This window comes from Mustela nigripes, chromosome 7 (assembly GCF_022355385.1).
Source record: "Mustela nigripes isolate SB6536 chromosome 7, MUSNIG.SB6536, whole genome shotgun sequence".
Classification (NCBI taxonomy): Eukaryota; Metazoa; Chordata; class Mammalia; order Carnivora; family Mustelidae; genus Mustela; species Mustela nigripes.
Genome location: NC_081563.1, coordinates 10,969,292 through 11,041,380, shown reverse-complemented (window position 1 = coordinate 11,041,380; position 72,089 = coordinate 10,969,292). Strand labels below are relative to the sequence as shown.

The 72,089-nt window shown below is 45.2% G+C and overlaps 1 protein-coding gene across 1 annotated transcript; it reads right to left on the bottom strand.

The window, feature by feature from the left end:
- Positions 1-33,043: 33,043 nt before the first annotated feature.
- Positions 33,044-66,705, bottom strand: DDX1 (DEAD-box helicase 1). Its single transcript, XM_059405175.1, has 26 exons — positions 66,650-66,705; positions 63,626-63,677; positions 63,270-63,333; positions 62,089-62,118; positions 61,402-61,498; positions 59,486-59,533; positions 58,767-58,850; positions 58,452-58,535; positions 58,002-58,078; positions 56,818-56,890; positions 55,073-55,149; positions 54,845-54,959; positions 53,965-54,103; positions 48,720-48,780; positions 45,720-45,818; positions 44,541-44,630; positions 43,629-43,817; positions 42,725-42,776; positions 40,827-40,973; positions 37,035-37,126; positions 35,633-35,705; positions 35,408-35,480; positions 35,285-35,327; positions 34,448-34,543; positions 34,045-34,165; positions 33,044-33,371 (listed from the first exon to the last, which is right to left on the bottom strand). Exons 1-26 carry the CDS (start codon positions 66,663-66,665, stop codon positions 33,241-33,243), a joined length of 2,223 nt encoding a protein of 740 aa, XP_059261158.1. The 5' UTR covers positions 66,666-66,705; the 3' UTR covers positions 33,044-33,240.
- Positions 66,706-72,089: the final 5,384 nt, after the last annotated feature.

Below are 72,089 nucleotides of genomic sequence, written 5' to 3'. Positions count from 1 at the left end.
GCGAGCACAGACACCTTCAACACTTCGAGAAGAGCATCAGGTGGGCCGGCCCAGGGCTAGCGGTGGGGAGCAGCGCAGAAGCTCGGGCCTGTTGGTGGTCTCCGGTGTTGATGGAGGAAAGTCAGCAGAGCCTCACCTCTGCCCTTCCTCTGCCCCCCTCCCCTCATCTTTACCTCCCCCGTCTCCCCACGCTACATCCCACGTGAGCCCCCAGCTGTTTCCTGGGGAGCGGGGGGGCCCAGATCGGTGGACCCCAAGAACAGCACAGCCGCCAGCCTTCCCTTCCTCGCCCCCGGCTGGTCTGCCATCCCGCTCCCCCGCCACCCTCGGAACATGGTGACCGTTACTCTTATATTTTTAAATGACACCCCGGTCCCACACGCTTCTTCTAAATTGCCGTCTTGACCAGGCGAAGAATTCTTTTCTTTTTTCCCTAGAATGGAATTTGCAACGTGTTTTCTCAACCCACCCCCACCAGACTTGAGTGAAATGAACTCTGGGCATGCCTGCTTCTTCCAGCAAGCCTCGCCTGATCTAAGGACAGTCATTAACTTGTTATTCTAAGTAATCCTCTGCTGAAAGCTATGAGCCGCCTGTGGTGGACCAGAGCTGGCTTTTCAGGCACAAAAACATGGGGCTTGGCGGCTCCCGGGACAGATAGCTTCCCGGGAGGAGCGACGTAGCCCAGAGAGGCAGCCTCCCTCCCGGACAGGACAGAAATTGCCTTTGCCAGTCAAGACTGTCTTGGACTGGCCATATTACATATTTTTGTCCTCGCCTGGGGAATATTTCATCAGCCCCCGACTCACTAACATTTAGGTCACCGCCGTCAACAGAGGCAGAATTAATTCCCCATCTGTCACCTCAGATCAATTGATTACATACCCTGCCTGAAATCCGGAAAATTGGCCCAACACCGGGTTCTTTTTCACTTGACCGTCTCCTGCCAGTTCCTTCTCTGATCATCCCTAATCCTACGAAGCTCCTCGAAGCCAGGAAGCCTATGGGCACCCTGCTGTGCCCCGTGCCCAAGCATCCTTCCGAACTCACGAGAACCTTCCTGATAACGGATTCACGCTGACTTTCAGGGCAATTCACATCTTCCAGGCAGACCGCAGTCTTCCCAATCACCTTCCTCCATCCACCCCCTAGCAGGCTTGAATTATGTGTTCCTGTCTGCTTTTCCTGCCACGCACCCAGGAACTGGCCTCCACCATCGCTAGTCGCCTGGAGTCTGCACCTGGTGGGTCTTGAACACATGTTTTGTCGAAAAACTGACTGAATACACATCTGCAGGAGGGGTGCCGGGACAGGATGCTGTAACCCACAAAGGTGAAAAGAGAATGTCATTCCAGGGTTCCAGACCTCTAGGAGCAGAGGAGCATGTAAACTCAGGAAAATTCAATAATCCATAGTCAAACGTGATAAAAAAAAAAATACAAAGGGACACAGGGCAGGGCTCCAGTCCGGGGAGCTGACCATCTCGTTTCCAGAAAAGGACTTCCATAGGCACGTAAAGGATTTACATTTCACAAGTCTGTGTGCTCCTGGCCAAGCGGGCGCCCGGATGCAAGGGAAGGGGCCATCCCTGTGGGCTAGGTGGTCAGGGAAGTCTTCCTGGAGAAGGTGGGACTTGGCATCATCTTGAAAAATAGGCAGGACTCCGAGATAAAGAGGCTTTCCAGGCACAGGGAACAGAATCGGAGTGAGCACAGTAGAGACACAGGAAAGTGAGTTCAGGAAATTGCCCCTTAAAAAAAAAAAAATTCATCTTAGTAAACAGTTCTGTGAGCTGAGAAGCTATGGGGGGGGGGTTCGGATAATGTACGGTCGGTTTTTGTCATGGTGGTGGTTTTCATTTCTAATGAGCTTAAGGCCTTGATCAAGGGTGGCTCTACCAAATTTTCTCCTGATTGGCCAACGGTGCACCCCCTAACACAAGGGGTAGAGCGAACTGTCTCTTCATACTTTGGTTTTAATTTAATATATTTGCCTAATATTCTTCAGTACCTTTTGCTAAAGTTTAAGGCAGCATCGGGTTCGTGGAAAGACCCCAATCCTGGCCCACTCGGGTCCAGAGCCTGAGTCCACTTTTCTCCAGTGAGGACACCATGAGTTTACCACTATCCTTGTCCACAGCTACCCACTGCTGGTTTGGGTGGCAGGCACTGTTCTAAGCATTCTACAACAAGCCTGTACTATTTTATCATCCCCAATTCCCAGAGGGAGAAAAGTGATGTATAGATAAGATATAACTTCCCCAGAGTGATCTGTAGCTACTAAGTGGCGGAGCTGGGATTTGAACCCACGTCGTTTGACTCCGTGGTCCTCCCCCTGAACCATTCCAAGCCTCAACTCCTCATCTGTGAGATGAGCATAACAATCACTAAACGCTCAACGTCGTTTTGACATGGCACGAAGCTGTATCACTCCCTGAGTGCCCTTGAGATTGAAAACGAAATTCCCTTTAATGTTTCCAGAAGCATCACCTTCTCCCACTCCTACAGTGATTCATATCCAGCCCAAGCACGAGCAGACTTTGCTCTTGTCTTTACCATTCTCTTCCCGAGCGTGTCTGAGAAGCTGTTCCGTGCACTCACCAGTTCCCTGCTACCCACAAATTCTTCTCTCCCCCCCTCCGCTGTCCCAACAAGCAGCCTTTGATGGGCAAACACGCAAGGAGCTGCTGCCTCGCAGAATTCCAGCCCAGACACTCAGCGTGCCTGTTCCGATTTCCCCCTTTCAAACGTCAGGGAAGTTTCTGGAGGAGACAGGGGCTGTTGCAGACTGGCGAGGGCTGGAACGTGCTGGGACTGTGCCACGCAGAGGGGCCAGGAGTTTCATATGGAGACCACCAAACCTCTCTCTTCTCGCCCGGACCTGATAGCCCCCCTCTGAAATAATGATGGAGCAGAGACCGGCAGGCATTTTGATCTTTTGCAAGCAAAGACCTGTTCCTTCCTCGTATGGAATTTGATGTCTCCGATAACAATAAACACAAACATAGGTAGCATTTTTTCTGATGGTGTGCTACACACTGAGCACTGTTTGAGGTCATTCACATCAACCTTTTAATTGAATGATTGCAATCTCTCTCCTATGGACCGAGAACTGTTCCAAGCTGCCCCACCCCACTCCCATTTCATATACGAGGAAACTGGCATCTCCCTTCCTTTAGTGACCCCATAAATAAACAGCGCACGGTGCCTGGTCCAGGAAATGCTCTGTGTATGGGGGAAAATCATTCACCAAGACAAGCACGGATGTTAATGTCACAAGCACTGGGTGGTGGGACACATTATCACCAGCTCAAGCGTGAAACGCTCAGCCACCCCAGGCCAGGAAGTGTAAGCACGGGGATGAGCGGATGGTTTTCCCATGCCTCCCTTGCCTACTCCCAAGGGCTGAGGCTGCCCAGAGAGAGAGCTTGACCTCCTCCTCTGATCCCTGGGGAGAGGTCACCGCATGGCTACAACGCTCTGGAGCCCTTGCTGCAGGGTTGTGTGTGTGCGCGTGCGTGTGTGTGTGCACACTGCTTACTTGGGCATCCCTGGGGCCTACATGCATGCCTGGTACACAGCAGACACTCAGTAAATACTTGTTGAATGAGTGAGTGAAGGAAGGAACAAACGAACGAACTTGCAGACAAGCAATCAGGGAGCAGAGTTGGGATCTGAAGCCAGAGCTGAGGTGCCTGCAAACAGCTCCCTCCCAGGGATACACAGATGCAGATGAGGCAGAGGCCCGAAGATCCTTCCCCGGCAAAGGAGAGAGGAGGAGGGGTCCTGCAGGCTGCGCACTGTGCTGTGGCCAGAGCACTGGGCAAGATCTCAGCTGACCCAGGTCCTAGCTCTAGAACCACCCTGGGTGGTCCTCTCTTTACCCATAGGTAAAATGGAATGGCTGATGCCCACCTGCTCCCACGGAGAGAATCAGGCGAGATAAGGCAGGCAGCATTGCTTTATTAATCACAAAGGGAAATTGAATTCCAGTTGAACCAAGGCTCCCCGGCCCTCCCTCCCTCATCCGTACAGAATGTGCAGTGGGCACTGCCGGCGATCCCATCAGGAGTTCCGTTGATCGGCAGAGCTTTCGCACTACACGCGTCTACGGGGTCCATCATATAGACAACAGAGTGTTGAACCCCAAGGAATGGTCAGTGCACAGCCTGCACAACTGGACCCAATAACTCTAGATCAGGGCCTGTTTTTGGTGGGACCGTGATGTCAGCACTATGATGGGGAAGACGATAAGAAAGTAGTTCCCTACCACTAGGAGCTCCGGAAGAGGAGGCAATCTTTCCAGAGAGCAGGACTGGTGAAGTCCGCCAGACCTGGCAGGCTGCCTCCAGCAGGATTCTAGAATCTAGATGGGCTTCTCCACTTTCTCCAGACCCAAGGCTATGCCTGTTTTTCTTCTCATCCAGTGATAGGTGAGTCCTTAGACCAGTTCGAGAGCATGGCAGAGGGGGGACGGAGAGCCTCCCCCCCCACCCCCAGGGCTGCTGATGGCCTTCTCAGCACATGGCCTTGCGGTGTGGATGAGGGAGCTCAAAGTCAACTCATGAGGCCCTAAGAGCCTGAGGGCATGGACCACTCACAAGACCAGCAAAATGGAGCTCTGAGGCCCAAACCGTTTGTCATTAGTCCTGGTCCCTTTCTTCCCACAGTCCCACGAGCATCTAGCCCAGCTCTGCACTAGGCCGGAATGCCCAGGGAGGCAATTTCCCCCATTGCCAAGACACCCAAATGTATCAAAAGTTCAAAATCCTTCTGCTGGCGGGGAATCTACAGGTGGGGCCTGGGGAGAGGCCTCTGGGGGGCATCTTGGGCCACACCACAGTTCCCCCCGGGGCCTCCCACACTGAGGCTGAGCTTTCTGGGGGTGGAGAGCTTGGCCCAGGGGCTCTCACCTCACACCTTGGGCCGCTGCTCAGGATCTTCCACACCTGTCCCGATGGCATCAGCCCTCTTGCCGGTCCCCTCCTGCATGGCCTTCCAAAGCCCCGGAGGGAAGGAGCCCTTGCAGGGAGGGGAGGGCCCGGCCTCTGGCTGGCACCCTGCCGGTGGGGGGATGGGGGGGGGGTACGGCGAGTCAGGTGCAAACCCCAGCCCGACCCCCGCGCGGCCTCACGCCCATGGCCCCGGGCGTGGTATCAAGGTTCCGCTCCCGGGGGCCCTCGGAGCGCTCGCAGGGGGCCCGGGTCCCAGCCCCTCATTAGGCAGAGGCCGCTCTCACGTAAGGCCTTTAATGTGGTGCGGTGGTATTTCTCAGGCTGCTTTTCAGAAAGAAAAAGTTAATAACGTGAAGGCTTTATTACCCCTCTCGTCCCCCCTCTGAGACATGCCCTTTGGTAGTGGAACGCCGGGACCAGTCCGGGCCGCGGCCCGGGGAGCTCCTTCGCTCCGGGAGGGGCGGTAATTACGCGCACGGAGGGGCCGGGCCGTAAAGAGGCCGCGCGCCGGGCCTCCACCTCGGAGGCTGGGGGAGACTAGGTGTTGGCCGACGGGCCCCGCTCTGCAAAGCAGAAACATATGGGGAATCCATTACCTGCTCTACAAAGGCGGCGGCTCGCTAATAAACATATTTACTGGGTTAAATAAATACGCCGAGGGTTGTTAAAAGCCTGGCCTGTGACTTAAAGTCACCAACATTTTTCATTTGTCAAAAAGGGGCTTTTGGAAGCTTTCAGGCGGCCTGCCTTCCTGCCCGTGTTTATGCCTCCACGGTGCCCCCTCGGCTCCTCCTGACCACGGGGAAAGAAAGGGTCTTTGTCTAGCAGCGTGGAGACCCTACGGGTGGGCAGGCCGAGACACACAGGCTGTGTGAGCCCCCAGCCCCAGGCAGACGGATCCCTGCCCAGAGCAAGTTCGAGGCCCGGCCGTGAGGAAGGACCTCCGCGCAAGGGAACGTGTCCTCCGAGAAGGTTCCCTTCGGATTTAAAAATCAGCGTCCACCAGCAGGACGGTGGAGTGCTGTAGAGTACATTCACGGCTCCATCCTTCTTTTTTTTTTTTTTTTAATACCATGATAAAATGCACCTAACATAAAATCCACCGTTGTAACCCTCTTAAAGCGACACTTAGTACATTTTGCCATGCCCTGCGCCCACCAGGACCCTCTACGTCCAGAATATTTTCATCACCCCGAAAGGAAACCGTGTACTCCTCCGTCCTGTCCCCCCTCCCCGCCAGCACCCCGACAAGGGCTAATCTGCTTTCTGTCTCTAGAGATCCGGCCGTGCTGGCTCATCTCCTGTGGATGGAACCACACCGGCTGCGACTTTTGCTTCCCTCCCTCTTCACCTAGCATGTCCTCGCTGTCCATCCGTGTCACAGCGCGTGCTCGACACTCCATCTGGTTTCACGGCCGAAGATCGTGCCGCTCTCTGGACATGCGGCCTGGTGGTGAGTCACCCGTCGGTCTCAGGACATTTGCGTTGCTGCTACCTTTTGGCTACGGTGTATGGGGTGGCCATGACCTTGTGCAAGCTTTCGTCTGAACGCCTGTTTTCAATTCTTTGGGCGCAGACCTAGGAGTGCAATTGGCGAGGCACCTAGTGCCCACTGCCCCCCATCCCCACAGAAGTGCTCCATCACTAAAGGGACAATCCACCTAGTATAGACCGAGAAGCCGAGGGATTTATGGTCACACCGAATCTGTATGTCACGGTTTTAAACCCTGGCCCTTCAGACCGTGGACTAACTTGCTCTTTCCAGCACCCCCAATGACTCGAGAATGTAGAGGGAATGGCATGAGGTCTGATGGCCCCAAGGAGGTCTCAACACATTGTTAAATGACATTCTAACTAATGCCACACAGCTGGGGCCCGACGGCCTGGGCAACACCTGCCTGGCTTGACAGCCCACAGATCCCACGGGAGAGGGAGCACCAGAAGTGTCTGCCAGTCTCCAGCCAGTCGGGGAGGAACAGGGCTTTTCCCCTTGCACAACCACCGACACCACGCTCACTAGCCAAAAAGTCTTATTTTCCTCCAAAAGGGAATGTTAGCCCATTAAGAGGGCACTCACTGATTCCAGAAATGGGGTAGGTACCACACAGGTGCGTTCTTCGGTGTGAGCTGTTATATGCATAGGACCTCACCTTTCGACCCTTTCCATGCTAAAGGAGTCTACGGTATCATGCCCATTTCTCCCCTGGCTGTGTTCTTTATTTTACTTTTGTCACACCCCGAGTAATAATTTCTCTCAGCATATTTTATCCTAATCTTCGTTTTTTTCTTTAATCCTTTAGCTTCTTGTACGTCAGCCACTTCCCACATGCACACATGCATGTGCACACACATACATACACACACATGCCACAGAGACAGACACACATACACACAAGCACATGTAAGCATGTACATATTCAGACATACACACGCATGTGCACACACATACACACATGCACACACCGACATAGACACACATACACACAGGAACATATATGCATGTACACACACGCGCGCACACACACACACACACACATAGACAGCTAGGCCTGCGCGCGCCTCTGGTGACCGCCCTTGACCCTCCGACCACGCATCAGTCCCCACATTCCGGCAGATATGACAAAAGCAAGAGGAGGAGCCTGGGTTTCGGTTTCACGAGTCTCAGGCTTGAAGCCCAACTGTGACACGAGCCACACGAGTGAGAGGTTAAGCAACACACATCACTGGTCTTTGCCTCCACCGTCTCACCTGGGGTGATGACGTAACTCGTGCAGGCTCGTTCGGCTAATTTCATTAAGTGATGTTTCTAGAAGCCCAGCAGCTGTCACAGTGGTGGGGTTCGCCCATGTAGTCAGCACCCCATCTTCTCTCTTGTTCTGGCACAGGAAGGGAAGCGGTCTCGGGGGAAGGGTAATGTAGACAGGAACCACATCCCTTGAAATTATTCCATGAACCATGGAACGTGTTACTCCGTGTGTATGTCATCGAAATCCCAACCATTATTCAGATACAATAACTTTATTATAACTTAACCTTACTGTAGTCTAAATTATAGATAATCCGAATTTCGGGGATTGGGGGAAAACTGAACAAGCTGAAGGTTCCACAAAATTCTGTCAGCTGCCAGGAAAGAGAACTTTCATCAACCCCAGGCCATTTAGACTGGACACAACTTTCCGGCTAAAATCCACACTATCCCACTCTTCGCCGTGAAACTAGTGAGTCTGCTGCCGCGGTCAACGCCTTCCTGTGGGAACAGAAAGAGGGCGAAAGCAGAAGCGGCGTTTTCGATAGTGAGCAGAGGTTTGCTGGCAATTTGATGCTCGTCAGACTCCCCAAAGATGAGCGATGAGCAGCGAACCCCCTTCTTTCAAGTCCTGTTTATGGTTGGTTAAGTAAGCAATGGAGTCATCTGTCACCTCCGCTCTCCAGCCGGTGAGTGGAGACAGCAACAAGCCAATCTGATGGGAACTGATTTGGACAGTAAGTAAATAAATCCCACCTTGATAAGCCTCTGTTGCAGCTCTCCCACGGGCCCGACACATTTTGATGAAGGACGGATGAGGGCTTCCCGGGGGGGAGGCCAGATCGTCCTTTTTCCGGGAGGTCCTTGCAAACAGAGCCTCACCTCGTCCGTTGGCAGCCGTTTCGGTGAAACAGGGGACGAGGGCACAGGGGCAACCAGGCGACCACTGTAGGTCTTTTTCCCCAAGACGCCTTGGGGACACTGTCTGATTCCTATCAGAGCTGACTAACTACCCTCTGGAGTATGGATTTACCCACATTTCTGCTCGCTAGACACATGGGTGATAGACAGATGTGTGGACAGGGGAGAGAGCCGCACGCTTGTTTTTCCTGGCCGTCTTCATAAACCCGGCTGCACAACGTACCTGCTGTCTGAGCGGCTCGTGGCCGGGGCAGAACACAGAAATGCAAAATCACTACTTTATTGGGGAAGGAGTGTTTCTTCCAGTTTGGGGACTCTCCTGTGCTCTTGGTGGAAACGTTTTCTTTCCCAACGAGAGGTGGAAATGTTTTATTTATGTGCAGCTTCTCCTAGGTTTATACCTATTTCCTAATCACCAAGCATTCAAAAACATCGCCCCAAACCAAGAAGCCATTTCCTTGAAAATGCCCCCAAACTCACAGCTTCCATTTTGTTCGTGTTTTTGAGCTGTTCCAAGCACTTTTCTGTATCGCAGGCTGAAAGATGTCCCCTGGCACGGGTGGTCCTCACAACCACACGGAATTCACTAGACAGCCAGACTGCTCTCGCCTCCTAGCTCTCCACTGACCCGTCGTGCTAAGTCTTGACTCTCTAGGCTTGCGTCCTAGCTCTCTACTTACCAATGATGGGATCATGGGCAGGCCCTTTAAGTACTCTGTGTGGGGTGGGTGGTATTAATATCTAATCCACGGGCTGGCCCAGAAGTTTCCAGGAATGGACTAATGTCAAACACTTAAACAACAGCAAGCACTCACTGATGTTCTTGCAACTCACAGCAGATTTCCAAACAGATACAGCTCCATTTTTGGCAGGTTTCCCATTTGGCAGAAGAAGAGGCCAGCGATTCTCCAAGCCACGTGGGGAGGGGAGACAGCCAAGCTCAGGCTAGAGCCCGAGATGCCCCCTCAAGGCTTTTTGCAGACATCGAATTCATGATCAGCCTCTACCGTTATCGCTCGATATTGAGTGAGCTAATTGTGGTCCAAGGTTATTTATTACTGAAAACTCCCAGAGCTTTGCAGGAAAATGAGAATTTCAGCCGTTGCTCAGGCCCAGAGCACGGTGCACAGTCACAGGCCTCGTCAGCAAAGCTCTAGGTACCCCGATAACATCATGCTCCCTTCTCTTCCTTTCCTGTTTGGATTTGGATGGAGTGGTGCTTTTTGCTTTCCTTCTCCTTCTTTTTCTTATTTTACTAAGAGGAAAGGCACTTTTCAGAAACATAAGGTTTGGTTTTTTAGATGTTAATTATAATACATTTTTATAGTGTTGAAAATGTAGGAAATCGATGAAAAGCAAAAGAAGAAAAAAAAAAAAAAAGTGGACGATCCAAAATGCTATCGCTCAGAAATCAGTGCTGTTCTGGTATATTCCTTTGCAGTCTTTTTTCAGTGCATGGGATGAGCACACGTACATTTCTTTCTTTTACGTAATTTGGATCTTGGTGGTGGTGGTGGATGGGGTGGTTTATGAAAGTATTGCCAGCATTTTGTTAGCTCACCTTTTAACTGCTTTGGAATTAATTCTCCAAAATGTAGATAAAATAGCAGAATGCGAGGGTGTAGAGCAAGGACAACTTGGGTTTGAGCCCCGACTCGGACACCTGTTAGCTGTTTGACCTTCAACAAGTTACTTAGCTTGACTGTGTCTCATTTTCCTCCGGGGAAGACAAGAATAATAATAATACACAGCCCAGAGGGTTGACATGCTTATGGAATGGAATGAGCTAGTATTAGAAGCAGCAGTGTCTTGAACTTGGAAGGCAATGCTTTTACTTTGTGAGTCTGGACTAGAGCTTTATCCCACGTAGGATTTCTGGTTGCAAACAGACACAAACCAGTACGAACCAAAATGTAGACTTCCAAGGCTGTTGACTGGGAAACCTCGTCTTCCACGGGGCAGGCCATCTGCATGATGTCTACAAGCATCACTTGGGTGCCTGCCTTGTACAAACACAGTAACTACTTTAGGGTCCTCTCACATTCGTGTCCTTTGTCCTCGTTAAGTTCCTACAAAGCAAGCATCAGGATCTTCTGTGTATTAGGTATCTGAGTCAGTAAGTGATTGTTCACGATCACAGCTAAGGAAGTCGTGGAATCAAGACTCAAACCCAAGGCTGACTTAGTGGCGTGTCTCCTTCATGCCGGCCTGCATTCATCCAGCCCACATCGCACAGCGCTCGCTCTGGGCCAGGCCGGGGGTTCTTTGGTGAGCACACCGACAGGAACCCATGCCAGTATGGAGCTTACAACCTAAATGTCCAGTTACCTCACAACTAAAAATGACATGGCAGCAGTAATGTGAGCTCTGGAGGAGAGGTCTTTGGTGCTCTGAGAACCCGTCCTAGGGACGCCTGGGGGGCTCAGTCAGTTGAGCGTGTGCCTTTGGCTCAGGTCATGATCCCAGAATCCTGGGATCAAGCCCCAAATCCAACTGTCTGCTCAGCGGGGAGCTTGCTTCTCCCTCTCTCTGCCTGTCGCTCCCCCTGCTTATGCTCTCTCTGTCTGTCAAATAAATAAATAATTTTTTAAAGATTTTATTTATTTATTGGACAGAGAGGTCACAAGTAGGCAGAGAGGCAGGCAGAGAGAGAGGAGGAAGCAGGCTCCCTGCTGAGCAGAGAGCCCGATGCGGGGCTCGATCCCAGCACCCTGAGATCATGACCTGAACCAAAGGCAGAGCCTTAACCCTCTGAGCCACCCAGGCCCCCCAGTAAATAATTAAAAAAAAAAAAAAAAAACTATACTAGGGATTTGACCTTGACAGGGAGGTGATGGAAGATGCTCTTAAGGAAGTAATGCCTGAATGGAAATAGGATGTGAGTGGAGTTGATGGCCCTGGGGGGGCGGGTGGAGAGGAGTGTTTCAGCAAGACAGAACTGCTACGTTTCTATGGGAGAAAGAAGCACAAGGTTGTGAGAACTTGCACCTGCCAAAGGATGTATCTGAAATGGGGAAAAGCAGGGAAGGGTGGCGAGGTGCATCTGAGGAGAGGAAGGGGCAGGTCATATAAGGTTTTGAAGTTAACCCAGGAGCTTTGCCTTCTCCTAAGGTCAATGGAAGTCTTTAAAGGTTTGCAAATGGGGAGATGACACGTTAGATTTCACTTCAAAGATAACACTCTGCTTCAATGTGGAACATTGGCACTGGTTTACCAGTGGGGGCCTATAGCAATAGCCCAGCATGGCAATGACCAAGGATATGGAGAGACGTGACAGTCCCATGAGATGTTTGGGAGGTCAAACGTGCAGAGTCTGGTGATGGATCGGCTCTGGGAAGAGGAAGAGAGGGCGGGCTTGAAGATGATGCCGAGACTCCAGCTGGTTTAGCTCAAATGATGGTGGTGTCCTTCATTAACCAGGTGCATAGGAAGATTCAAATTTGAGAAGGGTTTTCAACAGGTTGGGGTATGTTAAACTTGAGGTGTCTTTAAAATACCTCCTCAAAAGATATTGGACAGAAAGCAAAATAGAGCGGTCTGGAGGCATGGGACAGAAACATGTAAGCAGACATCATCACCTATGGATAAAGGTTAGGGGACACTTGTCATTACTTTGGCTGTCTGTCCGCCACCAAACCCCCTTCTCCTGTTTGGAGAGTCCCTCATCTTATGAAGCAAAACCCACCTGCCCCTGTAGAAGCTGAGAAAACCAGCTTTGGGCTGACCTACAACCGCTTAGACCCAGGCCCACATCTCCCACATCTCCCTCTGCAGTCCCACCAGCTCCTGATTGGACTTGGCTTTGAATCAGCTCCTCCTACCTTGCAAGAGCAAGTCTTTCTCCATTTATAGTGACTTAGACCAAGGTGCAAGAATCAAAAGAGAGGCTTTATGTTGTTTGCTAAGGAGAATGGGCTGGGAACAGGAGTCAGGAGGACCCCCTCTGCCACGAGCTAGCCATGTGGCCTTCGATAAGTGCTCCCCATTCTTGCCTTGGCCAGCCCTACAGGAGCTGGGGACCTCAGGGCTCTCCAAGGCCCTTACCATCCCTCATATGTTCTATGTGTGCTTGCCTTCAGCAGCCCAAGGACAACCAGCCAGAGCAATTACCTAGTTAATTCAGACAGAAGAATTATCTTACTGGGATGAGAAAGCAGATTTTATTTTCCTGGCCCTGAATAATCAAGATTGTTCATCCCCAAAGCTGTAAATATGCCACCCAAAATAGTAAAGAATGGAAAGAAAATGAGCTCATCAGCAGATTGGAAACAAAGTTCCCTTCTTTCCCATTAACAGTAGATTTTTTTTTTTTTTAATCTACATTCTTCTTCAGTATGAACTTCTTCTCATTTTGCTTACCTAGGCTAATGTAATAAAACACGGCCGGGGGTAAGAGTTACTGATAATTGAGACAAAACAGAAGCACTTTGGACCCTGAGTGGTTTTCCTGGAGAACAGTCCAGCGCTGTCCAATAGAACTTTCTGGGGTGCTGGGAGTCTTCTCTTCTGTGCTGTAATTCAGCAGCTACTGGCAACATGGGGTTGGTTCAACCATGTGGTTGGTGGAAAGAAAATGGTTCAACATCAAGCACTTGAAATGTGGCCGGTGCAACAGAAGAACACGATTTTTAATTTTAATTAATACACATGTAAATTGAAATAGCCCCATGTGGCTCATGGCTATGGTTCTGGTCAGGGCAGAAGATGTTTGCTGCCAAGTGGACCTGCCCTCAGACGTGTTTTCCGTCCCCACGTGAAGCTCGAGGCAAATCTGCATTTCCAGAAGCTAGTCATTTGGAGTTTGGGGACAGGGGATCAGGGCATGGGGACAGAATTCACTCTTTCCCGGTGCTGTGTGTGTGGGTTTATTAATTGTCTCCATGATTGCTTTTGTAAAAAGACTACCTCTCTGAACCCAGAATGAGGAGCTCTGAATTTGAAGCCGTTTATTAGGCTGAAATTTATGTGGTGTGAAATCTGTTAGATCATTTGCTCATCGGTAGGTTGTCTAGAAAAAAAGGCCCATCTACAAAGGCTTTTCAGGGTGAGGGTCACCGGTGTAATCAGAAACATACCAAGCCTGGCCTGCAGCAAAAGATTGTGCGCTTTCAAGTAAATTTTGAGGTTGCGAAGTGGCCTTTTGAAGACCTTGCCATTGGTAACATTTCCTCTCTTATTAAAAAAAAAAAAAAAAAGCAATTATTTTTCACTATTGTTCAACTTAACCGAAAGGTAGAGCCTCTGGTGGTTCAGTTTGGAAGATACGGAGCACGCGGGACTTGCTGTGCCCACAGGAAGCCCTGGAAGCCAACAGGCAGATGCTGAGATCCAATAAGAAAGTCTGATTAAAACTCAGACAAATCACACCATAGGACCGGCCAGCCAACGCCAAGGGTCGAAGACATGGCTGATACTCACCATGAGTATGAGAGGAAATAATTTTTTATGAGAGGAAATAATTTGTCTTGGACTGGAGATGGGTTCATTCCTCCCACAGACACTGACCGTGGGCCCCACCAGGCACTGAGCAGGGCTCTGTGGGCAGAACCAAGGGCTGGGGGCCTTACCGCCCAGGAAGGAGGCCCGGCCTAAGCCAGGCAGCGTGCTGACCCCTGTGAGCGTGTTTCCCAAACCCACTGGATCCTAAAAGTTACCTGAGGTACATTATGAAACATGGATTTTCGGGCCCCTCTCTCCAAATATCCTGAGGCCATAGGTGAGTGGCAGGCCCTAAGGTTATGTGTTTTCATACTGCACCCTTAGAAGGCTCTTATTAAAGACCATTTGAGAATGTTCTCCAAGTGAACGCATCCTCTCTCCGTCCGTACCTCTTCCTCATCACTTCCTTCACTCCCGCGGGAATGGAGGGGCTGCCCTGGGCCCTGTCCCCTCTCCCTCACCACAGCACTAAGTCCTCCTGAGTGCCCCTCCTTTGTCACCTCACGCTGGACTAGAGCAAGTCCCTTGCCTTCCTCAAGTCTTGATTCTTCCCTCTCTAAAGTCATTTTCCACAGAACTGTCCGCAGGAGCTCTTCAGAATGCAAAGCTGAAGGGGTCTCTCTCTTGGTCACACCACCTCGTGGCTCCCGCTGCCGGAGAACAGAGGCACCTGCAGCCCCCCGTGGCCCCCAGAGCCCCCCAGCCTGGCCTCCTGGCGCCCTCTCCTCTGCATCACACCCTTGAGGCATGGATGTTACTACTTCCCCTCCAAGGCTCACCCCCCGACACCACCTCCGTGAAAACTTTCCAGATCCTCTCAGCTCTTGAAACCTGTCTGCCCACCTCGGCCAGGGCACGGACGGAGAGAAAGGGAAGTGGGACTGGAGAGTGACAGAAGCACACGGTCCACGTGGCCAGAGCGTCGGGCACGTCAAGGTCACAGTGGGACGTGAGCAGGGACGTAAAGGCAGCGTTCAAGAAGGACATGAACACCAGGCGCCGAGGTTGGCTTTTGTTCTGTAGGAACGGGGAAGGGGTCTGGGTAAGAGCTGCTTCACCTCAAGGAAGGGGCACAGGCAGCCCCGGGTGGGGAAGCAGGGGATGAGGGGGTTGTTATTTTTCCATTTGTTTTTTTACTTTGTATTTTAGGAAATATCAAAAATGTTTCAAAAATAGGGATAATAGAGTAATGAAACCTCGTAAGTATCTGGGGACTAATTGAATCTGGAACGTTCTATCCAATCAAGCGGGAACAAGGGGAGTTTCAAACTGACATATTTCAGTAATAACCACCGGTGCCCAGGCCCCCCCGACCTGCCCAGCAGGTCCCGGCACTCCTGATTCACACCTTCTTCTGGGCTTCCGCCTAATTTGGGAAATCACTGCCTGGGGTGGGGGGAGCAGCACCCCTCACACTAGCGTGGGCTCTCCGATCGCCCGGCACAGTGGACGGGAGCACACTGTCCTCCTGTCTGATCACGCGAGGCGTGCAGTGCTAGAGAAGACGGGCGCTGGGCGTGCGCACGCGGTGGGCACCGCGGTGGGCTGGAACACGGCAGGTGCTGGAGGGAGGGGGCGCGCTGGGCACTCAGAGCCCCTGGTGCCTTCCCACGAGCCTGGAGGCCTCAGGCAGACACGCAGGGCCCCCAGGGAAGAGAGTAACAGGCTCAGACTGTGTCTCAGGAAGAGCAGGGTGGCAGCGTCGAGGCCCCAAGCCCGGAGCCTGGAGCCCAGTTAAGGAGCCTTTAGGACCATGTCCACGAGAAGGAGGTCACTGAAGGGAGCACTGTGGCAGAAGACAGGCAAGGACGTGTGTGCCGGAGGTAAGGCGAGGACCTCTGCAGGCCTTTCTCAGTGACCATGGCCGCGGGGGCAGGCAGGGACAGCGCCGGCTCCCTCCCCAGAAACCCTCTGGACTCCAGTCCCCACCCCCTCGGACTCCATTAATGCTAACCACCTGGCACCTGCCACCGGGTGGCCTGACGCTGGCCAGGCCTCCCCGGGCACCTTTCATGTGACATGCCTCCCTCTTCGGCTTTCACAAGACGAAGGGCTACTGCCCGTGGCGCTGGGAGATGAGAAGCAGGCCCCAGGGGTGAAAGGGGGTCTGCCGGGACCCCCCGGCGTCCCTGGGGCAGGGGCCGCTGCTCCAGAGCTGCCTGAGCTGGACCGGAGGTGTGAAGGCCACGGAACGGGTCCATCTATGCAGTCACCTCCACGGGGGAGCCCAGGAAAGCCTGCGACTCCCGGGCCGCCACATCTTAGCCCCCGTGTGTCACCAAACGGCCGGGGAAGGTCTCCTAACGATACCCGAGCTCTTCCGAGACATACAGTGGGTTGCCTGTCGCGGGAGATGCAGCCGGGTTCCCTTGGAGGACACCCTGCGGAGCGTGTTTGCAAACACTTCCATCTGTGGTCTCTCAAAACAACGCAGGGATTCAAGCGTTAGGGACCACGACTGGTGCGATGGCTTTCGGGGAAGATTATTCAGAAGGTCATCAGTAATTTGAGGGACAAATCTCTTCGAGCCAAGCTAACCCAAGAAGCAGGAAGAGAAGAGGGAACTGTCAGGTAGAGCCAGATTCAAGTCCCAAGGCTGACACTTTGCATCCGAGTGACCTTGGTGAAATCACGGAACCTCTCTAATTCCTTGGGCAGCAGGGACAGTCAGGCCCGCTCTGCTGGGCGTGGTGAAGGTGACAGGAGCTGAGGCTGGTGACATCCTCTTGGGGACGGCTGCCGCGGGCAAGGGCACTAGCCTCACTTAGGTGTCAACCGTCCATCCGGGCTTTTGGGCGTCCAATCCCTGATCGTCTCCTGGCATCAGCACAAGGTCCTTCTTGGTGTGTGCCTGTGTTGCAAGAGGTAGTGTTAGTGTTTAACCGCCTCACGTCGAGCAGCCAGGAAGGGACCGCGAGCTTTGAAACTGGGCTCGGTCACTCTACCCCGGGTCCCTGACAGTGTGACAGCACCGGCTCCTAAAGGGACCCCGATCCGAAGCTCGGCCTCAGAAAAGGCCCAGAGTTGGGGGCTGAAGCCTACGAGGGCTCAGTGTCTGGGTTCCCAGGGTGTGGAGGGGCACAGCTCACCCCCGAGGGGCAGCAGGGCGGACTGGATGGTGGTGTTGGGTGTCTGTGGGAATTGTCGAGTCCACCGGTCATTTGGAACTGGGTCTCTTTGAGGGCTGATTTACGGGAGCTCTGTGGAGGCTGGCCTGTTTGATCTCTGGCCTGAGGCCCGAGTGCATTGGTGCGGCCATCCGCGCCCCGACCCCAAGGGACTCCCGTTACCAGCCCGGGCCTACCTTGGCCTCTCAGGGCGAGACAAAGGGATGGGGCTGGGCTTACAGGCCTGGTGGGCCAGCAGCCAGGGCCGGGTGGGGGGGAAGGATGTTCTTCAGGATTATTTCCAAGGATGCAGGGCCGGGTAGCTGAAGGAACAGGAGCTCTGAGACTCCAAGATATGAAGGTTCCAACCCCAGGATCAGAATCACCAGGTGACACTCTGGGGACATTTCTCAGAACTTCCTTAAGCCTCCCTTTCCTCATCTGTAAAGTGAAGGCACAGTATGGCCTCCTCTGAAGAAATCTGGGGGCAGTAAAAATAGATAATGAGCCCAGAGCCCCAGCTTCAGGGAAAGCGCTCGATAAAACGTACCTGTCATCATTGCTCTCATTGAATCCGAAAACTGGCTCTGGGACAACAGCCCGATTTCTGATCGTCGGCCCCGAGTTCGAGTTTGCACTGGTTAAATGAAAGGGAGATTCATGAGCACCCCGGCAGCCCAAGCTGGGACTGGAGAGCTAGCTTGTGATTCCACTTCTGCCTTGGTTCTACTCAGGGTGCCCCTGGGCTGTCTAAGCTAGCCCCGGGGCAGGCAGGGGCCCAGACTTAGCTGACACTTCTCCGACTTCAGGCTGACAGCAGGCTCACCTCGTCGACAGCATTGACCTCCCCCGTGAGAGTTCTCAACCGTCTCATGGCTTGCTTATCCCCTAAGTGATGTGCAGGGCAGCTTGAAGAGGCTGGAGAGCTGGAAGGAACTGTCTTTTTTAAAAGAGAGAAAAAACAAAGGCTTACTAGCAGCGGGAAAGCAGGGCCAGCGTACTGGGTGAGGGACACGTGGGGCACTTGCAGGCCACAGAGCGAAGAAGGCCCCCTCAGCGCCGGAGGAACTTGCCCCCCATCACTGCCACCTCCAGGGCTAGGCACACCTGCACGGGTCCCAACACACGAGTGCACATGGGTCCTCAATACACAGTCCCTGTGGGGTCACGAGTAGCCCAGCTTTTTGTCAAGACCCAACTCCCTGCTGACCAGAGATGGTAAGACCAGACGATCCCTCCTGGCCCTTCCAGGGTGACTGTCTCCGGTTCCTGGGCTCTCCCCTGTCACTAGTGTCTCTATGTCCCCTCCATGTGGTAAGTCCTTAGAAGTGAGCCCTGGTGGGGTGCTGTGCCCAAAGATGGTGCTTGATGAGTGAAATGGCGCACAGGATCAATGTGGGACTGAGTTAGAGAGACAGAGCTAATATGCGACACAGAGAGAGAGAGAGAATATTAGAGAACCCTATTCACAGCCTGTAAAGCAACAAGAAGGTATCATGCGGTGCTGGAGAACAGGAAGGAAAGGAGGAAGCTGGGGGTCCCCAGTGCCTCAGGCAGCCCTGGTCTCCCCTCTCCCTGCTGGGGGCTGCCAGAGACAGCCCTGCACCAAAGTTGGCCCACTGCTCAGTCAGTCAGCGGCTGCAGGGAAAGATGAATCCAAGGTGAAATGCGACCAAAGACTCCATGGTCGGAAACCGGCAGAAGGAACCATGGTCCTGTATGAGGTAAAAAGCGAAACACCTTGGGGGGAGCAAGGACAGACTCAAAAATGTGGAACCCTGATGCGCTGGGACCAGCAAGGTAATCTCTGCCGGGACCAGGACAAGCCACAGATTTGGGCTCAAGATGCAGTTTGAAGAGGACGGTCTACTGGCTGGGAGGGGTAGGGGGTGGGGTGGCAAGACATGAGGAACTCATGGCCTCGCACCGAGTGAGCTCCCCATCCCTGGGAGCATGCAACTGGGATGTGCAAATACCACATGCATGGTTGGAGGGGTGAACCCCTGTGTCTTTCCCTGCATCTTTGAGGTAAGATTCTGTGGTTAAATACAAATGCTTCCCCAGGTTGCAGTGCAAAATGTGCCCGTCCGGATGCAGAAACATCGGCTGCCCGTCTCCTTTACGACAATGTGGGCTGTACATGCTCATGAGGTCCAAGGTGCCAAGCCTCAGGTCCACAGCAGAGGTGATGTCACTGTGGAAACACGAACATTCCGGCCCACACCTTTCCAGGTCACGGAGCTGTCCCTGCAGCAGGAAGAAGCACTTCCTGGCTCTGGTCCCTCTCAGGGCTCCCCGGCCTGGTATCCTGTTTCTCGTCTGGCTGGGCGTCCTGTGATGGTCACTGGGGCCACTGGAGCCTCTCAGGGGTGCAGGCCTGGCAGAGCCCTCGGTGCCGACCAGAGACATCCCAGTGCTTGGAGAGGCTGGAAACTGGGCAGGAGCTGGTCCCCGAGGACAAGCTGGGGAGCGGCCGTCCCACGGCAGGAGGAAGTACCGCCCCAGAGAAGACCCTTCTGCCTTCCTGGCATTGCCCTCGGTCTCCCTGAGCTAACTCTCTAGTAAAACCCCTTTCCCAGGGTGCTGGATGCTGCCCCGGAACACAGCCCGGCTCCCGCCATGTGCCAGGCCGCGTGGCCAGCGGGAAGGTCACCACAGAGGAGGCAAGGACAGAGGTGGTCCCGGAAACAGAGGCCTGGGGGTCTGTCCCTGAGGAGGGCTCTGTGCGGAGGCAGCTCCACATCCAGTGGGGAACAGGCTGTTTGTCCTCCAGGAGGAGCAGCAGGGGCCTGAGCACAGCCTCAAGGAGCCTGTCCACCTTGGAGCCCCTTCCTAAGGGAGGACTCAGGGGTCTCTCGGCTCTAAGTTTAGGGAATTTAGAGCCTGAATATATGGGGTTGGCTTCGCTGGCCACAGGTCAGGAAGTGACCAAGATCATAAAAGACAAAAAGTGCCCTAAGGGGACGCCTGGGTGGCTCAGTTGGTTGAGCGGCTGCCTTCGGCTCAGGTCATGATCCCAGCATCCTGGGATCGAGTCCCACATTGGGCTCCTTGCTTGGCGGGGAGCCTGCTTCTCCCTCTGCCTCTGCCTGCCACTCTGTCTGCCTGTGCTTGCTCTCACTTCTCTCTCTATGACAAATAAATAAATAAAATCTTTAAAAAAAAAAAAAAAGTGCCCTAAGGAAGGGGGACAGACCATTCAAAGGACTGTGTCCGATGTGCCGATGGGGAAACTGAGGCACTGGTCAGGCTAGCTGCTTCTTCCTCTCAGTTCTAAGGCCCATCTCAGTAGCATCCCAGAGCAAAGCCACCAGGCTATAGGTGTCTGCGGTCTCAGCCATTCCCGTCCCGCCAGGACAAGCAGTCACCCTTCCGTGAGGTGCCATCCAGCAACTGAGGGCAGCGGGGCTGTCCTTCTTGACCGCCCACCAGCGCGAGCGCCTGGACCCGTCCCCAGGCTGGGGTGTGATTGCCTCTGGGTCCTGCATTTGCCACGTAGCGTTTTCAGGGTAGCGGGACGGCCTTCGCCTGTTCCTAACCGACGTGCTAATCCCCCAAGACTCCGGTGTCCTGGCCAACCACCCCCTCCCTGAGGCTGACTCTGCACCTCGCGTCCCACGGGCGGCCACACTCGACCGAGGGCACCCGGGCACTGCTTTCCTCAGCAGCGGCTGAGGGAGATGCCTGTTTACCTCAAAGGTTCAGATAGAGGCGGACATGCCCGAATGGACATCTCCCCGCCATGTTGCGTGGAAGGGAAAATGGACCAACAGCTACGGGTGCCTCAGGACACAAACCCCATTTCACCTTCTGATGTCTTCCCTGAGTTCCAGGGCTCAAATCCCAACCTGCGACTCACCAGCCATGGCCCGTGGATATGTTATCTAACCTCTGTGAACCTAATCATTCTCATCAGTGAATGTCCACACCCCCAGGGCCCATCGGGAGTAGGTCTGGGGTCTATGTCAGCCAAGGCCCCAGGCTCCTCCTTCTGGCTCTAGCAACTTCTCTTGGGGGACCTTCTTCTTTCCACATCCCGCTCATTTACAGGGGGGCTCTGACCCCAATATGCCCAGATATTAAGAAAGGAAGAAAGGGAAGGTGGGAGGAAAGAAAAGAAGTGGAAAATGGAGAAAACGTACATATTCTAGCCTCCTTTGCAGAGATGTGGCCTCAAGTTCTGACTGACGAGATGGAAACAGAAGTTGTCGGGTCAGACTTGGAGAAGACTCTTCAAAAGGATGTCAGGCAGGGAGTTCTCTTTTGCTCCCCACTCCATTATTTTCCCCCTTCCTACTGTTTTTAGTGCATATTCGATGGCTGGAGCCGCAGCAGCAAGCTTAGACCATGAGGCATCTTTGAGGATGAAAGCTGGGAGCTCAGTATTCCAGAGCAGAAGGACGCTGGGTCTCTTGAAAAAGGACCAACTTTACGTCAGCTTCAGACTGCCGGCCTCCAAAACAAACAGCGACGCCTCCTCTGTGGTTAAGCCACCATGGTGAGCTTACTGCTGTATGTAAAGGAACCTGATCCGGATGTCTCACCGAATTTTTACATTAATATTCGTTGATCATAGGCATTTATTTTATTCTAGCTATAAAATAAAATTTTAAATCTATGTCCTGCATTCTGGATGGTGCGTGTGTGCTGAATATTCTGGTGGCAAAACAGTGGGAGACACGGACATAGAATGAGGAGAGGGACACATTTTACAATCCTATCACTTTCTCTAAAAGAGAAAAGAGCGGGGAGAGGGAAGGTATTATTTTACTGATTTTATGGTATGGAAATGAGAGGTTGTTAATTTTCAAGTTAGAATTAAGGCTTATATTTCCTTGTGCTTCATTCTGGCCCCTTCCACCCCATCAACAGCAGGTGGGAGGGCTCTGGGCGATCAGAGTAATTCCTCCACGTCTTCCTGCCACGGAGCCTGAGTGGATCAAAAGGCCAAGAGAATGAGGAGACTTTTCTCCTTGAGAATAGCTCCTTGGCCCCTTGAAATGAATGCGCAGCTTCTTTATCACCCTATCCCCCAGCTCACATTCCCCACGGTTGGTGAGGCAGAAAATTCACAAGAACAAAGCTCTGGCCCTAAAAAGATCTTCTTTTCAATTTAGGGTCAATTCCACATTTGGGGCCTCCAGGAGAGTCACCTTTAAATTAAGAAAAGAAACAAGGGGGCTGTTGCACGTAAGCCGGGGAAATCACACACATGAATGTGCACAGCGCCCGCCCTCCCGCCCGGCACCACACACACGCCCTTCATGGGAAACTCACAAATGGCGGGGGTGTGCCGGGAATCACGGGACCCGGGAGTCCCTGGGATGGATTCGTTGCCCTCCCCACTGCGAGTCCTTGGGCGACTTCTAGGGGACTCGTCTAGTCCTTCTCGAAAATGGGCCAACTGCCTGCCTCCTGCCTTCATCACGAAGCCGTTCTCCAGCCAAGAAGAGGTGCCGTTAGTGAAGGCACCCCGCTTCGTCCCCTGCCCCCAGGACAGGTGGCCCTGTCACTCCAGCCTGAACATGTGGTCGCGTTCTGCCATGTAATCTACCTGGGATCGCAGTCCCCCCTCCGCCGTTCAGGACGTATCAACGTGCACTTGGGTTAATTAAAGTCAACATTCTTAACATTTCACCCCTTGTGAAATGTCAGAAAGCTGGACTCCACGTGGAGGCTGGTCTGGCTCAGCAGGGGTACGACTGCTGAATCCTGGTTCCTAACCTATCACCCCAGGGCGGGATTCAGCTCCCGGTGCTGTGGGACCAGCTGCCCCCTCTGAGCCAGCCACAGCCCTCGGCAGCGCTGGTAACTGAGGCGGAGAAGAGGGCGGCCAGGCAGCCAGTCCGCACCCAGGGGCCAGGTCAAGGTGATCGAGTTTCTCGCTCTAGTCAGAAGCCCCATCACCCCTGGCTCCAGGGTCATACACTCAATCTTGGGGCTTGAGCTGTAACACGGTTCATTTCTGGGCCAAATCCCTGAAGCTGAGGGTTTATTTTTAAGGACAAGCAGTTTGCTGTTTTCAGCGTTTCTCATCAGAAATAGTGCAATTCAGCCCGATCTGCATGGGAAGCATAATTTATCATCTCACACAGATGGTTGACTAAGGGTGGGGAGGAGGTTTACTTTCCATTTTAGTTCAGCAAACATTTCCTGAGCCCCTGCGTGTGCCAGGCACAGGGCAAGGCAGTGGGGCTCATAGACCAGGCAAGTTCCTGATCCTTGAGACAGTCTAGGTAAGAGGAAACAGTGTCCCCCCCCACCCACCCACCCGGCCAACCCCAGCTTTGTCATCAGACAACCCTGGCTGGGAATCCTGGTTCTACCATTTACTATTGGAGTCACACTGGGAAATTACCTCACCTCTTTTTAACCAAGGTTGGTCAACTCAGTTGATCTTTTCAAAAACCAACTTTGGTTTTATTGATTTTTTTGTTCTCTATTTCACTAATTTCATTTCTAATATTTACTATTTCCTTTCTTCTGCTTCCTTTGGGTTATTTTTTCCCCCAGTGCCTTAAAGTAGGTTAGGTTGATTTGAAACTCTCTTCATTTTTAATATAGTCACTCACAGCTATAAATTTCCCTCCAAGCACTGCTTTACCTACATCCCCATAAGATTTCCTATGTTGTGTTTGTTTTCATTCCTCTCAAAGTACTTTCCCTCTTCCCCTTTGATTTCTTCCTTGATTCATTGGTTGTTTAGTAGTGTGTTAATTTCCACATATTCATGAATTTCCCAAAGTTCTTTCTGTGACTGATTTCTAGTTGCATTCCAATGTGATTGAAGAACATATTTTATGTAATTTCGATCTTTTCAAATGTGCTTGAGGCTTGCTTTATGGCTTAGCATAGCATATGGTCTGTCTTGGAGTGTTCCCTGTGCACTTTAGAAGAATGTGTGTTACGCTGTTGTTGGGTGGAACGTTCTGGAGATGTCTGTTAGGTCCAGTCAGCTTATAGTGTTGTTCAAGTCTTCTATTTCCTTATTCATCATTTGTCTAGCTGTTCCATCCATTGTTAAAAATGGGGTATTGAAGGGCCCAAGCACTACTGTCAACTTGTTATATCATGTCTTTGAAGGAATAATGATTCCTGCCTTGCAGAGCTGTAGAGACCAAGAATGCAAAGTGTGGTGGCACAGCCATTCACACAGTGGCTATCGCTGCTGTGTCGCAGAACGACTGGACAGACTATAGCACAGTGGTACTGAGGATGTCCTCCAAAGGTGGTTCTAGGTTAAGCCAGCACAGCTTCAGCCCGAAAAACACAAGCTCTCTTAAAGAGAAAGATGAGGCTCGCAGCCTGTCTTTTTCGGTGGCCTTCTAGTCAAGATACGCAGATCTCCTGTCCAAAACACAAAAACTGAGCAGCAAACAATCTTAACTTCCCAACCTTATATTGCTAGCTAATGTCTAAAATTCCTTCATAGAAGGTTCTTGTGATAATTCACCCATCCATCCACCTATCCCTCCTTCTCAACACGTTTGTTAACCTTGTCTGGGCCAGACTCTGTCCTGAGGACCGAGGATATTGAAACCAGACCTGCTGTAAAGGGCCCACCCTACCTGGGGAAAGACACTGATATGTAAACAGGTGAATAAAACGTAGGCATATAAATTGCTGTTGTGAAGGAGCAAAAGGTTTGCAGGGCCCAGAAGAGGGAAGCGACCTGCCTGGTGTGGGAAAGAGAGGTCGAGATCAAGACAGCAAACAACAAACATTAACAAAACTGACCAGATCGCCAGCGGCGGAGTCCCATAACCCTCCCTGCCCTGCCGGTCCTCTCAGGTAGGAGGGCCCCTGGGAGGAAAAGCAGGAAAACAAGAGGATGTTACACAAAGTGAGTCATCAACCTCAAATAACCAAGAACTGCAAAGGCAGAAAGTTCTTGACTTGGAAGTTTGCCAACATCAATGCTGCAAAAATAACCATGATGAATTCACATATTTCTGTGCGAGTATCGGTCCGCCATAACACTGAAATCTTAGCCATAGGAAATTGGAGCTTTTGGCCCCATATGTTCAAAATCATGCTCATATTTTGGTCAAGATTTTCTTAAAGAAGCTAAAAGCTCTATTTTCCTGCTGAGAGTGGTGCTGGTGTTCCATCCTGGCCTGGCGGGGACCACAGAGGAACAGCGCCTGCTCAGGGTTGAAAGGCAGGAGGTTTCGGGTCCCTGTCTGTTTGGGGTCTCAACCCCTACAGAAGAACTGATGCCACCGGCTAAGTCACTGGACACTTGTCATAGCCTAAAACTTAGCTAGTCACTAACACTTGTTGTGTGCTCACTCGGTACACAGCAGGGAGAGAGAAGGGAGCCCAGACACCCACCCCTCCCTGGAAGAACTGCCAAGTCACCTGAACACACTGGAGAAAAAGAGTCATAAGACAGTTTTTAAAAATTAAGAGCCACCTAAAGTGTAAGGATGACCCGAAGGCTTCCTAGGGGCGGAGCTTAGGATGGAAAGCCACAGGTGCCGGGCCTGACAGACAGCTTAAGGGACTTGGACTCACCTCTCTGGGCTTTGGGTTTCTTATCTGCACACACACAGAAAAAATTAAAAACTCAAAAAAATTAAAAAGAACTTTGGCTCTTACATGAGGCTGAATATAAACTATCGGGCTCATGGCAGGCATTCAAAAACGTGGTGTTCTCTTGCCCCCACCAAGGAGGCAGAAGTGACTCAGCCCCGTAAGGATGGGTGGCATCCTGACAGGCAGGGGGGAGGTGGGAAGGTCTGCCCGCAGGCAACAGCAGCCCTGCAGTCCCAGCTGCGAGAACACAGGGACGCAGGGGCTAAGTGCCTGCGTGCAAACTTGGGCCCTGCCGCTCACTTGCCAGGAAATCCTAGGCAACCACTAAACACTGCGTGCCTTGGTGTCCTCATCCGTAAAATGGAAGAGCTAATAGAACCTCTCTCCTGGGGTGGTCAGGAGAATTCTTCAACATGAGTAAGCACAGAACAATAGCTGGCACATAGTGAAGGGTCAACCGATGTCAGCTATTTTTCTTACGTACAGAGGGGTGTGAGGAGGCCCGAGATTCGGGAGGACTGGCAGATACGGGAGATGACAGCAGGAGGGCTGGTACCAAATTTTAAAGAACCCTCAGTGCCCAAGGTAGTCTGGACTTAATTAAGGCAATAATGGCCCATGGCAGGTTCTGGAATGGAGGCTGTCATGGATTCATGGTAAGCTGAAAATGATAGACTCAAACGAGTTCCTGTCACAGCTTTACATGACACCAGAAAAGGCTGTTCTTGAAGAGTGACTCAAGTCTCCTCCCGCCTCTACCCCTCAAAGATGGCATTCTTTGGGGAGAAAAGCAGAAGCCAAACGACAGAGCATGTGTCTGCTCATTTTCCTGGTCTCTCATTTGCAACCCCAAGACATCACTTGGTCCTCAGGGAGACTGGCACTCGGGGCGGCCGATCATCATTCTGACTTCTCAAATTAAACAGCCATGAGCTACTTTCTGAAGTGACTAGGCTCATTGTTTGGGCTGTCTGTCCGAGCCCACACATCCTGCCCGCACCCCCACCCATCCCCACCCACGGGCAGGCTAAGTCAACTGGGATCATTCTGCAAATCTCCACCATGCTCTCAAAGGGCAATGCTGTAATTCCTGGGATCAGCGGGGAAGCGGCAGGAAGATGAGTGGGCGCTAACCCGCTACCCCACCTCACTTCATTCAGATCTGGGCCTTTAGAGACAGGCAGAATCAAAGGAAGTGACTGAGGAAGTGCATTCTGCATTCTAGAGATGGTAATGAGAATGGCAATTAGCATTCATGCAATTTTGACGTGTGTGGAAGTTCTTTGTACAGAGAACTCCAAATGCTGGGTCGGAAAGAAAGTGGGTGCTGTGATCTTATAAGTGCTTTGTAACAGAAGAAACCACTGGAGCACAAACTGTGCGCAGCCAACTCCCGGGGAAAATCCTAATGCACGTTTCTTGGCCTTCAGGATCCACAAGAAAAGACCACAGACTCTGACAGATGTAATGGGAAATAATTCCTTTGAATCTATGATTTGCCTAGCAGAAGGGGGGAAAAGGAAAGTCAGGTAATCCTTAACTGACCCCAAGTGGTAAAAATATACCAGCCCAAGTGTTTAGGACTTTGTGGGTATTCACGGTGTGACATTAGCGCCACCTGGTGCCCTTACCGGGGAAATGACAAACCGCAGAACCACAAGAGCTAGCATAGGTGGGTCCTGCTGCCTTTAATCATTTTGTAGAAAAGTATTACTTCGGTGAGGGGTGGTGAGCTGACAGTGGTAAAGTAAATAACAATTTATGGGCAGAAAGATATGATAGAGTTTGTTACTACAACCAATAGAATTGACGTTTTAAGCGAACAGAATTTAACGCTGTGTATAATCCAGTGTCTCCAAATTGCTAGCCTTCAAGTACCAAACAATACCTCAAAGCTTCCAGCTTGTATGACTACAGGTTAGCCAGCTCTGCCCCAAATATGTCCAAGAATTCTTGGGAGTGCCTGCTAAATCGGACTGCCACCAAGCCGGACTGTCATTCTTTGTAAGCTTTGGTTTAGACAACTGCTCAGGGGTTTTCTGGTCCCCCACCCTAACCCCTGCAATTAGGGGTCCTAACCAAATCCCACACCCTCCAACACCATTTTGTCAAAACACAGCGCCCTCCCTTTAATACCCAATTCATACTGACATACCTACTTGCTAACAAGATAGCAAATTTTTGAGGATTTCAAGGGGATCCCCATGTAGAAAAGGAAACCCCAAATTCATTATCAGACCCCATTGTTCCCACACTTAACTGACCCATTCCTCCCGGCAATCTCTCTCTGACTCCAACCTCCAACCAGGCAATTCCTATTCTGATCAGGATATCCGTGCCAGACCCTCTTCCCGGAGATCCTGACACACCACAAAAGACTGGGAAGTCCTCAACATCCAATCTATTGCCTTCAGAAAGACAACCTCTGGCTGCCAAAGTCCTACTTTGGCGGTAGCCAGTATTTATGCTCTGATTGGGATTTAAGGAAACATACTGCTAACAGCCAACCAGAGCCTTTTCTGGTGAACAGGATGAGTTACCAAGCAGGGGAACAAGATCAGAGGTACAATAACAGGTTGAACCAATGATTTCAGTAAGTCTATAACGTAGCTCCATTTTTAGCAAAAGCAAAGTGGCAATGCCAAAAACATAAGGAAAAGATTAAAGCATCCTTAAGATTTGTCTGAATCGTCAAAATCACTATTTTGAAGGAAACATCTGGCTACAAAATTTATTTTTAAGATAATCTCAGTTTCTCAAAAATGATAGGACGCCATTTTTATATATATATTTTTTTCTCTACAATAACCTCTACCGCATAACACAATATGCAGGGTTCCAGCCTGAACCTAAACTCTATTTAATCTTACAACATGTTTCAGCTTGGGTGTATGCAGAGGGCACACCCATCTGCAAAGGAATCAAGAACTAGCCAGAGTCAGGCTCCATTTAAAGCAGAGACTCCCGACCGACCGTCGAGCCTCGTAGTGGCTCACCATCACCTGGGGCACCAGGCCCCAGTCCAGAACAATAAAATCGGAGTTTCTGGAGGTAAAGTGCAGATACTGGCATTGTCTTCCAGAACTCCCCAGGTGCTCCCACTGTGCAGCTAGGGCTGAGAACCACCAGCCTACAGAAAGAAACAAGGTATCATTGTTAGTATAAAGGCAGCCGACCAGCACTGAACCACAGATGATTCTAGGACAGCAAGCCTCTTTCTCAGCCGTCCTTCTGAATTATCTCGCCTGGATCTTAGGGTAAAAGACTGTAGTGAGAATTATAGCTCTAAGAGCCATTTCTCTGGAATGGTGTTTCTTGATCTGTGGTTCAAGGTGCATCTGTGCTGCGATCTCCAGAGGAATGCGTTAAAATGCCGATTCCCAGGTCCCACCTGAGACCTACTGATCTGTGCATGTGATTAGCTAACAACAAGTCGGGGGCTGTTGCCAGGGTCAGATCCAGGCCTGTCCGACTCCCCATTCTTTGAAATTCCCCTCAAACTGTTGACCAGTAAGAGTGGGATCTCTGTCAGGAAAACCAGAGCTTTAGATGACTTTAAATGAAAAAGGTAATTATTTAAAGCAATAGAACGGAAAACAACAGCAAAAATTCCCCTTCCACTCCTCCCTCCAAAGGAATCCTCTATCAATTACTTTAGAGGAGCCAAATAATATCCCTCCCTTTCCTTCCTGTTCCACCACATTCTTTCCCTTCTAACGAATATTCCTTTTCCCCCAAATAAGGTCACTTGGAAAAATCCCTGGTAGTTGTCAGCATCTATAGGAAAATAATAAAATGTCTCTGTAAGTGAACCTACCCCAGATCACATTTTCTATTTACCTACACAGTTCTCCTATCTTACCGATCTCATTCAGACTACAGTGAGGTGCATAGTTCCCTCCTAAGTCCGAAGAGTAAGGTAAAAAATGTTACTAAATGGTTCTACCATTTAGAACTAACTGGAAACCCTTTTTTTTTTTTTTTTTTTTAAATCCAGGCTATTATCAGTCACTGCTACACACACTTCTACCTTGGGGGGAAAAAAAAAGCAGTTTTGCACCTGATTTACAAGCTGGATCATTGTACAACAATGACGGTGGTGGTGAACGAGAGCAGTGAGAGCAAGGAGTCATGTGAAGAGAAGCCACATATAAGATTTGGGTGACCTCTGCCCGCTGGCACCAACTCATACACCACACCAAGAACAAGTATGAAAACAAACTTCCAATGCAACCAGTGCCATTTGTAAAATACACTGTGCAGAATATTCTTCCTGTCTTGTTAGTGTCCGTGTCAACCAATACAACCCTTGCAGGAAGTGATCTGGTAATGAACCTGAAAAAGAGTCAGAAGCATCACACATTTTAATGCAACAATCCAGTTTCTCGAATCCAGTAGCAAACAATCCAAAAGAGATCAAACATGTTCACAGCAGTGAACAGTATAAATACTATAAAATATGCGACGAGCACCTCTTAGGTGCTGGACTTCGCTGAATGCTTAACACAACCCTTGAATGATGAGAATTACTTTCACCATTTCTATAAAGAAAGAAACTAAATCTCAAGAGAGGCTAAGGAACCGGCCTCTGTCATCTGGCTCCTATGGGTTAGGGCCAGAATCACCCCCTCGGGTTCACACCCGCCTCCATCCCCTTGGGGCTCATGAGCAGTAAGAACACAGCAGTCATGTAAATAACAGCACATTCCACAGATTACGGAGCCATAAAGTATTTACAAGGAAATACTATGTCAAATGAAAATACAAAATTGTGTATACAGTAGGACCTAAACAGTACACCAAAAATTTCACACACAAAAAATGAACTAACATGTTAGTAATTTCCTCTGAGAGTGGGAACAGAAGTCAAAAGGATGGAGGGGTAGGCACTGTTCTAACCAGAAATTTCCACTTCTGTTTATAATAGGAAAATATGTGCTCATGAGGTAAGCGAGGTTTTTGCAATTCTATAGCTAATGCCAGTGGCTAGAGTCCTTGAGACTCAGTTCTCTTGAACATAGTGGATCCACAAAGAGACCAGCTCACTTAAGTTTATTAGTATTTGAATTTGGAAAAAAAAAAAAGCCCCAAACACAAAACCAGTCACTATGAAAGTATAACTCTACCATAAATCAAAGCCTGAAGCTAGCTTCGAAGAGAACAGAATGAAAGACTAGATAATGAGGAGGAATGTGGCAAGACTGCTAGGCCCCAGGCCGTGCGGGGTATGTTGAGGGTGGGGCAAGTCTTTGTACTTCTGTGTAGCAGGGAGACAGAATTCCAGGCGCAAGGTATGTGAGTGTACTTACAAGCTCTTACATGGTAAAGGCTGAAGCTATGAGTTAGAAAGACGAACAGGTGATGGTTAATATTTAATATGTCCTGGGCTTTCGTGCACCCCTCGTGTTCTGTATTAGCTGGGGTAGAGGCCTAACCATACGGTGGCCTCTAAGTTACACGAACGGGCGGGCCAGCCAGAGAGGGCAGCAGCTCCCCTCCAAGGTCCTCCAGGTTCCTTGTCCCTCTGCATTCCCAAAGTAGGACACTTTCCTAACGTGGACAAAGGCTCACTACCACCACCTCCGAGGTACAGCTTGAGCAAGGAAAGGGAAGGCAGAGGACGTGAAGTTGTCGCATCACTTTGACTTGTACCCCACGGACTAGAACCTGGGGAAGGCAGTCCCTAGCTAGGAAATCCTACTGATGAAAACTCAGAAGGTTCTGTTTCTAAAAGGAAGAAGGGGGGCAAATAGAACCGTCAGGGCTCAGTGACCACTTCTTTAAGGAGACTTTCAACAGTTCTCTACATTCTTAGCATGAATCCTGAGGCCTGAAGGAATGGGTATCTGGAGGCAGGGACTGAGAATAAAGGGAAGGGTTACCCGTGATGTGAGTACAAGGGGCCGGCCAAGTCTCCCGACAACCCCTCTGCTGGTCTGGGCACACAGTTTGCCCTCAGAGTTTCTGTGCAGATCACTGCAGTTGGACAGTAATTTGCATCGGAAAAGCCAAATACCCACTTCCGGTCTCCATGCCTCCCTGGGCTACCCATTTGGACCTGAGGATCGTCTTCTAATGGGAGACAAGAGTAAAAGCTGAGACAGGAACCCAAGTTTCAGCTCCACTTCTCCAAACCAGGCCACGTGGGCATGCATTCCCCCAAACTGTGCTTCTGCCTCCCCCAGCTCCAGTATTTAAATGGTCCAGATCTCAGTCTTTTCCTTGCTGTTATGTTGGTTAAAATAACCCCTTTCTAAAGCAGTGATTAATATGCGTGGACGCTGTGGAGCGCTGTCATCGCACAGCTCCGAGATCAGCTGGGGCGGTTCTAGGACATCTCCAGAGAACGTGGTCTAAATGTGAGAGGATGCTATTCTCATCATTTCGCACAAACTGTGACTCAAAATCTACGCAATGGTTCTCCCACTGTTACTGTCTACCCTGAGTTTCACTCAAGATTTTGTTTAAAGAAAATATTTCTGTGCTCAAAGGTTTAGAAACCATCATACAAGAATTTATAATAGCCTGTGTTCTTAAAGAATCCTAGCACAGGAATAAGACTTTATTAACTAAGAGTCAAAAGGCATACAATAACAATTCAAATTTATCTCTTCTCTTTTCCTTTGGGTATTGTAGGCAAAAGGGACTGAAGAAACATCTCCCAAGGACTATGTTTAATTTTACAACATAGAGGAACAGGGTGCCTGGGTGGCTCAGTAGGTTAAAGCCTCTGCCTTTGGCTCAGGTCATGATCCCGGGGTCCTGGGATCAAGCCCTGCATCGGGCTCTCTGTCAGCAGGGAGCCTGCTTCCCCTCCTCTCTGCCTACTTGCAATCTCTGTCAAATAAATAAATAAAATCTTTAAAAAAATAAAAAATTTTAAAAAACATAGAGGAACAGTAAAATGGTTTTATCTTTATAGTAACTATCCTCTGGAAAGAAAGGTTCTTAGAAACAAGACAAACCTTCCAAAACACATCCTTGCTGTAACCATCACACACTACTCCTCCTCAATCCTTAGACACAGAACCTTTCCTCCCTCTCTAAAAAACTCCAGGCCCCCAAAACTAACCAAGTGGTCCTTCTGCCTTAGGATCATCCAATTTTCTTTCCTGTCATGAGTCTCCTCCAGCTTCAGCTTATACCTAGGCAACTATAACCATCTCAAGAACATCTGCATCTGGGATCGCTTCCTATGATAAATTCCACCCAAGAAACCACTGGTGGTTCCCCACACCCCCTCCGCCAAAATCACATACCCAGAAACTTTACTTGGTCAACCCATAGTTTTCTTGAAAAAGAAAACCATCAAATATAAGACACAAACCTTCATAAAAATATAGTCATCAAATTTATTATTCTCATTAGGTTGCCATTTTATGAAGAATTCCTAAGATTAATGTTTCTTGACATGCAAGAGTCAGCATTAATAGCTCCTGTTACTATAAATACTACTGCTTGGAAGCAGTACAACTGTTCTAGAGTTTGAAGACTACAGACTTTTATTATTCAAATCTTATCAGTGTATGTTAAAATCAGAAGGTTCGGAACAGCTGGTTAGGAAGGTAGCCAAGATGCAGGAAAGATGTCTGAGCCTCCTTTTCAAGGGCAGCCAACTCTTGAACCGTAGGTGCCAAAATATCCACATGGCCTTTATAGTTTCCACCTGCATCACACACACAAATTATAAAGTAATGTAAATGACATGCTTGAAATAACTTGTCAGCAATACTTTGGCTCAATTACATCCGCTCATACATTGCTTCTAGCAATAAAAAATGTACTACTGGTTAAGTCATCTCCACAAGTGAGTTCTAAAGACGTTAAATCCACAGAAATGAATGATCAGGCCTAACAGTGTCCCAAGGCCCCTAGCAACCTCCCGCATCTCCTTTTTTTTTTTTTGGTTTGGAAACCACTAGCTCAGTAGCCTGAATCTTAAAAAAAATTTTTCAGAAATGAGCTAAGGGCATTCCAGGCAAAGGAAACAGTATGCTGGTTTACCACTTGATATTAAATCAAATGTTTTCAATTCTTTGTTCAAAATCGCCATTATACTGGTTTCCTAATAACTCTAAAAACGTTCAACTATTCTTTGTGACATTAATACCTCAAGAGAAACAGCTATGCTTCCATCCTTCATTCACATACAAATCACACAACCCAAAAATGCTACAAGACACATATGGATAAAGTGCTATGAGAATAATGAGGAAATGATTAATAAACTAAAAATAGACACTAACCATGATGAGATGAAATTACTCTCTTCTACACACAGACGCCCAAGAAGGACACATTCACATTTAGAATAGAAATAAAAGGAACTCAAAACTCACCACCAGCAGCCCTTTTCTGACCGTAGGTGACTTTCCCGTCAAATTCATCCACTGGTACCTTTATATCCGGTTCAACCTGAGAAATGGTGCAATTCAGATGCTCTTCTATCTCAGACAGCAACTAAGATGGGAAAGGAAATATAAAAAGCATTTTCAAATAAAAATCTCATTTAGACAGAGTTGCACCTTAACGATGTCCAATGAAACTAGGAAGACTATAATAGTATAAATGGAAGTTAGATTTCTGAAGAGATAAACTCACAAGTTACCACTTACAAGCTATAACTAACATTATAATCAATTACTACTTTTCCTCACATCTAACAAATAAAGCTAAGGTATGACTTTTATAATGAATTGTGGTCTATTGTTGCCAATTTCGTACATTCCTTAGGAGTCTTACCTGCATCTCATTGTACCATATAGTACAGCCGCCGTCTTCCTTGAGTCTTGTGTTATAACACCCTTTTCCACGGCTGCTACATACATGGTACCAAACCTACATGAAATATGGAAAAAATACTAACATATATGGAGACTGCAACCTGCTAGATATTTTTATGCTCAATTAGTTTTTTAAATATTTTCTATCCCCAAGGACAAGAAAAACAGACTGCAGTATTGTATGTCATCCCATGACTTCCACCATTCAGGAGCTCATTAACTAGGTCTTCTAAAAGACTTCTTTTTGAGAATGATCCTGAAGTTTTCCTAAAATGCATGCCAATTACAGAAAGGAATTCTCAGATAAAAACAAGGATGAAAAAGTAAATACTGGAGAATACTCTATCAAAATTATATCAAAAAGTAAATCCAAATGCTCTCTATAATAAATACCAAAAAGCAAAATGAACAACTATTTTGGACAATGAGCTTATGGGAGTTCCTTATTCTTGAAACGGTTTGGTAAAGTTTCATCAAATTATACTGCAAAATCACAAGTTACACCCTCTACCACAAAAGTTCTCTGTGGCATGATGTCAGGGAGGGTTTAAATAGTTTTTGGTGAAATCAAGTACACTAAGGCTATTAGTGAAAATTATATTTTGCATTTTTCCTTTCTAAACTACATCCTATTGCTGGTCCATACAAGACTATAGAGAAAAAAGATGCCATTAAAAAGTTCACTTATATCCATATGCAACTGAATTCAATGTAAATGGAAAAATCAAACTGCTCTTACTTACAACATCTAAAACGACAACAAACAATGAATATAATACAGCACTGAGAAGATTACCTTTTCTTTCTCTGTTGCTACCAAGGAAATGGCCAGACCCATCCTGAAAAGTTTTAGAAGTCTTTATTAGACTTTACTCCTGAGGCATAAAAGCATGAAAAGAAAAAAAAAATACAGCAATACCTTTCAGCTCTTCCTACTCTGCCAATTCGATGTACATAGTTTTGCTTTTCATCAGGCAAGGTGACATTTATAACTGCAAATAAAAGTAATTATTACCAATTGCCATTAGTTTCTAAAATTTTCAACCATATTAGATGTTTGATGTTCTAAATATTTCAAAAACACTAGAGGGTTCACTCTGAATTCCGTAAAATTTAAACTGAAGTTACAAAACCTTTCTTTTACCATAAGGAACACCGTGAATATCAATTCCTCTGGCGGCTACGTCGGTGCAAATCAAGAATCTTACATCTCCTTTCTAAAGAGAACAGAAAGGGGAGAAAGGAATTTATTATGACATATGCTAAAAAATAAATACAAATACTACCATTCCACTGAGACCGCTGACTAATGTGTTACTATCAGATTAGAGGTCCAGATACTCATAATTCACTGGACCTTGTCTTAAATTTTTAAGTTATGATCTACTAAAACAAGACATTTAAGGTGAATAAATCAGTAATTGGATTCATTTTTATTTGCTTTTTTCTCACACCAAAGATAAACTGCTTATAATTTGGATTTATCTTTAGAAATCCTGACTGTTAATGCCAAAGCAAGTTTATAAAATTTAAAAAAAAAAGAGGGGGGGAGAAAATAGGAAAAAAATGTTAAAATATAAACATTATCTTTACCTTGTATTAAAATAAATTCAGAATACCAGGCATTTCACCTTGAGGTTATACTTTTTGTGACAACAGACAAAATTCTAAGACAAGGGAACAGAGAGTGGGCCCCAGTGCTCTCACCAAGGAAATACAAATTAGCCTTTGCACGTCATTTGTGCCTCAAGGCAAAGCAAAGTTAGACACAGAGTGGGGAAGGAATGCTGACCTGGGGTCCAGCGTACGAGCCTGGGTAGAGAAGGGCAAACATACACACACTGAAATGCGACCACACAACATGCTCCCATATGCACATTCTGCTCACATGGAAGCATAATCCAAAGTTCCTAAGCTCAGTACTTTCCACCTTCTATTCATATGATGGGTCTGAGAGAAAATGCTATTTGTACTCTGCACTGGGGTGAACACACGATAAACAACGAGAATGCTGTGGGTGGAGGCTCCTGCCCTTGTGTTCGAGACGGCTCAAACCCTCCCCACCTCCACCGAGAGCTAACCCACCTGTCCGCGGGCTGCCAGCATGAAAGTGGGACAGTGCGCCCCAAACAGTTACAAGTGTTTTTAATCCCACAAAACCGTACTCTTGCTACCTCTCTTAAATTAATCTACAAATTAACTTCGCTATGGGTATTACTACGAACTGTTAAAAAAAAAATAATAAGACTCACAGACATGGTTTAACTATCCCATGACCCTTCTCTTAAAAATACCTACCTGAAAGAATTCAACTAAGACTTAAGTTGAAAATTCTTACCATAGCAGTGTTGCACGGAGAACATGTAACTGACCACTGCATACTAAAGATGACTAAGCCCTGTCATCAAGGATATATCAACAGAGCAAAAATCTTTTGAAATTTCGAGAACAAGAATGGCTTTAATAATACTAACTGTAACTGATTAAAATTGGCTGCGATTCCCCCCTTGGCTATTAAGGAAATGCAGTCAACTAAAGAGCAGTACCTTAAATCTTTCCAAATTTTGCTTCCTTTCATGAGGCTTTCTGTCCCCGTGAAGACAAACACATGAGAACTGATGTCCTTTTTTATCAGGTCCTGGTGAAGAGCACATTAAACAGTTAACCTTGGAAAACAATACACCAAAGACTGTATCAAAAAACCAATAGCATTCCGACTACAATGGTGCCATATAATTCCACAGAACTCTACACCCCAATTTGCCACAAACCACAGTTAACACAATTTCTGTCATAAGTGAAATGCCATTAAAATAAACTCCAGGTGGGCGCCTGGGTGGCTCAGTGGGTTAAGCCGCTGCCTTCGGCTCAGGTCATGATCTCAGGGTCCTGGGATTGAGTCCCGCATCGGGCTCTCTGCTCAGCGGGAAGCCTGCTTCCCTCTCTCTCTCTCTGCCTGCCTCTCCATCTACTTGTGATTTCTCTCTGTCAAATAAATAAATAAAATCTTTAAAAAAATAAATAAATAAATAAATAAACTCCAGGAGCATTAAAACTGATTTACTTTGAAGGATATTTTTAAGTCACTCTTCCTGATGTATAGCAGACAGAACAGTATACCAAATGTGTTACTAAAAGGAAAACCTATGTGTATACCAGGAACCTCTCCGATCCCATATAAAGAAAGCTAAGAACCAAAAAAGCAGACAAGAGAGATCAATCTTGGAAGGACCAAAATAGGCATGATGAACTTCAGGCCCTTACTAAAGGCCACGCCCACGAGCCTACCCCCATCAGAATGTCCTAACAGCTTCATGATCTGGTACCCTGGCCAAAGCAGATTAGGAGCAGCAAACTGGTAGGATGGAAAGGCATATACACTGGAAGCCAATTCTAAAAAAGAAACTCAAGTAGATACAGTAAGAAAATCCATCCAGTCCTGATCAGAGTAAGAATAAACAGCCGTCAAGAGCTCAAAAGAACCCGTAGGCTCCAGCAGGAATGCAGAGTAACAATAATACCATAACTACTCTACATAGTAAATTTTAAGTTCAATAAAATTACTTCAGCATTCAAGAAAAATATACCATGAAAGCTACCCACCCAAAATGAATACAAGAACTAATTTTGCAGAGAATAAATAATAGCTAATCAGAACTTCCAGAGGCCTACCCCTTAGGCCTTACTGCATTCTGAATTCAAGTTGTTTAGGGGAGTATCACACACACACACATTCCTACTCCCCAGTCAAGCCATGTATAGAGAGAGGAGGAATCCTTTATTTTCCTCTGTTAAACCTCTGAAGTTCTGGTATAAACTGTGTTACTTTGGTAACCCAGGTGTCCCGAGCAATGGCTTTTCTAACCAAATAATCAAATTCTCCATTTAAAACCAACATGGACAGGAAGAAGTATTATAGAACAGTCACTATAACTAAAACAACCAAGCAAGGTTGTTTGCTAGAACTTGGGGGCAGCAGGGGCGGGGACCGGATGGTACTAAACTGTTCACAGTGATGAGCAATAGAACCTATTCCTCATATAACTATCAGTTCAAACTTTTTAAACTGTTTGAGTTTTCTGGCTCCCTGACATACACCAATTATAAAAAGAGATGTGTCTGGGGCCCCTGGGTGGCTCAGTGGGTTAAGCCTCTGCCTTCAGCTCAGGTCATGATCCCAGTGTCCTGGGATCGAGTCCCGCATCGGGCTCTCTGCTCAGCAGGGAGCCTGCTTCTTCCTCTCTCTCTCTTTCAGCCTGCCTCTCTGCCTACTTGTGATCTCTGTCTGTCAAATAAATAAATAAAATCTTTAAAAAAAGAGAGAGAGAGATGTGTTCGAGTTCTCCCCACTATGAAAGCAGGATTCATCTGTTACCAGGATACATCTGTCAATTTTTGCTTTATATATTTTTCAACATTAATTTTCAAACACAGCAACAATGAAAAGATCTCAAAGTAAATAGCTGTATTTTCACCTCCTAGATTATACCACTAACATTTACTATATTTACTTTACTGCCTGTCTAGCTCTTTTTCCTATCAATTCATTTTTCTATTTTTGATGCATTTCAATATAAACTGCAAATATCTGTACAGTTCAGCATGCATCTCATTAACTAGAATGCAGTTATTTGTCTAGGTTTTATGATTTTCCTTCAAGGTGAAAGTTACATACAAGGAAATGTACAAATCTTAAGCGGACGTCTGGTGAGTTTTGACAAACGCACGCACCTATGCAAGCCCAAAGTCCTATCAAGATAGAAAATATGAATGTCACTCCACAAAGTACCCCCATTCCCATTATGCTGGGGAAAAACCAATGTTGTGGGTTTCTTCCCCTTTCAGATTAATTCTGACTCTTCTAGAACTTCACATAAATGGAATCATACAGAATATAGGCTTGTATAAAGAATCTTCATTCTGCAAGATGTCTGAGATTCACCCACAGCTGCTGAGTCCACCAATAGTCCATTCCTTTGTATCACTGAGCAGTATTTCCAGTGACTAAATATTTCACATCTGGTTTAAGCCATTTCCCTACTGACAGCCACCTGGTGTATCTTCAGTTTGGGGCTATTATAAATAAAGCTGCTATGACCACTCTTGCTCACAGCTTCTGTCAATAACTCTTGGATAAACTTTATTTATCTCGAGTAACTAGGAGTTGAATTACTAAGCCATAAGATAGCAATGTTAATTTTATTTAAAAATGTAAGACCAGGGGAGCCCGGGTGGCTCAGTCAGTTAAGCGTCTGCCATTAACTCAGGTCATGATCCCAGGCCCCACATCCAGGTCCCAACTCAGCGGGAAACCTGCTTCTCTCTCTTCCTCTCCCTCTGCTTGTGTTCCCTCTCTCACTATGTCTCTGCCAAATAAATAAATAAATAAAATATTAAAAAAAAAAAAAAAAACAAATAAAAATGGAAGCCCTTGTACCGACATGGCTGTCCAGCAACAGTGTGAGTACTCCAGCTGCTCAACAACCCCGCCAAAAAGTGGCCTTGGATTTTTAATCTAGCCATTATAATGAGCGTACAGTGCTACTATGCTGTGATTTTGCATATCCCTAATGACTGAGATGTTGAGCATCTCTTCATGTTGGTTTATATGTTATAAGGAGCGTAACACTAGAATCATCCTATACTCATTATAGATTAAATATTTGATTACATAGGGACTTTATTTCTAGTTAATATTTGTCTTAAATTCTACTGCATCTCTTGTTAACATAGCTAGACCGACTTTCTTTTCACTGGTAGTTTAGATGATACATATATTTCTTCAGCCACTTTCAATCTCTCCATGTCCTCAGGTTTTAAGTATACCTCTTATAAATAGCAAACTGCTAGATTTTATCCAGTCTAACCATCTACACCTTTTAACCAAGGACTTAGATAGTGTTTACACTCAGATTTTTCCACCAGCCATCTTACTCTGTAATTTCTAACCATTCTGCTATTTCTTATTATTTTTCCTCTAGCTTTCTTAGCCTTTTTAAGATATTTTTTTTCTCCATTTATTGGCTTAGAAAATATACATTCTCTTATTTAATGATTATAACTTGAAATTTTAACATTAAAGTTAATCAATAACATTACCCTTCTTCCAAATGGCAGCAGGACCTCAGAACAATGTAATGCACCTGTACCTGCATGGAAAGCCCTCACTGTCTGCCTGGCGCTTATCCTATGAAAAAGTACTAGATAAGCACAGATACTTACAATGCACCACTGCTACTTTAAATTCTGTGCATGCATTCGAGACTGCATCAACATGAGACTAATAATCTATTAAATGAGGAAATAAACACAATTTATTTCAAGTGAGGAAACATTACCTCCTCCTTGTTGCATAAAATATTGCTCCAAGTTATCACAGTCAATTTTGGTTCTACAGAAGATAATTGCTTGATCCATCTTGTGTTCCTTGATGGCCCGGACAGCATACTCCCCCTTCAGGATTTTAATAGCTTCAGACCACATCTCTTGAATACCATAACAACAACAAAAACAGAAAAAGAATTTCAATCTAAAACTGATATAAACACACATAATTACAGTCACAGACTTACTGCTTAACTCACCTACAACACTTGGCTTTAATAAAAAATAAGTGAGATTAAGATAGGATGAAAAGGTGAGAATATCCATTCACTCATTTATTCCTGTTTCTGTTAATGTGCATTTGTGCCACCTTATGGGCACCAAAACACCTATAATCGTACCTCTTATGAGGGAAACAGACATATAACCACAAGCAAACAGAGCTTCATACCTACAACAAAACTCTGTTCCTATCTCTCATGGACAACTAATCATATGCTGCCTTGCATTAACTCCCCTAACTGCTCAATAAATGTTTACTCAATTATTTTAACCCCTTTTAAAAATAATCAATGTACTTCTTAAATTTAACACCAGAAAGTTCATACTTCTACGGAATAAAAAAACTGTATGTCAAACGAAGTCCTTTCTTAGCCATCACCCCCCATCTGTTTCAGTGGGAAGCTAATGCTACAGTTACCAACTATCTAATGGGAAATTTTAATTCTGTAACCCACCATATTTCTAAAGTCTCTCTAGCCATATCTAATTGTTATATAAACTAAGCAAAACATTTACAAGAAAAAATACATGAAGTAACAATTTATACTTTATAAAATGTATTCTCAAACAGTGGGAGGACACATTATTTTGAATCATCAGTGTCTCTGCTCCTCTCCAACAAAAAGGCTATTTGAGCATACACCTTATAAATTTGGAACTGCACATAAAACTGAATCCAAAGGGACTCTATTTAATCAAGATTTCAGAAAATTCACCTTTCAGATACTTGCCATAAACCTACACATGGATCCAACCGTGAAGCAAATGCAGTCTCACCCTCCCCAATGACCCACGTGAGACATCAAACATCAAACATGCAGCCTAATGGGTCTGAGATCTACTCAACATTCGATAAGCACGATCCTTGCAAAAGAATGTACACTCATAGATCTTTAAAATATTATGAACCTGAAACAAACAGTCTCTGCTCTGCAAATAAATATCTTCACTGAATTAAATGTTCACCTTTTTAAAAACCAATAAATATTTAATGATCTAATGATATTCAGTTTAGGAGGATGAAAACGGCCTAGAGATGGATGGTGGCCATGGATGCAAAGTAGGAATGTACTTCATGCCACTGAACTTGATCCACTTCAGAATGGTTAAAACGGGAAATTTTGTGTTAGATATACCTTACCATTTACAAAAAGAATGAACTATTTCAAGATAATTTCTGTATCTTCCACAAAGTTGTAAGCTAAAGACATTTTCCTTTATTACTTAATTCCCTCAGTGAAGAATCTATGTGACATTTCTCCAGAAATTCAGGACCAATATAAAATCTGTTGCCAGAGAATTGTGCTAATATCCTATGGTAAAAAAAAGAATTCCAAAATCCAAAGTATGTGTGACCTAGCTGTCAAGAGACTAACATCTGAAATTCAGTGATTAATGCTGCTCTTAGCTGACTGGTATCAACATTTCCCTCATTTCCTTATTATTTTTGGTGCTTTTATCTTCAGATTTCCTGTTCTAATTTTATAGGTCACCTCAAATCCTTCATGAGAATAGATGGGGCATAAATTCAATTAAAACAAACCAATTTGTTTTCAAAATCTTTCAAAACCATTCATTAATTCATTCGCCCATTCATTCATTCACTCACTTAATCACTCATTCAACTTACCTGGACTATTAGCACCAGGCCTTGTGTTATCTTTTGCATGTACATCATCAGTCTATTAAAAGAAAAGGTTAACAAAGGGTAGCAAGTGGTTAAGTAAGGATTCCAAACAGGTATCATTTTTTTAAAGGAAAAATGTACCTAACTTTAGACTGCATTTCAGACTAGGCAAAAGCATTCTTCAGATTTAGAAAACCCTTTATTAACTGTAAGTCTAAGACTAAGCAATTTTAAATGTAATAAAAATGGCTTTTAGATGTAATAAAAAAGGTGGCTTTTAGAATATTATATACTTATAATACACAACACACCCTTATTTTATAAAGGTAAATCTAAGAACAGCGGAGGGAAAAAACACTAGGTAGACACATGAAATTTCTTTTTAGGAAAATAAGGAACCTCAAGAGGACACTAAAATATTATTGAAAACAGCATCATTGTATCTGAAATTAGATCTAGGTATATATATTATCCTACTCATTTATCAAAATTACATCAAGGAAGATGATCATTGAAAGTAATTCTTATAGAGGGGGCGCCTGGGCGGCTCAGTGCCTTCGGCTCAGGTCATGATCTCAGGGTTCTGGGATCAGGTCCCGCATCAGGCTCTCTGTTCAGCAGGGAGGCTGCTTCCCCCTCTCTCTCTGCCTGCCTCTCTGCCTACTTGTGACCTCTCTCTGTCAAATAAATAAAATCTTAAAAAAAAAAAAAAAGTAACTCTTACAGAGAAAAAAATAAAAGCCCATCACTTATTCTGTGCTCTCAAGGCCTAACCTTTTGCAGTCACTGGGTGGATTTCTCTTTTCTCAGGTACAGTATCTGGCTATAAGCATCACTAAGAGCCCAAGGTTAAGCTAGTTTATGTAAGTTTTATTCCCCATAAATGTTAACAGTGTGAAGTACTCACTCTAATGTGGTTTTTCCCAAGCCTTTCCCAGAGTCTGTCAGTTTTGGGATTCACCGGGACAACCACATGGTGTACAGTGTCCGGAACGGAGTCTTCTCCTTTTAAATCAACCCAGGTGGGAAAATGCATTATCTTCTCAGACAGCTTCTTCACATCAAAAGAATGCAAAGTAGCAGAGCAAACAATCACCTAAGAGGGAAAAAAAAGTTTAGATCAACTTTTATTTTACAGTAATAATTCCACCATATGAATACTAATGTGGGCCCCAAAGCATGTTAACCTGGAATCTACAGATGAGTTTAATACCGAACCCTGCAGCAGCAACTGGTGACAGAACTCTGGGCCGGTTAATCTCTCTGAACTACAATCCCCTCGCTCACAGTCCGTCCCCTCGCTGCTACGGAAACCATGCCATCGATTCCACGAGGTCCTACGAAGACTAAGATGAAGAAGTTACTGTTTGTTCCCTTCTCTCCCCCTTAAAGCCTCTTCTACCTCTCAAATTCTTCCTAGGAAGTGAAGGTGAGAAAAATAAGAGTAATATTTTAAGAAATAATGACAACAGCTGTTTTCAACAGCTCATGATATTGCCCCCTCAAACACGAAGCAGTCCTCCTCACAGTCCGAAATATAAACTCTAAATGCTCTGTAGAAAAAAAACAACTAAGAATTTTTTGCTTATCATCTTCTGTGACACCTAATTTTCTTTAGTTCCCTTCTTCTTCATTTCTATGCGCAGCTTTCAAGACCGTTTCTTTGTGTGTACTATTTACTCAGGTAATAACGAAAATGTTTTATTTGGCAGTTAATGTAATCATAAGACACCAAAACAAAATGTAGAACAAAACAAAATAAGCATTAACACATAACAACTGTCCACATGTATTTTAAGATGCATCTGTCATTTCATACCTGAAGTCTTTTCCCATCAGAGGTAATCTGAGGAATCTGATTATGAATCCTATTTATAAAATCAGAGTAACCTTGAGAAAGAAGCCCATCCTGAATGAGAAGCAAAGAAAAGCATAAATTTTTTAATCAATACCTGAATCTTTCTTTTGTAAATCAAGTGTAAAAAGATAATGGGAATGTATTCATAAACATACATATCCCCATATTCTCAAAATGATTATTTCCCATCAGATGAAGACAAGTTATAAATTCAACTTTAATTCCATGTGACTAGAATATAAAAAAGCTGACCATAAACAACCCAAAAACTATACTCCAGTATTCTAATATGAATACTAGAGATGACAGTTTCTATCACATATCCTTAAACATGTAATTTTAATATGAAAATATGAAAACAAAAATCCTCAGTATTAAAAAACCACCTCAACTCATACTGAAAATACTTTGAAAGTATGTCTCAAGAGCTTCCAAGAAGATGGAGAAGGGAGTTGAGGGAAATTGGAAGGGGAGGTGAACCATGAGAGACTATGGACTCTGAAAAACAATCTGAGGGTTCTGAAGGGGCGGGGGGTGGGAGGTTGGGGAAGCCTGGTGGTGGGTATTATGGAGGGCACGGACTGTATGGAGCACTGGGTGTGGTGCATATACAACGACTTCTGGTACACTGAAAAGAAATTGAAAAAATAAAAAATTTTTAAAAAAAAAAAGAGCTTCCAAGACATTAATGTTCTTAGACTTTACATTGTGCAACTCTAACATAAAAAAATAACTATAATGTGTAAAATAATCTATGTATCAACAAAGATAGCTATTTGGAGTAAAAAACAAATCTGCATATCTAGTCACAAGAGTGGTTAAATAAACCATGAAATATCCATATCATAGACCACTAGACAGCCTTTAAAAACTGTTCACAAATAAGAACATGAAATACTTAAGAGACTTTATTAAGAAAAAGAAAAAGTTTTCCTAGATTCACATAACTTGATTTACCATGTAAAATAGTATTTATATAAATACAAGGAGTGGATGAAAATATACCAAACTACTAGTAATGATTATTTCTAGGTATTAGAATCATGACTGAATTGTGGTTTTTTCCATCATTTTACATATTTTATCTCCCAAAACACAAGCAAAAAAATTTTTTTAAAGTACGACTATATTTCAACATACAGCTTCATCCAGGACCAGGAATCTAACTTGGGATAAGTTCAGCTTTCCAGTTGACACCAAATCATCTAGTCTTCCTGGAGTGCCAACAACTATATCTACCTGAAAAATATCAAAAGCACCTAATGAAAACCAAACCACTATTCTGATCACTGTAAAACAGCAACAAACGGTGGTTTACTTACGGTGAAAACATGCACACTGAAGCAGTCATCATCAGCTCGAAATTCTCAGAACAGGAACTGTAGATAATGCCCTATTACCATACCTGTATTTGGTTTGGAATTAATGTGAAGATTTTGGATAACTGATTTTGACATCCTTAACTGTTACGTACAGTCTAATACATAAAATTTGTATTCTGTGAGTGAATGAATTTTTGGGAACTCTGAAGTTCAGCCAGATTCAAACGCCAGCTCCACCACCCAGCGGTGTGACCTCATCTCTTCTACTTTCAACTTTCCCTTTTTTTGAAATGGGCAACACCTTTGGCGATGCAAGATGGCTCTGACAACTGATACAACACCGTGCTAATGTTTTAAAACTACTGTTATCATCTCATGACCACGAAAGGAAATACTACTATTATTATTCGTTTTTGTTTTTGTTTTTTTTAAGTAGGTTCCATGCCCAGTGGGAAGCCCAAAACAGCCCCAGGGGGGCTTCAGCTCATGACCCCAAGTTTAACACCTGAGCTAAGAACAAGAATCGGATGCTTCACTGACTAAGCCATCCAGATACCCTAAATATTCATATTTTTACATGAGGAAACTGAAGTTTAGAATACTAAAAAATCACAAGAACTTAAATGATACAGCTTGTAAGTATCCAAATTGGAATTTCAAACTTGGTACAAACAAGAGAAAAGGTCTAACTCAAGAACAAGGTTTATTTTAACTTTTTATTATAAAAATTCTCAAACATACTCAAAAGGAAGAGGATAATAAACTCCACACCAGTACAAAAGTGAACAGTATTTTACATTCACACATGCATCTTTTAATCAAGTTCACAGTGATCAGGAATATGGGTTTTAAAGTAAGCGCTACCTAGAGGCTATAAGATGTTGGGCAAGTGACTTAATATTCAGTATAAGTCCTCTTCCTAATCTATAAAAATGGGGAGAATACTATTTCATTAGTACTGATAACTATAAGCAAGTCTCAGTTCAAAGTAGAGAATATTGCCTGAAAATATGAAGATAAGGCCTGTTTAATGTATTAAGAACCAGCTATGTGCCAAGCATGGTGACAGGTCCTATACATAGCAATGAACAAAATATCCCTCTGATTCTTTACTCTTTACTATAACATCTCTTTACGATAGGATTCCAACCCACATATCAGTCTCCACTCTCCTCAATTTCAGCAGCTAAAGTCAGTATGAAAACTCACTTTATGTGAAATATATATACCAGGTCTCTCAGGTTTAAAAAATGATAAGCTGGAAAAACCTGTATAATAGCACCAATTACTCCTCTGGGCGTCAACTGCACATGTTGCTTAACTGTGCAACTTTTTTTTTTTGCAACTTTTTAAAATTGTAAAAATTACACAGTTCTACTCTCTCACTCCAAAGCTGACTTTAGCCCATGACAAGACACAACACAGGACTACGGCTGAGCCAGAGGATGATGGGAGATCACAGGAGGACAGAATATAGATGGAAAGAGCGGAAAGAGAATGTATTAGATTCCCTAAGCAGAATGGCTCTGAAGGTGTCAAGAAAGCCACAGAATAAAACTACCATTGGATTTAGCCAGTACTAAATTTAGATATGAATGACAGAAGCATACAGAATTCCCTAAAATCTCTACAGCTGGAAAACAGGAGTTAAGAAACTTAATAACTTCTGAAGAAAATGGATTTGGGTTTGAGGAGCCAAGAATGGAAATGAACATTAAATCTCTTACAACCACTAAAAAATATAGCACAGCAAATAAGAACATATCAAAGCAATATTACTATCTTAAAATAGTATTAACAAGTATAGTAATAGGATTCCTTGCTTTTAATATGTCATACCAGGTCAATCTAAACCACACAGCATAAAATTTCATTTGACAGGGGCACCAGTGGAACTGAAAGAAGTGGACATAATTCCTCGCCATGACTCAGTATCAGGTGGGTTAGATCAAATAATAAAATATTTAGGGAAGGAAATGGGAGAGAAATTTGAAAGGGACAAGTTACTTCACACATATGAAATATTTTATGAAGTCCTATCTATATCTAGCGCCACAGGATTGATGAGCCCAGTTAAGAATATTACCTTATAATAAGGATCCCAGTCCTAGCTTTGTCTTTTGTAACTGCATGCCTACGCACCCTTTGTAAGACTCCCCTGACCCATATCTGAACTCATCTCCCTCCTCCTGAAGCCAGAGTTTATCACTTTTCATCCGTCCCTTGGGTCACTGCCAAAATGTCCACATTCTCTGCAATCCACTTGATTTCCATTTCTATTCTTAACTCCAGTTTCTTTTTTTCCCATTATCTCCAAGAAAGGATACTTTTTTTTTTTTTTAAAGATTTTATTTATTTGACAGACAGAGATCACAAGTAGGCAGAGAGGCAGGCAGAGAGAGAGAGGGAAGCAGGCTCCCTGCTGAGGAGAGATTCCCCATGCGGGGCCTGATCCCAGGACACTGAGATCATGACCTGAGCTGAGGGCAGAGGCTTAACCCACTGAGCTACCCAGGTGCCCCAAAAGAAAGGATTCTTAATTCATGAGAAAGCAAGAAGAAAATCCTCAAGTGCTCAAAAGGTAAACCAAAAAAAAAAAAAGTATGCTGAATTTTGCATGAGGGGTTTGGAAGAAACTACCGTGCTGTATACACTTGGGAAAAGAAAAGACATACTTGCAACATGTTTTTGAACAAATTTTGTTTTGCTCTTGTTCTAATTTCAGACTCACTTAATTTTTCTTGAAACACAACAAAACTACAACTGCCAAAATGATAGCTCATAACGTAACCTCTTAAAAATTAAAAGTACAACTTACCCCATTATCCAAAACAGAGAGCTGATCCCGTGCCGCAACACCTCCAATTATCAGAAGCTCCCTGAAATAAATACCATAATGATAACATAGAGAACGATTCAAGCTGGCCGTGTTGTTTGACTTGTATCCATTTCTTTTCGGTGGAAATTAAGGGTAAATTAAGTAACTGAGAAACAATCTACAACCAAAGGCTGGAGAAGGGTGGAATTTAAGCACTTCACTTGCAGCAGCCGCATAAATGCTAGAACAGGCCGTGCAGAGGAGCACGTGAACACCTGAGACCCAGAAGACACCAGTTCTCATTCGTTTCCATGTCCTCCTGTACTAGGCTAATTCCCAGGGCTCCAAAATCTGCTTCCAATCTACCTTCTTGAACATTTGTGGTTGTATGTGTATAAATTATATCTCTGAAATATATAAGTATCAATTGTTAAAAGTTGCCTCCAGATGGGATAACTAAAAACTGGGGGACTAGCTGAAATACTTATTTTTCACAGGATATTCTTTCACATTGTTGAATTTTTCTCATTCCAAAAAAAATTTTTTTAATGCTTAGATTAAAAAAGATCACATTATGCCAAGGCAATTCTATGTGGGGGAAAGAACAGCCTTTTCAACAAATGGTGCTGGGACAAATGGATATGCACATGCGCAAGAATGAGGTTAGACCTCTTTTTAATACTACACACAAAAATTAATTCAAAATAAATTACAGGTGCAATTACAAGACACGAAACTGTAAAACTTTAAGAAGAAAACAAGGGGGTAAATTTTCATGACTTTGGGTAGGCAAAGTCTCATCATATGGGACACCAAAAACAAAAGCAACAAATGAAAAAAATAAATCAGACCTCAATATTAAAAACCTTTGTACTTCGGGGCACCTGGGAGGCTCAATGGGTTAAAGCCTCTGCCTTCGGCTCAGGTCATGATCCCAGGGTCCTGGGATCCTGGGATCCATAGAGTCCATATCGGGCTCTATGCTCAGCGGGGAGCCTGCTTCCCTCTCTCTCTCTGCCTGCCTCTCTGCCTACTTGTGATCTCTGTCAAATAAATAAATAAAATTTTTTAAAAAAATAAATAAATAAAAACCTTTGTACTTCAAAGACACTATCAAGAGAGTGAAAATATCCACAAATCCTATATCTAATAAATAATATCATATGCGTATCAGAATATATAAAGAACTCTGATAACTCAACAAAACCACCCAAATGAAAAACGGGAAATAAAATGTGTACATTACAAATGGCCAATAAGCCTAAGAAAAGATGTTCAACACCATTAGCTATTAGGGAAATGCAAATCAAAACCATAATAAGATATGATTTCATACCCATTAGGATGGCTACAATCAAATGAGAGGTAAGTGTTGAGGATTTGGAGAAACTGGAACCTTCAACATTACTAGTATGAACGTAATACCATGTTGTCACTTTAGAACACAGCTGGGTGGTTCCTGAAAACACTGAACATGAAGCTAATACTATAAGATGCAGCAATTCCACTCCGTATATATCCAGAAGAGATGAAAATGAGTCCACACAAAAACCTGCATACTAATGTTCATAACACAGCAGCCAAAAAGTGGCAACAACCCAAACGCCCTCACTTAATGGACGCATAAGTAAAAACATGGTCCATGCAAATAAATGGGATGCTTTTTGGCAATATAAAAGAAATAAGCACTGATCCACACTGTGTCATGAACGAACCATGACATCACGCTAAGTGCAAGTGGCAGTCACAAAAGAACATGTATCACACAATCCCATTTATGTAAAATGTCCAAAACAGGCAAATCTACAGACAGAAAATAAATCAGTGGCTGCCTTGGCATGGTGAGGTCAGGCGGAAACCGAATGGCTGTTAATGGGTACAGTGCTTCCTTTGAGAGTGAGGAGAAAGTCTAAAAACGGTTTTGGTGACAGCAATACAACTCTGTGAATATAATAGAAAAACTAAAAGCAACCGGAACACTTTAAAGAGTGGGTTGTAGGGTATGTGAATTAGATGCAACTAAAGCTATTTACAAAAAAAGATTGTCTCCTCCTTATAAAGCAAGCAAAATTACTTCCTGATATAGCCAGCAACGTCCAATCAGAAATACCTACCATGTATCTTCCTTTATTAATTTTACTCTTAATGACCACAGTCTTTTAAAAAATCCTAGAACACACTAAGAAAGTAGACAACCTTAACACTAAGTCTTGTAACACTACAACTGATTAAAAGTTGGCTTTATGGCTTCCTATCCTCATCTTGAACAATTTACAAGAAATACGAAACACAAAGTGCTTTCTCACCTATGAATGTCCATTACCTTGGCATATTCCCTAACCATGTACCATTCTAGAGCTGTTATAACCATTCTAGTAGCTGTTATATTTCCTAAATATGGTAATATTAGATGCCAGATTATTTATATAGGAATCACCTGGAAGAGCTGCCATTCTTCCTAAAGAAAACAAAAAAATTCTAATTCCTATCCCCTGGAAATTCTGATTCAAAATATCTAAGAGAATAAATATCTAATATTAAATATCTAAGAGAAGAATTAACAATTTGTATCTTTAAATAAAGTCCCTAAGTTCCCAGTTTGGAAACTATGATCCTTAAATCTATCATTTCTTCTGCTACAATACTCTTTTCCACTTTCCTTATCACTTGTATTTATCCCTATGAATTTAGCAGAAGATACACACATAGCCCAATCTATCCTTGTGTACAAAGCACTGTATGCTTGAGGAATATAAAAAAACAGCCCTTGACTTAAGGATTACAAAGCTAAGTTGGGATGAGCAAAACTATGCATATTTAAAACAAGAACACTAACATGTGACAGTGTATAAGGATTAAGGTGAAGCACACACAGTCAGGTGTCCAAGGAGGGAGAAAGGACTGGGCTGGTACAGCCAGGCTAGCCTCACAGACTAGGACTTGAGCTGGGTTTTCAAGGAAGGTTCATTTATACAGAATAACCAAAATAAGTAAAACATAATTTTACCTTTTTTTTTTTAAAGATTTTATTTATTTGACAGACAGAAAGAAATCACAAGTACGCAGAGAGGCAGGAAGAGAGGGCGAAGCATGTTCCCTGCTGAGCAGAGAGCCCGATGCGGGACTCAGTCCCAGGACCCTGAGATCGTGACCCGAGTCGGAAGGCAGAGGCTTAACCCACTGAGCCCCCCAAGCACCCCTACAATTTTACCTTCTTAATAAATAGATTTTATTATTCATTTTCCCTTCCAGTCCCTGTCCAAGGGTATGTTAACCTTTACACATAATTACAGTACAAAAATCCATTCATATTAGCATTTTACATTCTTTCAAAACACACTCTCTTGTGAAGAATTCCAAGTCCCTGACATAAAGCAGATGTCCTGGTTGTGTTTTCCTACAGTAACTTTCCCTATCATATCTCCAAGGCATTCTACCCCATTTATTCCATTGTTTCTCTCCCTTTCACACAATCCCCCCACTCCCACACTTAATCTTGTGAAAACAAAGACTGTCTCACTGTTATGCCGCTGATCCAGAGCCCAAGACTCCACACATAGTAGGATATTCAAATAATTCCCCAATGAGTGACATATGCATCAATCCTCAAAACAAAACTAAGAATTATTTCACCTAAAAAACTGTATGAAGTATAATTTATCCCTGAGTAAGTTTAACTTATAAGTTAAAAAAAGATCAGTGTTGAAAAAAATGGTCCTGGGGCGCCTGGGTGGCTCAGTCGTTTAGCATCTGCCCTCAGCTCAGGTCATGATCCCAGGGGCCAGGGATCTAGTCCTGCATCTGGCTCCTTCGGCAGGCAGGGAGCCCGCTTCTCCTCCTGCCTGACGCTTGCTCTCTCATTCTCTGACAGACAAATAAATAAAATATTTTTTAAAAATGCCAGCAATTCCAAATTTCTGAAATCAGGGAGTGGTGATGCTGGCACAACCTGACTGTGCCAAAAACCACTCAACTGTACACTTTAAAATGGTGGGTTTTATGGTGTGAGAATTATGTCTCAATAAAAAAGGTAATTAACAAAAATCAAGTAACAAATCAACTCACACAGTAGTTTATAAGGCATGGCCTTCCTCAAGACAAAAGGGACTGCTACTGAGCAAGGAGCTCCACAAGATCACTTCACTTACGGTCTCCCTCCAGGGGTTCCGGGAGCCCTCCGACTAGGCGGTGACCAGTGAAAGCCCGAATGGAAAATTCTCTTTCCTGTGAGACAGGCTAGACTCAGCTTCCCCAAACTGTTTACCAACATGTAGGAAACAGTGATATTTTCTACACAAATGAAGTGATGGATCTAACAGTGAATGAAATGTTCCCTTAAAAATATTAATTTCTGGGCGTGTGGTGGCATAGTTAGTTAAGCCTCCAACTCTTGGTTTTGGCTCAGGTCATGATCTCTCAGGGTCATGAGATCGAGCTCCACTTAAGGCTCTGTGTTCAGGGAGGAGTCTGCTTAAGATTCTCTTTCCCCTCTCCCTCTGCCCCTCTGCACCCCCCACCCCTGCGTGCATACATGTGCTCTAAAATCTTTTAAAAATACAAAAAATGGAGTGCCTGGGTGGCTCAGTGTGTTGAGCCTCTGCCTTCAGCTCAAATCATTATCTCAGGGTCCTGGGATAGAGCCCCACATCTGGCTCTCTGCTCAGCAGGGAGCCTCCATCCCCCATCACCCTCGGTGTACTGCTCTGCCTACTTGTGATCTGTCAAATAAACAAAAATTTTTTAAAAAAATACAAAATAATTAAAATTACTGATATTGTTTTGCAAACCATGGCATTTCATGTACGAGAAAAATCTCAATTTACTTATCTTTGAACAAACTTATCAAATAAGAGTTTTAGGGGTGCCTGGAAGGCGTCTCACTCAGCTAAGGTCATGATCTCCGGGTTGTGATATCCAGCCTCCTGTCAGGCTCTGGGCTGGGAGTAGAGTCCGCTCAAGAGTCTCTCTGCCCTTCCCACCCCTCCACACCTCTCCCCACCACCGACCCCAGCGCGGGAGCACACAAGCTCTCTCTTTCTCTTTCAAAACAAAACAAAACAAAAATATTTTTTAAAAAAATTTTTATATAAAAACTACTTGCTACTATATATCAAAGTTAAAGTTATACACTCACACCTGTGCATGTATGTGCATACTGAATTTCCACCTCATTTTTTTTCTTACTCTTCTTCCAAAACACCTCAAACCTAAAAACAAAGCATTTGAGCACAAAAGGAAGCTTTACCTTAATTTAGGATTATCAATGTATTTCTTAAACTGCTTGACGTTGTTCAAAGTCTGCTCAGCTAACTCTCGGGAGGGTTCGACGATGAGAGCTTTCGGAGCGTTGGGGAGAAACTTCGTCTGTGCCACTTGCGCATTACCTTAAGAAAATGAAAACGATGGGAACGTGTTCAAATCACATCTCAATACATTTACTCTTAAAGCATGAGCACAAATATTCCAGTATCAAAAATTTCAGTAACTGTCAAAAAACTACAGGACACGGTCATAAAACAAAATAAAGCTAGGATTCCTAAAATCAACTATAGCTTCTTTAAATTTACTTGCATGATTACAACTGATCATATGTTTTGTGATAAAGTAAACAAGCTATGAAACAAGCTATGAAATTCAGTTACTTTAACTAACTGACATAGATTAGCCAACACAATGGTAAGAGTATGAGCTTTCAAGTCCAACTGCTTGGGTTTAAATTCAGTTCTACCACTTACTTGCTGTGTGACCTTGGGCAAGTTACGTCAAGTCCCTATTCCTCGAGGTCTTTGTCTGTAAAATGGGAAGAGTACTACCTTATAGGGTTGTGAAGATTAAATAATCTATGTAAAGAACTTAACACAGTGCCACAGCACTTAATAAGCACAATTTTATAAATACTAGATACCATCACCATGATCAGTCTCCCCAAAATGCCTAAACAAAACCAAATACTCAAGAGTTTATGAATCAGGTTTTGAAACTGAATTTTACTGACGTGTTAAGTAAAGATGTGTGACTAAAGCAGCACAGGGAGCACGTGTAACTCACTCACTAGGAGAAGCCTCCTTACTGGAGTTTTAGCCAGTACCCCATTCTTGCAATTCTTACCCACTCAAAAGCAATACCTGTGTGCTGTGATTTGACAACACAACTATCCGGTGCCTTGGAAAGAGCAACAAAACCATCTTTTGGTGGAAACTTAAATTCTTCTTCACCGAAGTTAAACTTTAGTTCAGCATTCTACCATGGAAGAAAGGGAGAAAATGAAAATTCTTAACCTAACAGCAAACTAACCAGTACAAAATAAAGCAGATCAAAGTAGCTTATAATCATAGCAACATTTTTCTGATTACCTTCAAAACACAAGCAGGAAAGAGGGCTTGGTTCTTCATATGTGGTGGTATTTCAAAGGCCAGACCAAGGTCTTTTCCTAAAAAAAAAAAAAAAAAAAAGAGGGAGAGAAAGAGACTGAGGAAAACAAAATGATCGGGACAGAACGTCCGTATGCTCACATCATCAAATCTCTCAACCCACCCACATGCATGCGTTCCCGTCCTGCTCCCACGGCTAAACTGGGCTGCCTAATGTCAAACTCTTCACTTCTTACTTTACTCCTACAAGTGCCCCTTCTCCCACTCCACATTTTTCCCTTCATAATGGATCACCTTCCATTAGACACTTCGACGAGACAGCCCATGGCACACAACCATACTGTAACATTAAAACACAGACAACCTCCTTGAATCGACATCTTCCTCTACCTTCTATTTTTCTTCTCCCGTGTGTAGTAAAACTCCCTGATTTCCACCGTCCCTGTGTCATTTCAATTCATCCCATTCTCATCACTGAAGTGACTCCCAGTCACACTCCCCCAACTCACCCATCAAGCTCACCAAAACAGAGATCATGAGTGATTTGTACTTGCCAAACCCAGTGGTTAATCTCCATCTTTCTTTCTAGGCTACACCCACCAGAAGCACTGGATACAATCTGATTCTTCCCTCCTTCAAATCCTTTCATCACGCGGACTACAGGACTTCAATCTCTCGAGTCTCCTCCTCCTTCACCTCTAAGATTCTCCTCAATTTGCTGACTTCTAACCGAAAGATTCCCCAGACTCAGATCCTTCCTATTCCTTATCTACTCTCATTCCCTATGTAGGGAATCCAGCCTTCTAGCTTTAAGTATCATCTATAAGCCTTTGTCTCCCAAAGCTGTACCACCAACCCTGACCTTACAGGGTTGGGCTTACCAGGGTTGGCCTTACACATCTGACCACTGACTTGACTTCACCACTTAGATGTGTAGTAAGTATCTCAAATTTAATATGCCCCAAATACAATCCCCAGCAACCCACTGGCCCCCTATCTACCGCTGCCACACATACCACTCTGTTTTTAACACAGAGCCATGAAACAGTGAAAGTGAAGAGAGAGGATATCAATTCTCTCGCCAATCAAAACCCTAATGGCTTCCAATCTCACTCAGAAAGTTTATATCATGGCCTAAGAAGGCCCTATATGGCCTGGCCTCGCTACCTCAACTGACCTAACATTCCACCACCCTGCTCCACGCTCAGTGTGTTCCAGACCTACTGGCCTCCTCAATGTCACTCAGACACCTCAAGCACATTTTTATCTCAAGGCCTTTGCATTTCCTGTTCCCTCCGCTTGAAATACTCTTTGAAGATTTTTGTACAGGCCACCACCAAACTCATTCAGATTGCTACTCAAATGGCACCTTATCAGAGAAGGCTTACTGACCACCCAGTATAAAGGAGCATGCCCCTAGACTATTAGCACCCTCCATCCCCTTACCCTGATTACATAACTTTCAATGTACTTGTTCCAACCTAACATAGCCTGCATCTCTTTCTCCACCAGTAGGAAATCCACAAGATGAAACAATGTTTGTTGACTCCATCCTCTGTTCTAGATAGAGCACCTGCTGGTGTGCCTGGCATTGAGTAAATGCTCAAAACATACTGGTTCAAAAGGGCAGGGAGGGAGGGAGGACTGGAGAAGAGGGTAAGAGAATTATAAATCACAAATATTGGGTATCTTACCTTCCCTAACAAGACAACCCACTGAAAGCTTACCATTTTTGGAGAATTTGACATGCCCCTTATCTATATCGAGGTAACATCCAATGGTATCATGCATAGTGAATTCCTAGAAAAGCAGAAAGTGCAGTGCTATTAATAGAAAGAAAAATCGTAATTGAAGCTAAAAGTTCAGGGGCGTCAGGGTGGCTCAGTGGGTTAAGCCTCTGCCTTCAGCTCAGGTCATGATCTCAGGATCCTGGGATTGAGCCCTACATCAGGGGGTCTTTGCTCAGCGGGGAGCCTGCTTCCCCTCCCTCTCTCTGCCTGCCTCTCTGCCTACTTGTGATCTCTGTCTATCAAATAAATAAATAAAATCTTAAAAAAAAAAAGCTAAAAGTTCAGTACAGCTACATCAAAAGTAGTCAGTGCTTCAAAATAGTTCCCTGAAGCCCTAATGGAGGTGTTAAAAAGAGCCTGTTGGGGAACCTGGCTGGATCAGTTGATGCAGCACGTTAACTCTTTTTTTTTTTTTTAAAGATTTTATTTATTATTTATTTGACAGAGAGAAATTACAAGTACACTGAGAGGCAGGCAGAGAGAGAGAGAAGGAAGCAGGCTCCCTGCTGAGCAGAGAGCCCGATGCGGGACTCGATCCCAGGACCCTGAGATCATGACCTGAGCCAAAGGCAGCGGCTTAACCCACTGAGCCACCCAGGCGCCCGCACGTTAACTCTTGATCTCTGGGTTCTGAGTTCAAGACCCACGCTGGGAGCAGAGTTTATTTAAAATAAAGTCTTTAAAAATGAAACAAATTGCTTATTACAGCATATCATATATCATAGCACAGACGTCCTGATAGGCTTTTTAGAATCAACATGACATCCAGGCTCATCCTCGTTACTACAGACTAAGACTTAACAAAAAACCATTTAGATTCACCATGACTAAAAATAAGAAAAGAACATATACATTCAAGTCAAAGCCAAAATCAAAATAAGTGAAAATAGAGACAAAGTAATATACCTTGGAAAGACTAATAAATGGTGTAAGAATAAAAATATGCAGCTCATTTTAAACATTTCTTCACGGAAATGTGAATCTGAACTTTGTGTAGAAAATGTTCAGAAAATCCACCTGAATTTCAGAGTCCCTTTTATACTCCTAGACACGTCACAGTGACCAAATAAGTACATAAGAAAACTTACTAATGCTACGATTAGGTCGGTAATACAACTTACCTCTCCGTAATTATCAAACTGTTTATTATGGGATTTCTTTCCTGTTCCACCAAAGCCAAATCCGAATTTGTCGGTACCTAGATTTTAAAATGTATTTTATTTATGTGGTTAAGAGTAAAGATAAAAACTAAAAGCTCCGTACAAATCTAAAAATCTACAAAAACTCAAAGCATCTATGCAGTTTCGTGTGGTACATATTGCTGCATACTAACTGTACTCCGACTTCCCTCATATTCTGAACCTTCTTCCTCCTGTTTTACACTGTAATAGTATACATTTTTAGTACCTCAAATCTTTTTGGTACACAGTGAGGTATACATAAATTTATTATTTCCAAGTCTTGAAAATAGAAACTTGTGTGGTTAAGATTATTTTGCTCCCTACTATCATAAAATGTCAACAATCCACAAATATAAACCAGGAAATTCAGTTTATTTCAGAAACACTCACCTAGGTCTAAGGAAGCCTGCATGGAAGACCACCCGACTCTGCATAATCCTTGGTCATGACAGGACACTTCGTAGTAGTGCTTCCCTAGAAGGGCAAAATACTGTGCGATTTATACACACCTATGAACCATTTACCGTGAAGGCCCTTCCCCACGATTTGAATTACAATTTGTTATGTTCCAAACGAAGAAATATAGATCTTTTTGTAACATTAGAAATCTTTTCAGATCCTTGATTTAAAGCTACCTGAAGAAAGTTCATGTATTAATACGGTACTTTACAAGTTGATACAAGTGCAAATGCTTTATTTAAATACCTTTCGTTAACCCCTTCGTCGCTCTGCAGCCATGCCACTCCTTCACTTCTCTGCTCTGACAACAAAGACCATCGGACCCAATTGCTGGATTTGAGAAAAACACAAAAAACCATGTCAGCACACAGTATATAAATTAAGCATCCTGAAACATGCATGTCAACTTATCACATATACTAGGACACATTTCCATTATATTCCAATGACTTATTTGACTATTCCTATGTCACTACTCAACTACTCAAATATAGCAACTACATTCTAGTATCTGGTAAATTAAATCTTCATTTAATACTATTTTTCATTTTCATTTTCACCACAAATCTTCATTTAATACTATTCTTTTTCTTAATTTTCTTGCTATTCTCAGGTATTATTAAAAACAAATTTCTCGGGGCGCCTGGGTGGCTTAGTGGGTTAAAGCCTCTGCCTTCGGCTCAGGTCATGATCCCAGGGTCCTGGGATCAAGCCCCACATAGGGCACTCTGCTCGGCAGGGAGCCTGCTTCCTCCTCTCTCTCTGCTTGCCTCTCTGCCTACCTGTGATCTCTGTCTGTCAAATAAATATATAAAATCTTAAAAAAAAAAAATTCTCCCCTGGGGATAAAAATACATTATATGTTTATAAAAAATTAAAAAATTTAAAAAATTATATTATGAAAAAAAATTTAAAAAATAAAAACAAATTTCTTACAAATAAGCTGCTAAAATCTATCTACTTACCAAAAGCAGATCCTCTGTCATATGGGTTCATTTGCCATTTGTTGAGAACTAAAATTAAAATAAATCACACACAATCATACGAAATTAAAAACACTCTCTAAAAAATAAGATATATTTCATGTGATACCTTAATTCAGATTTATACCTAGATTTAATATGATTTTACAAATTATTTGGAACATACAAGTAAACGTTTTGCTCTTTCTAGTAAAGGCAAAATTGAAAGTGAAAAGCAATAATCATTGCCCTTGGGCTAAAGCCCTTTCTCCTCACTTGCTTCACAGCACTTGGTAGTAGATGGCACTGATCTCTGTCGTAACTAAGAAGGCACGGATAAAATGAAGCTTTGGTAACTAAATACGTTGAAATAAATGACCAAGTTGGGCCCCTGGGTGGCTCACTAGATTAACCCTCTGCCTTCAGCTCAGGGCCCTCTGCCTGCTTCTCTGCCTACTTGTGATCTCTGTCAAATAAATAATAAAAAATATATATATTAAAAAAAAATTTAAAAAAATAAATGACCAATGTATCAGGATCTAGTTAAGTATCACTGTGTCATTTTTAAAAGAAAAGCAAGTCCTTTATGTCAGTACCACATTCGAAAGTCACAATTTTTCTCCCTCCTCACTTGCATGGAACCAACATTTTCCTTTTTTAAAACATCTTAATAGTCTATGCATAACCGAAGAATTGTATTAGCTCGAGAACTCTATAGATACTCTATATATACTTCAGGCCTAACTTCCTGCCCAAGGCAGAAATCTTTTCTTGATTTCTTGTGGCCCAACAATCTCTACCATCTGCTTAAACTCTCTGATGGAGAAGTAACTTACTCTTGAGGTTCTCTCTCTCCTTGCTCCTTGTAATTACTAGTAAGTTCTTAAACAGAAATCTTCATTAGATTATTTCTAATTAGTCCTGGTCCTTTCTGAAACAGTTATTTTCTCTCGAGATCCCTTCAGTGATTTTACAATTATCTCATCTCTTCTGCACTTGCTTCTCTATGTTTAGACCTCTAGTGTCTTTTCTCCTCACAGGCCATGATTTTTGAAACTACTACCTCCTCTGGAAGGTACTACTACCCTCCTCTGAAAGCATTCTCTTTTACCACCACCTTTCCTAAATGAACTCATTAGCTCACAATTTATTTATGAGTTCATTCTATGAACTATGCAACACTGTTACTTTCAAATTGCTGAGAAATGTTGATCTGGCAAGTTCATTCCACTTAAGCTTGCTATTTTGTCACAATCGTGTTCTGTACCATGAAACAAAAGTAACTTAAAATACAGAACAAATTTTGTCAAAATATAACAAAATAGAACCATTTAATGAAAGCAACACAAGTTACAGATGAGGAAACTGATGTAACATTATCCACGGCATAAACAGGACTGGAAATCCTAGTAAAAGGATGGATCTCCAGGTAAACTGGACTAAACATAATGCACTTTGAAATTTACACTTTACGTTTTAACTTCCTGGACTCCTTTCTTAAAGGAAAAACAATGCATGCCTCCTTCCCCTGTAGAAGAAATACGTCCCACCATCATGGACTCTAATTCCATCAATTTTTATAAAATCCTCAATACTTTTGTAAAATACTATACCAATTTATCTTTAATATCAGACATAAAAGGCATTATGAAAAACATTAAAATAACTAAATATAATTTCCAAATGCCAGAGTTTTCTCAAAGAAAGCACTGTTAGTATTTTAGGAGAGACAATCTTTCACCATTTACTATGCTATAAATGGCATTTAGCATCCCTGATTTCTAGGGCACCAAATGCCAACAGCCCTATCCCCCAAACACTGACAATAAAAATGCACACTCTCACCTCCCATCAGTCAATGCCAGGAATGAGAATTACTATTTTTACATAGAAGGGAAATATTAATATGCAAAACTTACCTGAAGCACCAGTTTTAATTGTTGTTTTTCCTTTTTTGCCTTCCTGTTGGTCTTTCAGAGTTTCATATACTATCTGGATAACTGGAATACTGAAAGCCTATCAAAGAAACAATAGTTCTCTACATTAATATTCAATATTAATGACAATTTAACAATCAATGTTATAAAAGTTACACATGCGCATTAAATAATTACATATTCCAGACTGCTACTCTAATTTCATTTGCCCAAGTCCAAAATACCAGCAAGATAACAAAAGAGTTGATTAAGTGAAGGAAACAGGAGGCTATTGACAACCCAAAACCATAAACAATGGAGACTTTCAGAACAAACCTAAAGAGGAAAAATAGGGTCTGGTCTGACCAACCCGGTCCAGGCCAATGAGAAAGCCACCTCTATTTGCAGTCTCTTTATTACTAGAGCCATTGCATTAAAATTCAGAAATTAAAGATACTGCAACTCTTTATTCAAGATCAGTTTATATCTGTACTAGTTTTAAGCCTATACTCCTGCAGATCTCATTTCAGAAATCAGCTGCCAACTAAAATATCATTCTCAGGGGCAAGCAATCAATTCCTCACATTCTGGAAATGTTGTTTTATTAAGTATTCAAAGTAAAAACTACTGTTCAAACTCGCTTTAAAAATCAAGACTTACAAAGTAAGTCAACTTAAGTTCATTACTTACACCAGTTTTTCCACTTCCTGTTTCCGCAGCCTGAGTGGGAAAAAAATAATAGAGCTTACAAATTAGATTGTCAATTTAAAAAGTCAAATTAACATGACAGTATGGAGAAATCTTTTAAGACTTGACTGGCTACTATAATTTTCAATGCCTCTAGATTCCTCAGGTTTCTTCAGTCAACTGTGACTACTGCCAATCTTGTCACTTCTCCCCCATCCCTCAACAATCTGCCCTCCCCTCTTCTTTCCCATGGCTACCATTCAAATCCAAGCCATCATCATTCTAATCTAGATTACTACAAAAGTATCCCAGCAGAATCTAATCTCTGAGCTGTACTACAAACTGCTAATATCTTCATAAATACACAGTCTTCATAAATACACAGTTCTAACGATGTAACAGCCCCACTTAAAAATTTCCAGTGACCCCGGGATACCTGGGGGGCTCAGCTGGTTAAGCGGGCTAAGCATCGGACTCCTTGTTTTAGCTCAGGTCATGACCCCAGGGCTGTGGGATGGAGCCCTGTATGGGACTCCAGTCTTGGTGGAGTCTGCTTGAGATTCTCTCTCTCCCTCTCCCTCTGCTCCTCCCCCACCCAGAGCTCATGCAGACATTCTACCTCTCTAGAATAAATAATTTTTTAAAAAGACTTCTGATTCCCCCCTGCCAACAAATACCAATTCTTTAACATGACACTTGAGAGAGTCCAAATAATCAAACCCACTACATACTTTCCATCTTATCTCAAGTTATACACCTGCCCCCCACATCCACATTTTACGCTACATCTGACTGAATTACTCTGGGATCATATCCTGCATTCTCCTACTCACAGTTTTTACTGATATAGTCTCTACTTACGGAGCATTTCTCTTTCAACTTTCCTTTGTCCAAAATATACCTCCCCCAAATAGATCACTTGTATGACAGACACTTCTCTGTACCTGTCTTAATATGCTACTGGATTTAAGCTTCTCATGGGTACAGACTGCATCTTATTCATCTCTGTGTTCCCCACAACTTCTGCCTCATTACTCTGAATACAGTGTATGTATCCTCAATGTGAATAAAAGTAATTTTGGTGAAAATACCATTTCTAATCCTACGGCGCTCTTCAAGTGGGTCACAAACTGCCACAGAATTGTGTCCTCAGCTCCCAAATACCTCCCCAAAAGCAAACATACCATAAGTACATCACCGCCGCCAAGGATCAAGGGGATAGACTCAGCCTGGATATCAGTTGGGAGACTAAAAGAATATTTTGAAGAATTTTAGTTAGTAGTAAAAAGAGAATCACCTATGCTAAATAAGTTATGTTAAACGATAAACTTAAAAGAGTATTTGACTTGGTAAACAGCACCAATCTTTTCTAGCTAAAAACACATCAGAGTTGAAAAAGGAAACTTTCTATAATTTAAAGAATCTTAAGATAAACTGAATTTTACTCAACCAGATTCAAAAATATTTGATAAGATCACTAGCAACTGTTTAAATTACTGAACACTGTTGTCACAGGTACATTTAAGCTTTATGTACTTACAGCCAATCCATCTCTTCTACGGCTTGAGCAATCTCGGGCATAACACCCATCTCTGAAAATAAAAGCTCACTTTAAAAAACTGAACATACTAAATGTAAATAACATTGCTTTTAAAATTACTGTCCAAAGAAAAGGGAAGAGGTTTTGGAGCGTAGCTGTTATTTAGTACCTCCAGAGCATGGCACTGTTGGAAAGAGTATATAGTTAACAGAGAAAGACTTGCGTTCAAATACAAACTCTCCCTGGCAATGTGACCTTGAGCAAGCTCTAAAGCTTATGAAGCTATAAACCTGTTTTCTTCTGACAAAATCTCTAATGTGATCTAGGCTGTAGAGCCACAGGAAGATTACCGATAGTGATATGTAATGCATCTGACACATAGTTATCCCTCGATACACAGTAGCTGCCAGTGAGTGCTTCCCTCCTGTGACTGGTGAAAAAGTCGGAGAGAGGTTTCTCAACCAACACTTTGGTTTATAGAAAGATAACGGGGAAGTCATGTGCCTTGACTATTCGAGGACCACCTGATTAGCCTTAGCGATCCGAGAAAAGTGAGCAGACAAGTAGAGAGGGGGCCCAGCCTTACTGGCAACCATAATCAAACTCTGGCTAACTAAAAATGGCGCCGGGGTGAAAACTTGGGTAACTGGAAATCACACTTGAAGAACTATGGTTCTTCACTGTTCAGGTATTTGAATAATTAATTCACTGTGAAGCCAGTCTTAAGATTGCTTCTGATTGTATTTTGTCCTTTCTCAAATAGTTACACATGAAGTAGATAGCTGGACTGTGTAAACCTCTTTTCCAAATAAGTAATTTTTAAGTCTGCATTTAGGAAAATGAAACTTTTATTATTATTATCACAAAAATACACATTTCTATTAAAAAATATCAACACTCGGGACGCCTGGGTGGCTCAGTTGGTTAAGCAGCTGCCTTTGGCTCAGGTCATGATCCCCGCGTCCTGGGATCGAGTCCCACATCAGGCTCCTTGCTCGGCAGGGAGCCTGCTTCTCCCTCTGCCTCTGCCTGCCATTCTGTCTGCCTGTGCTCGCTCTCTCCCCCTCTCTCTCTGATAAATAAATAAAATCTTAAAAAAAAAAAAATTATCAACACTCAAACATTCTTAAGCCCCAGAAATAGCCAATTTGGAGATGTTTTATTTCTTGTAATGTGAAAATCTACACATTGGACATATACACTGGATAAACAGCTTTTTTGTTGCACAAGAAAAGAATCATACTAGCAATTAACACAAGAGGTACAACACTAAAACTTCGGTACCTAGTCAACTCATTAATACATATATTAACGATAGGGGAAAGTATGAAAATCTTTTTCAAAAAAAGGCTCTCCTACCTCTAAATCTCCTCTAGGAAAATCCACAGATCAAAAAACTAATGAAGATCTGAAGTTGTATACCCAAGCGGCCTTTCTAAGAATTGGTCCCATTAGATACAGCTACATCCTCACTCTAAAATCCATAGTGTTTGAAAAAAAGTAAGCAATGCTCTTAAAAAAGCTGCCGAGTCTACGGCAAGCTGAAGTCGCTTGTCAAACTGTTAGACTGCAAGCAGCAACCACAGACCGCTTTCAGCAAATTCTAGATGTTCTGTTCCACTCTGGTCACGTTCTCTGCATGTTTGCTTTGGAACCATGTTTTCTCCAAATAGAACACTTTGGGGTGTCTGGGTGGTTTGTCAGTTAAGCGTCTGCCTTTATAGCTCAGGTCATGATCCCAGAGTCCTGGGATCCAGTGCTGCTTTGGGCTCCCTGCGCAAGGGGGGAGTCTGCTTACCCCCCCTTCTGCCTCCTGTTCATAATCTCTCTCTCTCTCTCAAATAAATAAATAAATAAAATATTTTTTAGAAAATAGAACACATTAATATTTAAGGAGAAAACAGGAATGCTCCTGTTCTGTGATTCCATGTCTTGATTTCCTACCACAGACTCTTCTGGTCCTTTCCCCTAACATTCCTGACATCTGGGCATGCCTCCGGGAAGAAGCCAACCTATGAAATGACAATCTGGCGCTGCTCTACACACCCGGGCTCTAAAATCCTGTTTTGCGGGGAGCTGGGGCGGGCAGGCAGCCGGCGAGCACTCCGGGTGGGCGCCGCGGTGCCTCCCCGTAGAAGATGCCACACACACACACCAGACATCCTCTCCGGCGACTTAAAGAAGTGGGATTCCTCGTGTTTATAGTAGAGGGAAGCAAGCACCGCACCGTGCTCCACCTGAGGCCCCCGAACAGGCGGAGACGCGGAGGATCCCAGGCCCCGCTGGATACACGGACTGTGCCCAAACTCCGCGCCCTTCCGAGGCAGGACGCGGGGGGCAGCTCCGTAAAGCTGCGGCTGGGAAAGATCACGGCTCCGGGGTGAAAGACGCCACCCCGAGCGACGGCTGCCGTCCCGGGGAGGGTCGCGGAGCCGAGCACACGCGAACGTGCCACCCGTCCGCGGCGCGAGCGTCTGCGGGCGACCACGCTTCGGCCCGGCCCGGCCCGTCGCCGCGGCCGGCTCGGCGTCTCACGAGCCGACGCCAGACGGGTGCCTGGGGCTCTCCGCCCCGCAGAGGCCTGGAACCCCGGGGGCCGAGGCCGGGCGGCCCGGTCCGCGGCGCCTGCCCACGCGCGGCCGCCGTCGGCCGGGCCGAGCCCCGCGCACCGCCGCCACGTCAGAGCGGCAGGAGGCCTGGCGCGGCGCCGCCGCCCGTTTCCGCGGCCGCGGGTCCCCGGGCCGGCCGGCCGACGACGACGCGGCAGAAAGACGACGGGGAGCCGGGGGCGCGCGGCCGGGACCCGCGGAGAGAGGCACTCGCCGCCCCCGAGGCGCACCGGCCCGGCCTCCCCGAGGTCGCCGCGGGTCCCCCCCACCCCCCGCACTGCGGACGCCGCAGCGGACAGCTCCCTCCCGGCCCGCGCCGCACCGGTCCGCCCCCACGGCTCCCGGCCGCCTGCCCCCGGCACCTGAGCGCGGATGGAGCCGCTCGCCCCAGCCCCTCCCCGCTCCCGAGACGCACCAGAGAAGGCCGCCATCTTCGCCGGGTCGCGCGCGGCTCCGCTCTCCCTCCCTCCCTCCCTCCGCACGGACACGCTTCGCAGTGGCAGCGCGCGCTTCCGGCCTGCGGTCTGCGGCTTTCCGAGTCCGGGCAGGACCCCAGTCCCGGGAGATCGGTTCCGGCCGAAGAAAAGGGTCCGCCCGGGAGCGCGCCGTGCGGGGCCCGAGTGCAGCAGGTCCCCTGGTAGCCAGGACTGGTCGTCGTCATTAGCCGTGCTAGTGGTTACCGTTTACTTAGGGCGTGCCATGGGTCATCAGGACCACTTTAACACACACGAGGAAACAGATGTTAAATGATGAGGGGCCCCCGGTGGCCCAGGGTGATCTGATGGCAGAACACGGCGGCCCGGTTCATCACCCCCAGCCTCTGAAGATCGGCGGGGCTTTGTGGTGTGGGAAGGATGGAGGGGATGCTCTGAGCTCATCGCCCAGAAACCCTACACTACGGAGTGCCTGCCCCCAAGACATCCCCTCGGTGCCTTTGATGGAAGGTCCCCCACCTCCCTGCCCGGGCGTCCCACGTGGTCCTGAGCGTTCCCAGGTTGTCTGACCGCCCCGCGCTTGGACTCCCTTCTCTTTGCAGGGAGAGAGGAATGAGTGAGGGTGTAATGCTCCCCGCACATCCTCAGGCAGTGTTAGTGCTTTGGGAGGTGGTCAGGAAGAGTCAGGAAAGTCAAGGAACTCGTCTGAGGCCACACACAGCCGCTCAGGGGCCCGTGGGGTCTGAGCGCCCTTTGCTTCAGGGCAGGGGCCTGCTGTGCCACCGGTAGGCCGCCCCGGGATGACACTGACACGCAGGAAAGCGGACCCCTCGGGCAAGATGCGCGGGTGGAGTTAGAGGTGCTGCTGCAGGACCCCCACTTCCTGAGCAACCTGTGTAACCTGCACAAGTCTGGGCTTCCTTAGGGGCACTCACCTGTAAAACAGCCAGGCATAGTGGCACCTGCCCTACAGGGTTGTTAGGAGGATTCCGTAAAACGGGTAACGCACAGTGCGTGGTAAGGATTGGCAAGTATTAGTGTTACTGTTACATGCGCAGCGTTTGTTACATGTTACATGTTCAGGGTTACATGTTCAGGATTTGCCTGAAGCTCCAAAAAGCAAGGACAATACATTCCGCCCCAAGCTTCACACCTCCAGGGGACACCATTTACATTATATTCTATATCCTCACACGTTTTATATATAATTCGGCAAAAGATACCCCCAGAGTTATGCAATGTAGCAATTCTGAATAGATGTCACATTCTAAAGACAGACAGGAGATCACCCATCACCCAGGACTTGCCTTTAGCCAATCCTCGCCTTAGCCAAGAAAGGATTGAAGGTATAAGAAAAAGAGGTTTCTCTAAAGAGAGTTGCTGACATCCTATGGCATTTTTCCTCTCTCAAGACAGGAAGCGTTTTCCGGGGGACTACTCAGAATTTTTGATCTCTGGGTTTTGGGAAGCATTAGACGTGCTGTGAGAAGATGTGGCAGGCAGAGACAAAGGGAATGACAAGGTTGCTGACAGAGCAGGTCACAGTTCCAACCCCTGTGGGCGAACCCACGTGACCTTTCTGCCAAGGGCTCACTGGACCTGTGGGAACGGACTTGAAGTGGTCTTCAAAGGAAATGTGCTGCAGAGAGCTGCCTGGAGAAGCTAAGTGACACGGCAGGCAGACTCCCAAAGAGCCCAGTTGAATTCATACCTTCTAGGCAGTGGAGAGATATCACCTACCTGCCTCCTGTGAGTTGTACCTGGAAGATACCAGCAAAAGAATCTCCAAGATAACCACAGAAAGTACACCCTCAGAGAATCAACCTTGCACATGACTGAACCAGAGAGGACCGGAATCAGATCACACGGCAGCAGACAGATGAAGGTAGGTATCTCCCCCACCCCACATGACTTTCTCTCTCCCCAGAACCCAGAGAAAACCGCTAATGGGAGAGGGGAGAGCAGAGCCTGACCCCACACCCCACCCTACTGCCAACCCCGGGGAGGGAGGAAGCTACAATTTTGGTGCAAGTTGTGAATTTTGATCGTGACACTGGACTCAATAATTTAATTACAGAAATGAGGCTGTCAATGGGATGGAAGAAAGCAGACAAGTTTTCATTATCTGAGAGTAACCAGAAAAGCTTCAGAAGATGCCAGAAGTTCTATCTAGGTCAGGAAAAGAAATACCCACAGAGAGAGTTTGAAGGGAATGAATGATGTTTTCAGCTTATGCCCTATCAAGTTTGGCTCTGACATACTACTTTGATAAATATCAATGTGTGGGCGTGGGTGTGGGTGTGTGAGTGGGCGGGTGTGTGTGTGGTAATAGCCTAAATAATGTGCACTGGGATAAAATGTGATTGACTGCCCACTTTGCAAGTAAGGACAAGGCCAAGCAAAGAAGTGGCAGGCAACTCCTTCGCTAAACCAAGAGGCAGAGGATGGGTGCCTTCAGACCAGTATGCTCCTGGTCTACTCTTCCCAAAACAAGCTGATAATATGGATGCCTCCTCTCATGGAACCTCCTAGAAGCCCAGAAATCCAACCACTCCCTGGATCGGTGGGTGGGACGACAACCACCACCAGGTGGCGCCAAACTGCAGCTGAGCCTGGTGAAGTTTGCACTGGTTTTAAAACTACCAGCTGGGGCTTCTCCTGGACATTTATTTCTAGAACCTCACATAGAACCCCACATCTTATACACTTGGGTCTTTTGAACCCCACTAATCATGTGGTGGTGGAATTTTACTACATGATCCCTGTACCCAGAAAGACTGCGCTGTGGATTTTCAAGTAAGCTGTGCTGTAGTCCTTGCAGAACACATGGTTGATTTTGCAACTACGGAGACAGGCCTAGGAAACATGTCCTTCAGACACCAGGACAGTGGAAAGAGAAGGAGTCTAATGAAGGACTCTGTAGACGGGCCACCCAAAAGTCACACACAGTTGCCTTCCCTCTTGCTGTTCTCTATTATACAGACTGGGGGAAGGGGAATGGAAGGGGGAAGGGGGGAGGGGGAGGGGGAAGGGACCCATCACTTCTGCAGACTCCCTTGTAGAGAGAGAGAACCATGAGCCCTGGCTCTGCTTGGAGAAGTGTAAATGGAAGTTCCATGTAGGGACTCCTTAGAAGAGAAAGACCTAAGTGGCATGGCTCTTCTTCCTTCTGGGACATGGACGTGGTGCCTGGAAAGGTAGCAGTGCGTCTTGGAGATGAAAGCTTCATGCTGTGGCTGTTGAAACAAAATAGGAGGCCACTGGATCCTTGATGACAATGACAATCCCAGCTGCCAGTCCGGCTCTGGCTATCTCTGGACCTCTTGCAGTTTGAGAACGCCTTGTGTATTTAAGCCACTGATAATTCTCTCTTGCTTGAAATCCAACCCGTTGCTAATAGGTACAGAAAAGAACAGAGATGCAAAATTCACCGGTATGGATTTAGTGGAATGCATCATTCAGAAAACTTTTTCAAGTGACCTGGAATACAGCAATAAGCAACCAGTTGTGGCTCTAAGGAGGAGACATTTTGGCCTGGGGCATGAAGTAGCATCAAAAACACTCCTTGAATACATGGTTTTCTCCTCACAACCAAGAATAAGAATGAAATGTGTCCTATACAGTGGAGGAAGTGACCCCGAATCCAGCCCGGGAAATAGTCGTCCAATCAGGTTGTTTACTTTGTCCTTTCGATGGACACCCAAGCCCCTCCCCAGACCTCAATCTGGTTCCTGATAAAGATAAAGCAAACAGCCTAGTCCCTAAGGATCCAGCCCCCAAGAAGATGGAAGCAGTAGGGAGAAAAGGTTGTCTTAATGCAAAACAAGTTGATCAGAAAATGCAATGTCTTCGTGATGAAGCCCAAGTCCTTCCCTGTATGATACAAACTTACCCATCATTCCAGCCATGAAACCATAAGCTTCCGCCTCCTCAAATGCGGCCCTCCCATCCACAGGTTAGGAGAATAGAGGGCTCTAGAGGACTTGGCTTTGGATCCTGAATCCTGCTTTCAGTATACCTGATGTGGTCAACCTTCCATTAGGAAACCCCCTTCCTTTTGATATAGTTCAGGGTTGATAAGGCTCCTGAATCCGCCCTCCTTAGGATGGCACACACCAGAACCTCCACATCTAGTGCCTGCTTACAGCCAGCTCATTACCTGGAGTCATTTCGCCCTCCAGAGTATTAAATGCTGTAGGATTCCTTACCTACACCAGATTGCCTCCTGCTGCTATGTGTTTGCTTATGCTCCCTCCTCTCCCTAGCTAGCAGAGCCTTTCTTTTTTAGTGTCAGTTACTTATTGCTGTGTAATATCCTCTCCAAAATGAATCCAGCAGCCAATGTCTTTGCTCATGATTCTGTGAGCTGCCTTCAGCTGGCCTCTGGCTGGGCTGGCCAGTCTGAGAAGACTTCACTGCTGTGTGTGGTACCACAGCGCCTCCATGCATGGTTTCCTCTCTCCGCAGGCCAGCTAGGACCTTCTCACAGCAAAACTTGTCCTGGGAAGACAGACTTCCTACATGGTAGCTGGGTTCCGAGAGGATGTGTTCTAAAGATAGAAAGCAGACCATGCGTATTTCTTAAATCAGTCTGGGAAGTAGTAACTGTCACTTTGGTCACATTCTGTTGATCAACACAAATCACATGGCCAGCCCAGATTCATAAAAAGGGGAAATGGGCTCTATCTTTTGAGGCAGTGCTTGGTAAAGAGTTTCCAGACATGCAGAGGATAACCACACCTGTCTTCAGGGCAAACTCCTGGTTGTTACTGAGATTCAGCTAAGCTAGTGCCCAGCGGCAAATCCTTTTTGATGCCAGACTCCAGCTAGTTTCCCCTGATATTTATTTCTCTTTTTCCTTATATTTCTGACTCTTAGCTGGATGTACGGCTTCCCAGAATAAGGACTCCCCAGCCTTCCTGGGACCTTTATATGGCCATATGCCTGTGTTCTGGTCAATGGCATATACACAAAAGGGAACTTAAGGGAGGTGATACATTCTTCTTACTCTTCTTCCTTTCTGTTGGCCAGACTGTGGGTGTGATGGCCGGAGTTGGAGCAGCCATACTGACCTATGAGAAGAGAGCCATATATTGAGGATGGCAGAACACAAAGAGAGTAGTAGCTTGAGTCCCTAATAAGGAGTACCATTAGGTATCTCTTGCTACAAAACAAGGTGCCCCACAATCTAGTGACTTAAAACAGTAACCACAGTTTCTGTGGAACAGAAATTCAGGAGCCGCATGGCTGGGCACTTCCGCTGGGAGTCATTCCTACTATTGTTGTCAGTCTGCTGGCAGGGATTGCAATCATCTGAGGCTGGGGAGACGCTCAGTTTGTGAAGGTAGCTTTGCTCTCACAACTGTGTGGCCATTAACAGGAGGCTTCTGTTCTCCACATAGACCTCTTCCTTGGCTGCTT

What these genes read in the sequence shown, in the direction of transcription:
- DDX1 (XM_059405175.1), bottom strand. An exon ending in GTAGAAGAGATGGATTGGCT is followed by an intron (nt 63,334 to 63,625) that starts GTAAGTACATAA and finishes ATATTCTTTTAG; the next exon opens with TCTCCCAACTGATATCCAGG. An exon ending in TGTCAAATCACAGCACACAG is followed by an intron (nt 54,104 to 54,844) that starts GTATTGCTTTTG and finishes CATTTTCTTAAG; the next exon opens with GTAATGCGCAAGTGGCACAG.